Source organism: Dermochelys coriacea, chromosome 10 (assembly GCF_009764565.3).
Source record: "Dermochelys coriacea isolate rDerCor1 chromosome 10, rDerCor1.pri.v4, whole genome shotgun sequence".
NCBI lineage: Eukaryota > Metazoa > Chordata > Testudines > Dermochelyidae > Dermochelys > Dermochelys coriacea.
Window position 1 is genome coordinate 70,264,837 of NC_050077.1, and position 72,089 is coordinate 70,336,925.

The following is a 72,089-nucleotide window of genomic DNA, read 5'->3' on the forward strand; positions in this document are numbered from 1 at the left end:
ATTCTGAAGTCCTTGTTCAGTCCCTACTCAAGTAAAACTTGCACTGAATTCAGTGCATCCCATAGAAGCCTGAGTAATTGCAACTGAGCACCAGATTCTCATTTACCCTAAGTCCCCTTTAAACAGCTAGGACACTGCTAGTTACACCCTAAAGTGGGTGTAAACATTTATAGCCCATGTAAAAGGGTCTTAGTGTAAATGAGAAATAGGTTTGGAATAAGAGTGCCAAGTTTTGGGCCAATGACTGTACAGAGCACAATTACTGTACCGAGTACTCTTCACGCTGCTGAGGGTTACTGCAGTGCATTGCTAGTTGTTAGTGATTCATTTTTGAATTCTTGTGCATGGAGTGTTATAGGAATGTATGGGCACCAAAAGCCAATAACAAGGGCAGAAGAGATTATTAAACCAATATTAAAAAGTATTTAATCTTCCATGATGCCTTTTCCCTTGTGGGAGAAGTCCTATGAAGCCTAATAGAAAACAATAACCTTTCTATTGAATGTTTTCCTATAAAGTGCAATAGAGCTGTAGCACTACTATAAAACTGGGTAGGATGGCTTAAAAAAAACTCAGTGGAAAGGATATTTCTCTAGGATTTTAAGATAATTTCAATGGAACCTTATTAAAAATTCTACAGAACCCTACAGGTTTCATCCCTACTAAATTCTATGGGGTTTTTCCATAAAGAATATTCCTGGAACAGCCTCCCTGGTCTTTGTGGCAAATGACCATTATCTCCTGATCAGACCTTAAATGAAGGGAAATAAAGCAAGCAAAATACCCCCAAAGAGGCAGGGGGTACACACAATATTGTACAGATAGGCAACCTAAAACTAAATATAAAAAGTAGATGGCACCACTCTACTGAATTGCACTTCAAAGAGCTAACTTTTTGTGAACTCTTATGCTTGTAGCAGTGATAATGAAAGTGATTAGCACAGCTTGAATAAATTCCCTGTAGGTTATCTTTTGGAAATAAAAGGTTGGAAGTTGGAACTATCCTCTCTTTGTAATGACTTTTGGATTATACTGTCTGAGCTGTATGTCTTAAATGTGTACAAAAATATTAACCCAGGAGAGCAGCTCTGGAGCTCCGTCATGTTATCTAACTTCTGGAATCCAAACCAACCTAATTTAACTTTCAACTGCTGATTTTTTTTTCATAGGTTTAAAAACACAAACAAAAACCAAAAACCATTAGTTCCTTAATCTCATGATATTGGAAGTGATATCAAGTGTAATTAGCCTCCTTCTCAGCACACTTCAGCTTCCTCTTCCTCAGCAAAAGGTTGTTGAATTCATCTGAACACAGAAAGAAAGAAATATCTTTTAAAAAGGGAGCATTCCAAAGACTAAAAGCAAGATCCTGCTCTGGCCATTCTGTACTGCTCTGGCTGTTTTGTATGGCATAGTGTCCCTAAAAGCCCCATATCCAACTCAGGGATGATTCCCTTGGGACAGGCACTGTGATAGACAGCAATAAGGCTGCCTCCTGAGGGTGTCTTCACAAACCACAGTATAGGTCGGGTGTGGGACTAAAGCATACAATGCTGAGGGGATTCCAGGCAGTGCTGCAGACCTCGGGACAGCCCTGGGGAGGCTTAGATAGGTCCCCAAAGCTGTTCTAGTTATACTGGGGGCCTTTCCAATCCCTGGAGCAGCCCACAATCAGGAGGGCACAAGGTGTCTTAAAGCTACCCTAGCCCTCCTGTCCTCCAAGGTAAAGCAGAGAATCTCACTCTATGACCTCAGTCGTATAATGAGCACTGCATGGGCATACTCCTAAACGTCCATTGAGTCCCATTGAAGTCACTGGAATTCTGTGTAGGCAAAAGGGTCAACTCCCATGCAACCTTACTGTCTTCAGTGCTCTGCCCATTTGGAGCTCATTGCAGGATCAAGGCCTTTCTATACCAATAGTTTTGTGTTTGTGTTCAATATTTTGCAAAAAGAAAAGGAGTACTTGTGGCATCTTAGAGACTAACAAATTTATTTGAGCATAAGCTTTCATGAGCTACAGCTTACTTCATCGGATGCATCTGATGAAGTAAGATGTAGCTCACGAAAGCTTATGCTCAAATAAATTTGTTAGTCTCTAAGATGCCACAAGTACTCCTTTTCTTTTTGCAAATACAGACTAACACGGCTGCTACTCTGAAACCTTTCAATATTTCTGTCTCTGATGTACACGGCTAGGGCAGTGACTAGTCTGGACTGATTGAAGATAAGTTATAGTTGCAAACAATACATATTGAAACATAAATGGAACTTCAAGCACAAATGTAAAGAAGTCTAGCTCCTTCTGAGAGCCATGTTAGTTCTGGCGAGGAAGCGGTTGTGTGCTATGTTACCTCAGCATGCTTGCACCATGTGATTGCAAAGACAGAAAGATTAATAGCTCTTCTTATTCAGAGCTCTGGTGAAAATCCTTGGTTCCATATGTTTAGTTTGTTGTCCGCATTTGATTACCTTTTTCTCTGACTATAAATGCAAGCAGACAAAAATAATTCTGCTTTTGTAACTAATTGCTGCTTTTATGGTATACAGTTTGGACTCTTACCTGCAAACCTTTATTCATGTGGGATAGTTCTGTTGTTGTCAATGGCACTACTTGTATCAATCAAGGCCTCACAGGAGAGAGGGTTTTGAGGCTTGGAGATAGAGCTGGTTGGGAATCTTTCCACTAAATATTTTTCATCAGAAAATGAGACCGAGAGAGAAACCGAGATTAACCAGGTCTCCTGGCGGTGAGGGCAATAGGTATGGGAGACCCAGGTTCAAAGCTCTGCCTCATATAGAGCAGGGCCTTAAACCTTGATCTCCCTTAACCCAGTGAGTGCCCAATCTCTGGGCTATTGGCTATTCTGAGGTAGGCCTCATTTCTTGAAAAATTTACTTTCCTCAGTGTTCTGTACAGACCTAGAACCATGTTGGCACAAAATAAATGGTAATTTTGGTGTGCTTTGTTGTGATACAACAGTTCGACAGTTGAGTTGTGTTTTGAGGGTGGGGGTGGTTTACCTTTTCTTTTTTTGTTCTTTTATTCCTGACAACAGGGCTGGGCCCTTTTGGGGGGAGCACAGTTGTGATCATTTAGTGCGGCCCTTTGGGGAAGAGGTTGCATCTATGTTGTTAGAAGTGCTTGGTAGCTATGGTGGGAGGCATGCTATAAACCAATCAAATATCTGCCTACACATAGATGCTATGAGCTGGATTGTTATTCCCTGACATGGACGCATAGACCCATTTAGACTCCCGTACAGACTAGCTGGACCTTTGTGTCTGGGGAACTGAAGAGTAGGCAGGCTACTTACCTGCTTATTCCCTCACCAGAGCAGGTGATTGGGGAGTGTGAAGAACTGTGGCTCCACCACCAGCCCCTCATGTGCTGGGCAGAGTACGTGTTCCTCAAGGGTTGGAACTTCACCACTGGCCTGTACTACTAGTAAATTGCTACCCTCCACAGAACAGCAAAGAGGAGGCAGAGAAGGAATTGCGGGTCATAAGTGAGTCTGATGTTGATTTACAGACTAGGATGGGAAATACTTGAGCCTCTTTGCTTCAACTGTCTAATTGAATATCCTCCTTATGCATCAGGAAGTCCTAGGCTCAAGGTCCGCAGGGCCTCACTGCTGCTGCTCCTGCTTACATTGAGGCTATTGGATCCACTTTTCTTCTATGTTATGGACTTTCCTATATTTCTATGTGTTGTGAGAGAGATGGAATAGAAACTGTAGAGAGAGTATTGCTTTGTAAGGGGCTTTAATGTATTTGTATTTTCTAATGGCTTTGTATGTCACTGGCAGAGCAGCCTCTTTGCTTCAAGGCCTTAAAAGAATTAGTCTTTACTAGACACCCAATGTTAAATTGATGCTATAAAAGTTAATGGGTGAGAGATTGCATCCATTTTGTTCTGGAGGAATTTATCTCATGTTGTATGTATTATGTTATTCCACAGAGCCCCTACTGGATGAACAGCAGGAAGTGGATTTGCCTCAGTTGGTTCTTGCATCCATTCCAGGGTTGGGATCTGTGAGAATGCGGCTTGCCTCTCCGCTGTCGAGTTATGGCTGTATCTCGGTTTTGCTGAGGATGGTCTTCCTTGGGCTTGTCAGGTGATTTTTCTCTTTTTTTGGGGGGCGGGGGGGCTTTCTAGCCAGGTCAGGGTCTTCCCCTTCCTGGACAAATAGAAGTTCAAATTGATAGTAAAGATACACAATCCTTCATAGCTTGGAGCACTGGCTCCACCAACAGCACCTTGCCCTCCCTGGACCAAGCAGTCTTTGTTGTGCTGTGATACAATGCTTTTCTCTGGGTCAGTGGCTTTCCTGCCTCCTCTTAGCCCCAAGGTATCAACACACGGTATTTTTGCTTATGAGTGCTCAGAAGGATCTTGATCATTCAATGCAGAGGAATTTCCACACCATCTCTCTCAATGGCACCATAGAAGGGCATGTGCCCTCCATCTTCTATGGACTTCAGCTCTGGGGCCATACTTACCCTTGGGAAACAGCAACTTCCTACAGCATGTCTTCAGATCTCATTACTGGCTCCCTCTCTAAGGGAAGTACGTTTCCCCAGGACTCACTCCCCCACCGAGGACAGGACACTCTTATACCCTGCTTTCCCCTTCCCAGCAGGCATTATCTTTGTGTGACCTGATACTTGGACTACTGTTCCATGATCTGGGAGGAAATCCAGGCACAGGTGGGTGCTGGGTCTATTTGATCCCCTTAATGGCCCAGCTCTCATCACAATCAGGTCCCAAGGACAATTAGAGACACCAAAAGTAGAACCCCGCATTCAAAACTTCAGATCTGGATACCAACTTCATATCTCTATAATGGGCAGAAACAAAACTCCCGACCCAAACTCTCCTGAATACATGGGGTTTGAAATTTAGATCTCAAAAACTAGAAAAGTCTTTTGGATATGATCCTTTTATACAGATAGTCCTGAGCTGCAAACTCAGATCTCAGCCTGGATCTGGGGTTCAAACTGAAATTTTGATTCACACCTATCAGTATGTTCACCCTCTGTTATAGCTGAACTTCACCTGTGACAATTACTGCTTTCCCCTGGGGCACTCAAAATTCCTTCAGAAGGTTATTGCATTGATTTCCTTTCTTCTAAATCCACATTCCAAGAAAAAATAAGTAATTACATAGTCCTGCATTATAGATCTAAAGTAACTTTGCAAGGTAAACAGAGGGAATATCTGAGTATACTTCATACCATTAGCACTGGAAATCTTTCTCCAAGTGTCACTTGTAGACTGGTATATACTTACAGAACCTTCTATGCATGAAACAGAACTATCTTAAGCCCCAGATGGAGTCATTCTACATAGTGGTGAGTTTTATACTATAGGAATTATACATAATCCTTTTTTACTATAGTGGCCCTGTGTTGGATGCTTGGTGATTGGAGCTATATAAGTACCTAGATCGTTAAAATAGATCTCAGCATTTTCACTACACCTCCTGGCAAAAAAATTCACCTCTGGGTTGAAATGGCAAATACCACTATACTTTCCAACAACTGCCTGTGACTTAATCATACAGCTCCCACTGGTTTTAACCACCATTGACTTTAATGGGAATTGCGCAGCTAAATCCTTGTGGATCTCTTTGGACATGAAGGTGATACAATACTGTTTCCTTTTTCTCCATTCCAGCTCTTAATAGATGCTAATGTAACATTATATCCAATTAACATTCTTTGTAACAGATTTCCTTCGCTCCCTAAAACAGCTGCTCAACAATAAAAACAACCCACTCAATAATATTTAAAGTGTGGTATTGGAAAAATAACAGCACAAAAGTACTTTCTTATTCAGCTTTATTGCCTGCATATATTCATTCATATTTGTTCACTTCAGTGATTGCTTTTTACTCGTATTAGCCCTGCATGGCAGTAACAGCTCAGAGAGAAAAGGGGCTGCATTCTATTTGTGACTGGACAGCAGCAGAATTGTTTCAAGTTGGTTACAACTGTGCAAATCTGTTGAAGGCAATGGTTATACAGGTGTCACTTGGGTTTTGAATTGAAAACCAGGGGATGTACAGGTGTGACTGAGGGTCTGCAGAACTGTTTTTAATGGTGGTGAAGGAAAGGAAGGGAAAAAAACCCCTAGCTTGATTCTCAGATCCAGAGAGTGCCTCCCCTTCTGTTCAACCAGGTAGTTTGAGTACCCCCCAATAACCGTAATTATGTTGGCAGAACATATGAAGGGAGGCCATCTGGACATTAGAACTGGGTTACAATTAATTAAAAAGAAAAAGCTGTGAAAAGCAAAGTGAAACATGATACATGGGCCAAGTGTACTTGACTTTAACAGGAGCTAAAGATTCTTAGCACCTCACAGAACTGAACTGTGCTCAGCTTGACTGCACATTAGCACAGGAGATTTCTAAATCTCTGCCCTTTAGCATTATGTGCACCAGCATACAACTGTAGCAACTCCAAAAATAATATTTGCATACAAGAAGACATACACACATTTATATAAGTGTGTATGTGTGTTTCTGCCTTTCCCCCCACCTCATCCTAAGCACATAATATGAATTTAGTATCATTTCTCATGCTTAACTTTGAGTGACATGGATCTTTTATTTTGTGATTTCCCATTCCCAATGTTTAAACTAAAACTGGGTCCATACCAAACCCCAAATCTATCTTCTAGGTGTCTTTGAAAAATGGAAACTGAATCTAGATTCTGAATTATTACCCCTAACTTTATATTGTGATCCAAATCAAATCTGCCCACCCACACCCCCACAATCTGGATTATTCACAGTCTGGAACCAGAGCCCAGAATTTACCATTTGAGTTATTTACACTGGTGCTTGTGTCCTACAGGGGGAATGCTGTCTTTGAGTTTATAGAAGGGTAATTCATTCTCTCAATATTTCTGCAAGATTGTGCCAGAGTGAAAATATTTCTTCAGAAATCATTTGGATTGTTTTTCTGAATATTTAGCTCCTGTTAGTTGTTTACCAAGACAGTCATCCGATCTACCTCTGTCTGCTGCAAAAATACCTCACTTTGGAGGCAATAATATGTTCCATTGTAGTGCTTTAAATGTTATCGTATGCCTCTTTTAAAATAGTTCTAATCGTGTGCAAAATCTAACAAATTACTGTTTTGTGCAAGTGTTGTTTTTTCAGCTCTCATAAATCAAGGCTAACTATATGCAGCACAACTCTTCCTCTTGAGGTTTGAAACTTTTCTGAATGACATGCATTGCACTTTTCAAACTGTACCAGCTCTTTCTACCCATTAATCCAAAATGAATTAGGCGAGAACTTCGTTGCTTTAACACACAACTTCCTTCACCAATACGATTCAAGCATGATCATGGAAATACTGCACAATTGCTTGAAATCACTTCTCATAAATCTCTCTCCTGTTTTTACACTAAATGCTGAGGAAACCAGTCCTATATTTGCAAAGCAGGGGCTTGACTGCAAAGTGCTGATTGCCTTTTTCTGGAGATGGGAATTGAGGATATTCTGTGCCTATCTGGATTGGGCCTTAAGTGTTAATGTTTGACCAGTCCTTTGCTAAAAAGGATTATTTATCACTTACACAATTAGCGTTTAGTGTTGATTGATTGCACTGCAATGCAATTAGCATGCAACACTGACTTCCTGAGTTTATAAAAAAAAAATCAGTATATCAGGAGTGGCACCATAGAAGTCAATGGAGTTAAACTGATGTAAAATTGATATACATGACAAGGGAATCGGGCCACAAAAGCTAATTGGAGAATTTGGGGATAAATCCATATCTGGTGAGAAACCATCAGAAGTGGATACGAGTGGCCTCTTGGCCGTACTGATGTCAGTGGCAAAACTCTTATTGATTTGAATGCAGCCAGGATTTCACCTGTGGAGTTCTGCCAGTTTCAGAGTAAAGAGCTATGACCCATGAGGGAGATGCCTGCGAGATGAACTATTCAGAGAAGCAGAATTAGAAAGCATGTAATTTTCCCTTCTGTGTATATATAAATAAATGCATAAAATATAAAATTTACAGCTGGTAATTTCAATGGCGCTAAAGCACCCAAATCCCCTTGAAATTCAGTGGGAGCTGGTCTCCTAAATTCCTTGGGTGCTCTTGAAAATCCCAGGGTCAGTGTTCATAGTGTAAAAAGAAAATTGTGTGTGGGGAAGGAGTAGTGAATAGGGGAAGAAGATGTTGCCTAAGACCTAAAGCAGGAAGAAAACAGGCTGAGTATCTCAGGAATTGAGCTGGCCAGGGAGCCAGGCTAAGGAAATTGGGCAGTCATGAAAACATTATATCTGGTCGTCTTTAAACTTTAAAGCTGTGATTTGTTTTTTTCCAAACACTGCCTAAGAGATTTGGACAGCTCATTCCCATTTAATGGTAATTGAGCATTCAAATCCCGTAGGTGGCCTAAAAATCTTAATCTAAATCTCACTGTAGTGGACAACCTGACCTGCAATCTGTTAGTCTTTCACCAGAAATCTGTGTACAAAATGGTGTGTATATAGATACATGTCAGTAATATCTCTAAATGCCTTTGCTTAGCAGTTTGTGCCATACCGGTGATCAGAGGTTTTTCAAAGTCAGTAAATACATAGACAATGTTAATAATCTCAACTCTGCCTTTGATTTCCAGATGGTGTGGGGTATATGATTTGTCATTAAATGATCCGTAATGTGGGAAAGTTCGAGTTAAGGTTGTGCATTGTTGTGATATCCATCTCCTCTCCCCCCCCACCCCCAACAGCTCTTTGGTGTGAAGGTGATAGTATTGTAGAACTGATAGTGAATGTGTTGAATAGGGTATAAATGTGTGGGTGTATCTTGATGGCTGAGGGCTAGTGCTTTGGGCTGGCTGTGAACGCTGTTTTAACTTATGACCGCCTTATTTTTTTATGTTCAGTTGGTTTGAGGAAATAAAAACACTTGAGCAACATTTATCCTAAATCTAAATTCCCCACCAAAAACCATTATTGAATGTCATAAGAGGGCACTGTAATGTCCAAAGGTATTAAAAACTTTATCCTGGTGCCACTGAATTCAGCCTTCAAATTGTGTAGGTCCCTTGTGCATGGGAACCCATTGTTTGTTCCCTACTCTGCTGCACAGGGCATGATAAACAAGGATGAAAATAAAACATTGATTTTTCTGGTGCACCCGTCCTCAATTAAAAATATGATGTGCTTTATTTCCTTGGCAACTTTATTACATCAGCTAAAACTTTCAGATGATCCTAGCAGCAGCAGCAAAATCAAACCTTTTCTTCTGTGCATAGAAGCAAAAATGGAAGGGTTAACCTCCGAAAATCCCACCATGCTGAATAACCTACTAGACCATTTTTATTCTCTATCAGTCTTTTAATAATATTTCAGCAACCAGTGTAGTGTCTTCCATAAACACAATGGGCCAAGCACATCCTGGTGAAAGCCCACTGAAATCAATTGAGTTAGACCAGGTATATATCTGACCTATGGATTTCTTTAAACATACAATAGTCACTTTTTTTTTTTAACACATGCTGCATTTGTACAGAATATGCTTTTTCTGCTAAGCAACCTTCAGTAGTGTAGCTTTTGGTAATGCAAATACTGAAATGCTTTGTTGCAGTAATGGAGTCCAAAATATGTAAATATTTGATACACAGATGCTTTCATCAGAACATTCAAATGCTGAGTTAATGATATTTAAATTTTACTAGTTAGCAACCTTCAGCTGGGAGGATACTGTCCATGGGGCCTGATTCCCCCTGCTCTTCTTTACATGCATAATCCTGCCTTATATCAATGGCACTGCTCACCTGAATAAAAGCTACAGGATCAGACCCTGTAGGTGTTAACTGTTTGAAATCTTCAATAAAATGTTACCCTGAAGGATCTCGGGGTGCTGTAGAAACTCTTGGTTCAAGCCTGCAAGTGTTCACTTGTGTACAAAAGGGCCATAGGCTCAAGACCTGTATATCATAAATTAGAATTCACTTCAGCTCCCATTGAAATGCTTCCCCCAATACAGCAACTGTTTCCATCAGCTCTTAGCAATTTCATACAATATGTCAAGACAAGAAGTGACTATTATATCCATTGAATGGTAGAAAAATGTACTTATGCAAATTGAAATCTGGTCAGGACTATGGGGATAATCCCCTATCTCTCCTGAAAAGTGCTTCTCTGTGCAATCCTAAAGGCTTTCAGTTCTCCAGTGCTCATGAAAACCTTTCCCTTGGTTTTGATCCACAACTAGAGTTCCCAGCACGTGTTTTGTGCTGAGTTTAATTCATTTGAGTGATGATTTGCTCAAACCCAGAAACTCAAAGTAACTTGATTGAAACTGATGAGCTCATGAGCTAGTCGTGCAAAATCATCTCAGGTTCACTCAAAAACAACAACTAAGGAAGTGAGCCAAAGTCTAATGAAGTCAGTGGAAAGAATCCCAGGCCTAAATTTTATAATGAATTCCAAACGCAGGCAAGTGAGACCTGCTTTCTGGAGACGAGTTGGCTCACTGGGTTAGTGTCCTGAAGCGCTTAGATCAGCGGTTCTCAAACTGTGGGTTGGGACCCCAAAGTGGGTCACAACCACATTTTAATGGAGTCACCAGGGCTGGCATTAGATTTGCTGGGGCCCAGGGCTGAAACTGAAGCATGAGCCCCACCGCCAGCAGCCGAAGCCCAAGGGCTTCAGCCTGGGTGGCAGGGCTCAGGTTACAGGTCCCCACACCTGGGCTGAAGCCCTTGGGCTTTGGCTTTAGCCCTCCCCGCCCCCCCCCCCCGCACACACCCACACTTGGAACAGTGGGGCTCAGGCTTTGGATTTTCCCTCTCCGCCCCCCAGCCCAGGCAGTGGGCTGAGGCTTCGGTCCCCCACTCCTGGGGTCATTTAGTAATTTTTGTTGTCAGAAAGGGGTTGTGGTGCAATGAAGTTTGAGAAACCCTGTCTTAGATTTGTACCACCTACTTTTCTTTCCTCTCCTTACAGCCCTTACTATCAATATGTGCATAGGAAAAGTCAATACTGCTGAGAATGAATCATGCTGGTTCTAAGCTCCATCTTCTCCAAGTGAAGTCACTGCGAGTTTTGCCTCTCGCTTCAGTGAGACCAGAACAGAGACTAAATAAATCTGTTCTGTGCTCTCTGATGTAGCTTTATCTACACTTGCTTCTAAACCACACAAGGGAATCCAAATCTACTTGAACCCCTCATAACTGATCTTCTAAGGCAGTTGAGCTGACATCAATAGCAATCTCATGGTACAGGCTGTGGTGTTTCCAAGCTCTTTTATTATTTAGGAAACCTGTAGCCATCCTGATATGTGGTTTACTTTGGTAAGTGGCTGGTTTGGGTCATTCATCAGTATTCATCAGAAGAGCAGTCACTTTTTTTTATTGTAATAAATTGCCTTGATATATTCAAAGGAACAAGTGGGGAGTAAGGGGGAGAGGAAATCCTTAAAATTTCAGCTATTTATTTTGTCACTCTCCATATGTGCCTGATAGGTTGGGGGTTTTTTTTCTTTGTTTGTTTGAGTTGCTTGGCTGCAGACAATGGCCAAACATTCAGTGAAATTTACATTATAGAAATCCCACCTGTAGTGATAATGATATACCGTCATTGGAGAGCTACTGGTTCTGCTGTGATAGAGCAGCAATTACCATGCCATAGAAGTCCTGTGGGAAACATAGCAACCATTTGAGTGTGTGTCTTTGTGGGAGTAGCCCAAACTATTTCTGCCATCTTTTTTGGTGGTGTTTTGGGGGGCCTACAAAGGGTTAAAGGTTATGGAGAGGGCCACAAATAGATTATCCTGGCTGGTGGTGGTGATTTGAAGCTTGTCATAAAGCTTGACTAGAGTTAATGCAGGTCCTTAGTTAAACAGGCACCTGGAGCCAGGAGGAGCTTGGACTCATAAACCATATTTCTTTTCTTGACTGAGAGCATGCAGAATGTAAATGAAGACAGGTGGGAATTTCTGGGCATTGGGTTAGTGGGTGGCTGAAAGCTTTTTCTAAAAGTCAGCAGGGCTCAAGTATTATCCTTAAAGCTAGCTAACTCCTTATTTTACCTATGAAGAGATAATTGTTGTTATGTTTATCTCTTGCTGAATGTGCATGTGCCTGACATGGGGCTGAAATCGTCTCTCCTGTGTGATAAATGTGGGTATGTTTGAGCCACATCCTGAATGCTGCATGCACAAGTATGAAAACCATTCAGCACTCTCAAAGCTTTCTATGTGCTTTAAACACTCTGTAGAGCTAACCTGTCCTTCCCACACCTTCCCCCCCAAACAGATCCATTATTTTACATATTAGATTAAAACATTTTAAAGTGCCTAAGACCTACTGATTTTTAAGCAAGCTTATCCCGAATCTATTTGGAACTATTTGGGACTCAGGCACTTCTGAAAATGTTACTTGTTGTGACTACAACATTGCTGTCATTTTATGCTAGTAACTGTCTCACTTTAAAAACAAAACAAAAAACTAATTCCTTCCTGCTTTCCTTCAAATTTCTTGTGTTTCTCAAATAGTTTCCCAGACTTATAATGTAATCATAGATATTAAGGTCAGAAGGGACCATTATGATCATCTATTCCGACCTCCTGCACAATGCAGACTACAGAATCTCACCCAACCACTCCTGCGATTAAACCTCTCACCCATGTCTGAGCTCTTGAAGTCCTCAAATCATGGTTTAAAGACTTCAAGGAGCAGAGAATCCTCCAGCAAGTGACCCATGCCCCATGCTACAGGGGAAGGCGAAAAAACCTCTGGGGCCTCTTTCAATCTGCCCTGGAGGAAAATTCCTTCCTGACCCCAAATATAGCAATCAGCTGAACCCTGAGCATCTGGGCAAGATTCACCAGCCAGATACCCAGGAAAGAATTCTCTATAGTAACTCAGATCCCACCCCATCTAACATCCCATCACAGGCCATTGGGCCTATTTACCATGAATATTTAAAGATCAATTAATTGCCAAAATCATGTTATCCCATCATACCATCTCCTCCATAAACTTATCAACTTTAATCTTGAAGCCAGATAGGTCTTTTGCCCCCACTGCTTCCCTTGGAAGGCTGTTCCAAAACTTCACTCCTCTGATGGTTATAAACCTTTGTCTAATTTCACGTCTAAACTTCCCAATGACCAGTTTATATCCATTTGTTCTTGTGTCCACATTGGTACTGAGCTTAAATAATTCCTCTCCCTCTCTGGTATTTATCCCTCTGATATATTTATAGAGAGCAATCATATCTCCCCTCAACCTTCTTTTGGTTAGGCTAAACAAGCCAAGCTCCTTGAGTCTCCTTTCATAAGACAGGTTTTCCATTCCTCAGATCATCCTAGTAGCCAATCACAGGTGAACTTCCCAGAGACAGCATTTAAGTGTTTTCATAGTTCAGAAATCCACATGTTCGTTCTTTTTATAACTCACTATTCATGTGAACAGTCAGAATTAAGAACAATGAAATAATAACAAATGTAGAACAGTCATGCTGTTCTTTTAAACCATGGTACCAGAAAATCTCTCATAGCTATAGGGAGAAGGCAAAAATCTTTAGGCTCTATGGTGAATGCTCTGAACTGGCCCCAAAGAACAGTGAGTTACTGAGAAACGAAGGGCCAGATCCTCACTGATGTGAATTGTCATTGCTCCATTGGTGTCACTGAATCTATGCTGATTTACACCAGCTGAGGATCTGGCTCCAGAGATTATGTAGGAGAAGGGGGCAGGAGGAGAACAATTGTATTAAATGAGGGAGGAGAGAATACATCTGTGGAAGAGGGTCCGGGAGAAAGATTCAAGAAAGAGAGGTCAAGATGTCAGTCTAGGAGGCAGAGCCCTCGTAGGGAGAATAGCATGTCTTACAAAGGCCTAGCCTTGGTGAGTATGCGTCCCATTTCATTTTTGTATACTTATGGAAAATTCTATTGAGTTTTTCATGGAAAGTTTCATAAAAGTAAAATGGGAATTCAAATCCTTCCTTAGCTAAGAGGGCTAAGCCCATATGGCTCACGTTAACAGGGAAAGTATTCATCTGCTGTTTTGTGCTCATTAAATATGGGTTCTGATGCATGAGATATACATGTATAAAGAGGGACATGTTTCTTTGCTTAGCCCAGTGATACTCAGACTGAGGCTTGGGAGCTGCAAGTGGCTCTTTAATGGGTCTCCTGTGGCTCTTTGCAGCACATGATATTAACCAATCGGGATGCTTTTAGGATGTTATTAACCAATTGTACAATACTGGGTCAGTTATTTTGCTCTGGGAAATATATATACATATATTAAATGAAACAATGAATTCACACTATTGTGGCTTTTTTGGGTAATGCTAATAGCTAATTTGGCTCCTGAACCACTGAGGACTGAGTATCACTGCCTTAGATAGACAAACAGGCTTTCTTCCTCTTCTCATGTGCCTGTTTTCTTCTGGGTATTCTGTCTAAAATCATCTGGCATTTTCAGTTCTTCAATATCAACACTCAATTCCACCAGCATCCCTCCCCATTCTGCAAACAGACCATTGGCAGTTGATCACATTAAGGGAAATAGAAGATGATTATGGATTTCATTTATTAAAGTAATACTAGACATGCTTTTGTGAATGATTCATTTCTTATTTAAATTGCTTGGTGGAGGAGGTGATGATGAGTTGTTTATACTGATTTAATATCAAGAATCATCACATTCAAAAAGCCTAACCTGTCTGTGTATGTGTCGGTGACAAAATTATAATAATACATCATGATCCTAAACCTTCTTATTAGATTTTAAAAGCTTGGGGAAGCTGTGCATTTCCCCAGGGATTTTTTTAAGCAATGCCTTATAGTATGGTTCATCTGGAGTCCAGCTGTAATGCACCATGACATTGTTTTTGTTAATGTTTTCTCTGTAGTGCTTTGACCTTAAGACTAAAATAAGCTTCCATAGGAAGTGCTGTGTGGCAACTCGTAAGTGTTGGCAGGCATTTATGCTGTGTACGGTCTCTGAGGGGAGAAGTAAGCAGGCCTGTTTAGGCAGACTGTCTTTTACTGGGGATAACACAGTGAAGGCTGGGAACTGATTGGCCTGGAAATACCCGTTAGGAGGCAAACAGACTCAAGTCTCCACCCAGGAAAGGTAACAGTTAGGGAGCCTGAGAGTGGATGCCCTCGTTGAACCACTAAAGGGGAAATACAGGTGCAGTTGGCATAAACTGTGACGCCTTATGTCTATCAAGCATCAGTATACATATCGATGATCAAGAGGCAAAGTGCTGTATTCAGAAAGCATCTGGCAGGTGAAACAGACTTGTTCCTGTCCTAAATGAAAGCTTATAGTGCTAGCAAATTTGGATCAAAGGCAGTGGGTCAAAAGTGCCTCTAACTCAGGGATCGGCAACCTTTGACATGCGGCCCACCAGGAAAAGCTGCTGGTGGGCCAGGCCAGTTTGTTTACCTGCAGCATCCACAGATTCGGCCGACCACAGCTCCCGCTGGCCGTGGTTCGCTGCTCCAGGCCAAGGGAAGCTGCGGGAAGTTGCGCGGGCTGAGGGATGTGCTGGCCTCTCTTCCCGCCACCCCCTTTGGCCTGGGACGGCGAACCGCGGCCAATGGGAGCTGCGATTGGCCGAACCTGCGGATGCTGCAGGTAAACAAACCGGTCTGGCCCGCTAGCAGCTTTCCCCAGCAGGCCGCGTGCCAAAGGTTGACAATCCCTGCTCTAGCTAGTAAGGGTTTGTGCTCTTGAATATGTTACATCTAAAAACTTGTCTCTTTCACCATCAGAAGTTGGTCCAATAAAAAAATATTACCTCACCCACATTGTCTCTCTCAAATCTGATGATCCATTTTAAAAGAGAAAATATTTTACCCAAGGCAGGACATCCAAGAAAAAGCACAAAATAATTGGATTACAAGTTTCAAACTGGATTAGATTTTTTTTTTGTACCATTGGTGGTGGTTGTAGGAATGTGTTGGTAAAGGACAACTCACTTCCTGTTCTCATTAGTCACTGTAAGAAGAATGGAGAATTAGAAGTTCTAATGGCTCACACATTCTGAAAAACATGATCGTGAGTTGTACTGTTTTGGACAGTTTAAATGTTTTGATTTGTTGGCTCTTCTTATTCCCTTTCACTTAAAAAGGTATGTAACTGTCACAGGGTGACTGGCTCCTTTAAGGGCAATGGGTCCAGCTCCCTTGAGAAGGAGTAGGTGTCTCCCAGATGGGTCTGATAAGGGGTAGCTGATATCAACAAAGTGAGGAAGGGCTAAGTTTAAGAAGGTGGAGGACCTAAAGGGGCTGGAGAAGCTGCAAATATGGGGAAGCTCTGTAGGCCCACCATAAGAATAGGGATGGGATAATCTGAAGTCAGGGGTTCAAGCAGGAATCCTAGGATGTGCTGGTGAAAGGAAACTGAAGAAAACCCATAGACTCTCTTTTGGAGGAGTCCCAGGGTATAGGCACAGAATGAGTAAGGAGGGAACTTTTAAAATCCCAGGAGAATTCTATGGTGTGTGGACAAAGAGAATCACAGAATTGTAGGACCTGAAGGGACCTCAGAGGTCATCTAGTCCAGTCCCCTACACTCAGTGCAGGGCTAAGTATTATCTAGATAATCCCTGACAGGTGTTTTGTTTATCCTGCTCTTCAAAATCTCCAAGGATGGAGGTTCCACAACCTCCCTAGGCAATTTAGTCTAGTGCTTAACTACCCTGACGGGAAGATTTTCCTAATGTCCAACCTACACCACCCATGCTGCAATTTTAAGCCCATTGCTTCTTGTCCTATCCTCGGAGGTTAAGGAGAACAATTTTTCTCCCTCCTCCTTATAAAAACCTTTTATGTACTTGAAAACTGTTGTCATGTCCCTTCTCAGTCTTCCCTTCTCCAGACTAAAATACAAATTTTTTTTTCAATCTTCCCTCATAGGTCATGTTTTCTAGACCTTTAATCATGTTTGTTGCTCTTCTCTGGACTTTCTCCAATTTGTCTTTTCTGAAATGTGTTGCCCAGAACTGGACACAATACTCCATTTGAGGCCTAATCAGTGCGGACGGAAAAATTACTTCTCATGTCTTGCTTGCAATATTCCTGCTAATACATCCCAGAATGATGTTTGCTTTTTTTGGCAACAGTGTTACACGGTTGACTCATATTTAGCTTGTGATCCACTATGACGCCCAGATCCCTTTCTGCAGTACTCATTCCTAGGCAGTCATTTCCCATTTTGTATGTGTGCATATATACAATGGATCCAGGGATGGGCAGTAGCCTGGCTGAAGACCCTGGGCAAAAGGAGACAGACCTTTTTGAGTCAATCTCAGGGTATGACCTAAGAAGAACTACTGAATAATGTACTATACCATAAACCCTGAGTGAAGGGGAATCCTCAGGTGGCGATAGGGCCACCCCCTCTGCAGAATACAGATACAAAATTAGCTCAGGTCTGGGAACGCTCAGTTAAAAGGGTCTTGCCCCAGCACTCAACTGCACAGTCCCAATGGGACCTTATACTGGCCTTATACTGTGTAAAGTTTTACATAGTATAAGTTTATATTATTCGCCCTCTTTCTCAATGTAAAGAGAGAGAGATACACAGACTCTGCCTCCCAGGTAACAATTACTTACATGGGGTTTATTAATAAACAAGTGATTTTATGATGTATGGAAAAAAAGACCACGTAAAAGCCTATATAAGGCAGCAGAGCTTCAACTTTTTGTTTTTCACAAAATAAAGCGATGGCATGAGTGAAAGGCATCAAACTGGATTTGACACGAGGTTTCTGTCCTCTGTGGTAAGAGGAGAAACTGAGGAAGGACACAGTTGAAACATTGTGACCAGCCAGGAGGGGATGCTCTGGGATGTTGAACTGGTAACAGGAACCTACAGGAAAAGATTTCTAGGAAGCCAATCAATCAAGCGCCAAATATTTACAGGTTTCCTCTCTTTTTTCATAAGCTATAGAGAACATTAACATTCTGATGTCTTAGCCTCTGAGGATGGGAAACAATGAATTCTTCCTAAGTCATGATCCCCAAAGATCTGTTTTTCCATCCCGACAAGTGTCTTGTAGTGCAACCATTTTATGTTCCTGAAACAGCAGTAAAGAGCTCTGGAGTTTTCCACTTATCACTTAGGTGATGAAAATGACTTTTCCTATGCAACAGCCTTTTGTCAATGGCTATTATTAGCTACTGAGACGATGCCTATTCAGTAATAAGTTTTAGAATGATTAGGCCAAATCTAAGCTGGTTGTAAATGAGTGTGACTCCACTGTCTTCAAACTACTAGTATTGATTTACTGAAGCTGGGCTTGCTTACACCAGGTCTCAGCTGGACCCAATTAATCTCTTGTGTTACTCCATTGATTTTAATGGGGAGGGCGCATCAGAAGCTTATTTTAGCTAGTGTCAGCTCTCAATAGCTGCTGTCACAATCCTTTCTCCTGAACATATTGGACATCATTGTCATCAAGCCTGTGCTCTGTTGTCCGCTTGGGAGGGAGGGCAATACCGTGTGTCTAGATTTTCATTTGTGACCACCTATCTTGGTGAGGAAAATGCCTGCAAAAGTTAATAAACAACACAATGCATTCGCAGGTTGGGTGTGTGTGTGTGTGTGTGCACGCGTACATGTTTAGGGTCTCAATATCTCTACCATCTGTGGGCTGAAATCATAGAAAGATAGGGCTGAAAGGGGCTTCAAGAGGTCATCTAGTCGATTCCCTGCACATGCACACTGATGCAGGACTATACATACCTAGACCATCCCTAACAAGCGTTTGTCCAGTCAGTTCTTAAACACCTCCCTTGGAAACCTATTCTAGTACTTACCTATCCTCCAAATTTGAAAACGTTTCCTATATCAAACTGAAATTTCCCTTGCTGCAGATTAATCTGATTACTTCTCATTCTACCTTCAGTGGACATAGAGAACAGTTACAGAGTCCAGGGGAGTAAATATAACAGCACTTAACATATTTGAAGATTTATCAGGTATACCCTTAGTCATCTTTTCTCAAGACTAAACATGTCCAGATTTTCATCTTTCCTCATAGGTCAGGTTTTGTTAAACCTTTTATCATTTTTGTTGCTCTCCTCCAGAGTCTCTCCAGTTTGTCTATGTCTTCCTTAAAGAAATACCATGAGAAATTAATCTCAAGAGATTTTGACTCATGCACTAACTGGAGCTGGAAATAAGGACCCTAGAAACACAACCACAGGGCTGGGTTTGATCCAGGGCTCCAAATGAAGTGCCACTAAAAGTTCGGAAGAGGGTTTTCAAATGTGGAGTTGTGGCTCCATCCCAAAATTTGGGATTTTTTTTTGGGGGGGGGGGGTGAATTTATTAGATTTAGTCATTCAAAAGTACATTCTGGAATTTTTCTGTGGATCTTTTGTATGTATATCTGGGCACTTCAGAAGTGATTGACTCCATAATGAAACTCTGTGTAGATACCTGGGCAGGATGCAATGCTTAACAGGATCAGTAATGCAGTTATAGGCAGTAGGCTTCATTTCTGAAGCCTCTTTCAAATGCTGTTCTGAACAACACACTAGAGCAGGCTGGGCAAACTTTTTGGTCCGAGGGCCACATCGGGGTTGTGAAACTGTATGGCGGCCTAGGTAGGGAATGCTGTGCCTCTCCAAACAGCCTGGCCCCCACCCCCTCCCACCCTCTGACTGCCCCCCTCAGAACCCCCAACCCCCCCTGCTCCTTGTCCCCTGACCACCCCCTCCCAGGACCCCCTGCCCCAACCATCCCCCATGATCCCTGTCCCCTGACTACCCTGACCCCTATCCACACCCCCGCCTCCTGACAGGCCCCCAGGACTCCCACGCCTATCCAACACCCCTATTCCCCATGCCCCGACTGCCCCACCAGAACCTCTGCTCCCTCCAACCGCTCTCTGACTGCCCCCCAGGTCCCCCAAGCCTATCCAACCACCCCTGTCCCCTGACTGTCCCCCGGGACCCCCTGCCCCTTATCCAACCCCCAAGCTCCCCACCTCCTTACCGGCAGGAACAGCAGGCCAGAGCGCAGGCGGCACGGCAAGTTGAGGCTGTGGGAAAGGGGGGACAGCAGGGGAGGGGCCGGGGGCTAGGCTCCCCAGCCGGGAACAGTCCTGCGGGCTGTACTTTGCCCACCTCTACACTAGAGATATCGCTCACAAAAATTGGGAGTTACACTAGAGAAATTGCTATCTGGAGAGTTCCCCGAAGAAGTTACCTCCTGAAATTCTGGACTGCTGACTTAACTTTCAGTGCAATCCTGTGCAACCAAGCCAGCCTTTGGGCCTTCTACTTTTGATACATGTACATTGGTAAGTGCTTTTCTTTAGAAAAATACTGTTTATGGCACCCTTAGTTTCAAAGCAACAAGATAAGGCAGTTTCTGTGCTAAATACTTCTTACAGGGTGCACCTGGCCTATGAAGCTCCTTGTGGGAGGCCCAGAAGTCCTACTAAACCCTTCCAGCTGTGTAGAAGAAATGGAGCCCTGCAGCTAGGTCCTCCAAGCCTGCCTAGAGAGGCCTCTCCCAGAGCAGCCTTCTTGCTTGCTGAGAGAGAACCATGTGGGTACTTTTATCTGTAGCAATTACACTGTCTCTGAAGAGGAAAGTAAGCAGGTGTCCTAGGACAGTGGCTCTCAACCTTTCCAGACTACTGTACCTCTTTCAGGAGTCTGAATTTGTCTTGTGTACCGCTAAGTTTCACCTCACTTAAAAACTACTTGCTTACAAAATCGGACAGAAAAATACAAAAGTGTCACCCCACACTACTACTCAAAAATTGCTTACTTCCCCATTTTACCATATAATTATACAATAAATCAATTGGAATATAAATATTGTATTAACGCTTTAGTATATATAGAGCGGTATAAAAAAGTCATTGTCAGTATGAAATTTTAATTCGTATTGACTTCCCTAATGCTTTTTATGTAGCCTGTTGTAAAACTAGGCAAATATGTAGATGAGTTGATGTACCCCCTGGAAGACCTCTGCATATTCCCAGGAGTACACGTACTCCTGGTTGAGAACCACTGTCCTAGGACAACCTGTCTGTGCAAGGAATGACAGCATAGGCAGGAAACTGTCCAGCCCGGGAATGCCTCTGTCGGAAGGGAAAGAGACATAGCTCTCCACCCAAGAGGGGCGAGAGTTGGAAGCCAGAGTGTGTGAGCCCTTGCTGAACTACTGAGGGTGAATCCAGGTGCAGTTGCCCTGAACTGTGATAGCTCCTTTTCTATCCAAAATCCTGATGTACTTGTAGCAAAACAGCAATACTGCCAATTCAGCATCTACTATGCTATTACTACAAGTTACATACGCTGTTCATGTTACAATAGGGGAGTGTAATCTTTCCTCACGGGTCGTAACCAATACTGTTTTTGTTGTTCCCTTCTCCTTTGCCGAGCTTTCACTATGCTGTTCAATCAGTGACTGCTTTATGATTGCTGCAGCCAGGTACTGTGGAGTGTGGGTTGTGCTCTTGCTTCTGTTGCATTCCTGCTGCAGGAACATAGCATAGCTAATGTGCAAAATCCACTCCTCTTGCACCGCTCCCTCCCCAGGATATTGAGAAACAAAGACTTTAATGCTCAACTGTATTCTGAAAGTGTCATTGATACAAAATGCAAGAAGGAAGGCACCACAGTTTAATATGTGGTGTTCAAGAGGGTACTTGGGATTTTGCTGTATAATTAAACAATGCAACTAGGTATCAGTCAACATGAGATCCCAATATAATAACCTGTTTATTAAAATGCCTTCTCCTGATCATTAAGGAAAGCAAGTGCAATGCAAAGGTTTCTCTTCTGGTACACTTTTAGCACAATGTATGTCGTGGCAAGTCCATGAAATGAATTGCATTGCTTTTGGTAAGGATTCGTTTTACAAATAAAATGACATCATATGCCCAGTAGGGTTCTGTTTAAAATAAAATCCATATTGCAGTGTTAATGAAGCATGAGTTCAGCTGAATGAACAGATTGGAAATGGCAATCATGCAGCCATTTTATTTGCTTTTACACATTCTCTCAGAGTAGTGAAGTCCTAACATGCACTGTTGGGATTCTCCAGCTTTGCTGTCAACTTGCATACTCCGATGAAGTGAGCTGTAGCTCACAAAAGCTTATGCTCAAATAAATTTGTTAGTCTCTAAGGTGCCACAAATACTCCTTTTCTTTTTGCAAATACAGACTAACACGGCTGCTTCTCTGAAATGCTGCTAACTCTGTTACGGTGTTCATGTGGGTCTCAGTCCAGCAAAATGAATAACCACATACTTAACTTTAAGCATAGGAGCAATCTTGACCGCAACAGGACTACTTGTGCTTACAGGTAAGCACATGCTTAAGTGCTTTGCTCAGTTAGGGCCATGGGCCCTAGAAAGAGTAATAGACATGGAAAGAGGCAAAAGGCATGTTTGCTTGACTAGCCTATTTTCCCTTTTTTAACCAGAATATTTCCATTACATGGTTTTCAAAATGATTTCGTCCCTATAGCTGTTCTTTCATTTCTGATTTGTGCAGTGGCTTGAAGATCTATACAGTGTAAACCAGAATGAGTGATTGGTTATTCAGGAAGGTCAAGTACTGAGGAAGGCCAGACTAACCCTCTTAACTCTAAAGCTTCGTGGATGAGTCCTTCTGCATTGGGAGGTAGGATAGTATAAAGAAATTTACACTGCTGCTGTCTGGACTTCACCTACTTTGTGACTAAACATAGGACTTCAGTTTCCAGTGTGGTCATTTGAGCACCTCTTGATCAGCAAACTTCACTTCCTTTAGTAGGATTCTCCTAAAGGAAGGTATTTACAGTAAAATTTCGTGTTGCATTTCTCTCCTTTTACTCCATGTTCTAAAATGCCAAACATTGATCCTGCTTGCATAAAGAAAAATGATTCTTCTCCACTTCATAGAATCATAGACTATCAGAATTGGAAGGGACCTCAGGAGGTCATCTAGTCCAACCCCCAGCTCAAAGCAGGACCAATCTCCAATTTTTGTCCCAGATTCCTAAATGGCCCCCTCAAGGATTGAGCTCACAACTCTGGGTTTAGCAGGCCAATGCTCAAACCACTGAGCGATCAGTTTCATGGCTCTATTTCCCCTTGCTTTTTGTTGTTGTTCTAGCTCACATAACTTTAAGTTTTTTTCTGCCACCACACCAGGGAATAAGATGCTGAGGCAAGAATCTCTCTGTTGCTAGCAAATAGCTTGAAAAATTCTTCGCAGGGGAGCAAATCAGAGCAGAGGGATTATAATAGCCAGTGCAGATACATTTGCATATTCAGAAGACTGTAACTGAGGAATAATAACAGGTTTCAGAGTAGCAGCCGTGTTAGTCTGTATTCGCAAAAAGAAAAGGAGTACTTGTGGCACCTTAGAGACTAACAAATTTATTAGAGCATAAGCTTTCGTGAGCTACAGCTCACTTCAAATGCATCCGATGAAGTGAGCTGTAGCTCACGAAAGCTTATGCTCTAATAAATTTGTTAGTCTCTAAGGTGCCACAAGTACTCCTCTTCTTTTTGAGGAATAATAGTACTGTAATTATGCAAATCCCTGCACTCTGATAGGTTAAGAATGATTGTGTGACCCACATATGGCATAGTTATTGACAAATAACCATAGAATGATTAGGTAGTGCACATAACCATACTCAGGGAGCAGAGAATCACATAAATGGGAGAAAACTGCACTGAAATGATCAGTAGCTAACTGTGCAGCATCCCTAAACTTTGAGTGGCTGGAACAGTTCTCTTTCAGAACAATATTTGCTCCGTTTTGAGCTCTCCGTACTTTTTTGGGGCTATTATGAACTTCCAACCCTAAACCCATTCATTACTTGAAATGCCAGATCTGTGGGCCTTTCTGATTTCTAAAAATGATTACAAAATTGTTTTTGTGACTGAGGAAAATGCCATATAGCTATATCAACGAAAACCTCATCACCCTTTCTTTCATTACCAGAAGGCATTAAGCAACTATCATTGTCTTTTTTTTAAACCCTTTCCCACCTCTAGATCAGCAGAAGTGAGCCATATTAAGTGTATTCAGTACAACAGATTGAGTTTATATATGTAAATTCCTTTTTCGAGATCAGCAATAGTTATGGACACAAATCATGGTCTGAATCAGCAATAGTCTTGACTATTTTTTTTAAACATGGCAATTGCTGAAACATTTTTCACTGAGGCTACTCGAAAAGTTTCCATGTATTCTGAAGTATTCAGTTAAAATCTATAACATATTAAAGATTATCTTTTTACACAAGACATGGCTGACCCTGTACCAGCTATTTGTTGATGAGCAGCTAGCTACTCCATTCCATTGTTTCACACATAAGGATGTTTCACTCACTTCCTACTGTAAGTACAAGTCTAAACATATGGGAGTGAATTTGTAATTAATTAGGACTGTACGTTATTGCCATGATTAGCCGTATTTGTTATCCAACAGCTGTCTGGGTATTAAACCACACACACACACACACACACAGAGTACAGCATCCTGGGTTTTCCAATTCCCTGATAACTGATCCAAGAATTTCTTGTTCCTGCTGTGCTCTGATCCTGTGGCCCATAGCAGATGTTCACTGGTTGTCTATCTCAGTATTTATACCACACTCATCATCCTGGGATCTAAGCAGCTAAGATACTGAACACTGCACTTTTCTTTTCTTTTCTCCTCAGCTAAAATATTTTCTGTCCCCTTCATTATGCTTTGTGCTATTGAAACACTTTTGACATACACCTGGGATGAATTTGGCTCTGTAACATTACCAGTACCAATGGAGCTATGCCGGAGATGAATTAGGCCCATTATTGTTGTAATTAATCATCATTTGTATTATGGGAGTATCAAAAGGCCCCAACTGAGATCTGGGCTCTATTGTGTTAGGGCAAAACAGTCACTGCCCTAAAGAGTTTATAGTCTAAAATGACAAATGGTGGAATAACTGGCAGGGAACTGAGGCCCAGAGAGATTGTGATTTGCCCAGATCCTTTGTCTATGGCAGAGCTTTTAGTACCTTAACACAATATTATCTTTCCTCCAGTTCTACCTTTCCCATCTATGGATGACTTATTTTTATCCACTAGTGCTTTCCAGTGAAGGCAGAAAGCAATGCCATTGTCACTGACATGGTTCCTGCCCCTGGGGAGACACATGAGGTAGATGTTTTAGTGTATAAGGTTTTTCTTTAAATTACTCTTTTTCCATATATCTGCTTCCATGGAGACTGCTGTGACTTATTGTGTTGTTCAGTTATGTTATCGAGTGAGCAAGCAAGGTGGAGATTATGGTGTTGAGCCAATTTAACTTTACCGTACAGTTAGTGTATTGCGTAATTCAGTTTAACAGGTGCATACTCACCTGCCAGACAGCGGATACATTTCAGTTTGACACTTCATCCACTTTCTTTGAGTCCCAAGTGATCGGATACCATCTGATTAAACCCCTTGGAATATTGTACAAGAATGTGTGACCACTGAGTTACTTCTGGTTATCAAACAAAGCCTTTCAGAAGAAGGAAAACCATCACAAGATATCTCCTGAATTCCCATCTCTGTTCTTGTAAAAATATTACCCAGAAGCTTCTGATCTCTTCAAACTGCAGAAAAGCAAACATGCTTAATTTATTATGAGTTCCCAATCCTAGACCCATTCATTACTTGAAATGCCAGGTCTGTGGGCCTTTCTGATTTCTAAAAATGATTACAATATTAATTAAAAAGAAAAGGAGTACTTGTGGCACCTTAGAGACTAACAAATTTATTAGAACATAAGCTTTCGTGAGCTACAGCTCACTTCATCCGATGCATCCGATGAAGTGAGCTGTAGCTCACGAAAGCTTATGCTCTAATAAATTTGTTAGTCTCTAAGGTGCCACAAGTACTCCTTTTCTTTTTGCGAATACAGACTAACACGGCTGCTACTCTGAAACCTACAATATTAATTGAACCTATAAAATGAGCTCGCTTAATTTTTTTGCTGAGCACAAACTAAACTAAACTGTAGAGCTAACTACAGGTAATTTCAACTAATTTGAGCACTGATAAAATTCTTCAGCAGCTTCAAAACTTCATGTTGTATACTACGTAATTCACGTGGTAATATCTGTGCCTATGCCAGCTCTCTGTTGTCCACCAATAATTGCCCCATGGGCCACAGTTCAAGAACTGCAGTTTTAACCTATTGCATACAGAAGGACCGTCTGCCTTTGAAAATGTAGATGATACATGCAAAGAAACTGAAATCCTTCTGTGAACCAGCTTATAGTATCAGTATTTTAGAGGAGCTATAGATAGATATCTTTTTCTCTGTGTATGTATATTATAGTGTGGATTTCTTTTTTAACAGACATCTACTATGTTCTTTAATGAATTACCATTTCAAGGAATTAAATATACAGTAAGTGTGAAAAGAAAAGGAGTACTTGTGGCACCTTAGAGACTAACAAATTTATTAGAGCATAAGCTTTCGTGAGCTACCGCTCATTTCTCTAATAAATTTGTTAGTCTCTAAGGTGCCCCAAGTACTCCTTTTCTTTTTGCGAATACAGACTAACACGGCTGCTACTCTGAAACCTGTCATTAAGTAAGTGTGAGAGAACATCAAGCTCTGTTTTACTGAACAATCACTTGCTATAATATAAACCTCACCATCATATTATAAACTTTGCAATAGCAAGATTGTGGTCCCAAACTGAATTAATGCATGCGGACACATTTTCAATGCACTAATAATTTTTAGTGATGCAATTTTACAAGCCTCTTAAAAGGTAACAATCTAAAAAAATGAGTTAAAGGAAAGGCTTATTAAAATTCAACAGCAATAATTCATTATTCGGTCAAGGAAAGAAGAGCTATAGCTCAGATTACTTGCTTGGTTCTTTTTCCTCCCTCTCTACGTAGGTTAAAAAACACTCACCAGAACAAAGATTTGTTTTATTGCAGCAAGTGTGTCGGCACTGTAGGAAGCCAGATCAAAAGATTTTCAACATAAGCAGAGATTTAGTTGCCACTAAAGCAGAGTTTACAGCAAACCTTGTCCGCAGAGGCTGGCCACCCCTTCTCCTCTGACATTTTTTCCAGATCTATGCAGGTTCATTGGCATTTCTTGGGTAATGTTTGTGAGTTTGCCTGTCTCATGATGGGCATTTTCCATTTTTTCACTCACAGTAAAACAAAGGGAAAAAACTAAGCTAATGTCTGTTGTTTATAATGAAAGTGAGGTAAAATCCTCCCCTGTCCAGAGAGGAATAAGGGGGCCCTATGCACCACTTACCTGCTCAAAATAGGGCTTAAGAACTGTTACTATCATAGTTTTATCACACATCTAATGCTGTTTGCTGTTAAAGCCCCAGCTGTTGGAATCACGGCATTACCTGATGCATCCGATGAAGTGAGCTGTAGCTCACGAAAGCTTGTGCTCAAATAAATTTGTTAGTCTCTACAGTGCCACAAGTACTCCTTTTCTTTTGGCATTACCTGGGAATCTCAACTTTTGTTTTTAAAATAGGTAACTTTCTAGCCCTCCTGGTTGTGGAGAAAAGCCTGAAAATGTGAGCCCTAAATACTCCAACACCAGCCAGCAAATAAAAAGAACCCCCAATTTGTTTATAAATCGCATGATTCCTAAGGCAGTCTCCTGATTTCTGGGGTCTGACTCATTATTTTTGAATGGTGATACTGCATGAGTGACATATAGGCCTTATGCCTATGAAGAATTTTGACACACATGGCCAAGGTCTGAACATTTAGGATATTTCTACACACAATAATTACATGCCCGTGGTTGGCCTGTGCCAGCCGACTCAGGCTTGGGCTGCAGGGCTGTTTCAGTCCTGTGTGGACTTCCAAGCTTGGGCTGGAGCCCAGGCTCTAGGACCTTGTGGGGTGGGAGGGTCCAAGAGCCTGGGCTCCAGCCCAGAAGTCTACACACCAATGAAACAGCCCCGCAGCCTAAGTCCCACAAGCCTGAATCAGCTGGCAGGGCCAGCTGCAGATTTTTCTTCGCTCTGTAAACATACCCTTACAGCTTGTCCCAAAACAGACTTCTCCCCTCACCTTCCATACGACACATTTTCACTCTTGGAAAACTGTGTTCGTTTTGGGGAATGGCAGGATTTCACCTTTGACCAAATATCTGAGGACCAGAGCAGCGCCTCCAGAACAGGCTCGGGGGCCTGCCCACAAGCCTACATCTCCCACGGTGGATAACTGGAGGCCAGGCCCTTCTACACAAAAGTCCTTTGCCTCCATACTTGTCCCCAGCTGCCTCCCACCACTCCTGGGAAGTGATGTTGTCCCCAGGGCCCTCTCTCCTCTAACTTAAGAGGTTCCCACAGTTAAGATTGAGAATGGAAATGAACACACAGCCCAGTGCTGTAACATGTATCCAAGGCAACCTCTATGAACCATTAGGGAACCATGTACATCTTCTAACCTCATCTACTACTTGCACCTTTGCTACATAGATACCTGGACCCATAAAGAGTTCTTCAGGGGATCTGGGTGGAAAGGGCATCCTTTGTTGCAGAGATGGCTCCCTAACCCACAGCATGGGGAGATCTATGAAACTCTGGGTCTTCTTTATGCATGGATCTTGGGTCATAATTGTTACAAAAGTCTGAAGGCCTGGGGCAAATGGAAAGTGAAAGTAGGTTGGCTCAAACAGGTCTGAGACAATTTAATAGAAACTACAGTAAAGCCACACAAGGTCTAACAAAAAGCTGCATGTAGGGTGAAATTTTCAAAGCTAAGGGATTTGCATACCCGTTCCCATTAATTAAGCAGTATTATTATTAACAATGCCTAGCTATTATACAGAGCTTTTCATCAGTAGATCTCAAAGTGTTTTACAAATATCAATATGAGGCACAGAAAGATTTTAAATGACTTGCCCAAGGTCACTCAGCAGACTGGAAGTAGAGCTGGGAATAGAACCTAGATCTCCTGAGTCACCATCCCGTGCACTATCCACTAGACCACATTCCACCTCTGCCTGTAAAAAAGCGTAAGCCAGGATTGCTTTTGGATCATTTGACTCATGCCTGTGGCTCTCATAGTCATGGCTTATGCTGGAAAATGGCAATCTCTGATTCCAGGAAAAACAAATAAACAAAAAAAATGGGGGACTTACCTGTTGGAAAAGCATGACTGAGACTTGCATGGAGACCATTCACTTCTCTTTCTCGAGCGTTTGGCTCCAGGTACTAGGCAGAGTAGAAGTGTGGCAATGGAATGTTTACATGGCAGTCTACCACGAGACAATTTTTCTGATAGTGAATCAAAGCAATCAAGCTGGTTTTACAGTTAACACTCCAGCAATACTGTGAGATTTAACGTTCTATCCTGTAAAGACAACAAAAAGAAAATTAGCTGATAGCAAGTGCCCCTTTAAAGAAAGACAAGCATCTGTGGGAGTTTTTCTAAATTGTACACTGATGAAACTGACCTTTACTTTGTACAGGAACATATGGTAGACAATTCAGCAGGCTGGGGGTTAAATTTTGTCCTCTGATGTGTGAATTCAATGGGATGCAGTCACATGAGCACATGAAAGGGCAGGATCTGGCCCTACGATCCAGTACTTTGCTTCTGACTCTTTTATGAGTTATAAAGGGATATTCAGAACAAGTATATCTGAAATAAAATGTGTTCATCCAGAACAATTGATTTCTATGAACAATACATTCAAAGTCCAAAATCCATAGGATTGTGTCCTTGCCACAGATGCGCTGTTGCATGTAGCATTTCCCCCCTACTATGTGAGAATCAGTGGCACTACTAAAACCTGATAGCTGCTATAGGCTCCATAGCATAATGCCCTTTGAATGGGGATATAAATCAGTGTAGATCCCCTCAAACACCCTTCCATTCTGTACAAAGATGCTGTGTGGCCAACTTTTGTGATTGTTATCATGAGGCTTGTGATATTTGATGTATTTCTTAAAGCTCCAGCCCCTGGATTCATGTGATTTGTGTGAGACTCTCAACCTTCATTTTTTTTAAAAGTAAGTTTTTAGCCATTGTGGTTACAGAGAAAAACCTGAAAACATACCCTGGATTCACCTTTATGGCTAAAAAAACCAATACAATGATTCTGAAGTTATTTTATAAAAGTATGATGATTTGAAAATCAATCTCATTTTTTGGAAATAGGGGATGCAGACCTGTGCCATACAGCTCCATGTGCAGGGGTTGCACAGAGACAACATGGGACTCTCCACATCTTGCTCTCCCATTCTCTTCCCCCGCCCCCGCCGTGCCAGTTCTGCTGCACTTCAGGCTGCGTGCAATCACTGGAAGGAAGGGGTAGGATTTGCCCCATTAGAATAGGTGAAATGATAAGATTTATTTCTTCTAGTGTTGAAGTGGTGGATTTCAGGACTGATTTTTCCAGAGTGCTAAGCACCACCTTCCACGTACTGTACACTCTCCACGCTGTGACTTCCTTGGGAGTTGAGGGTCCTCATCATCTGTAGGATTAGGCCCTGAATGAGTTGCAAAGATGGGAATGGAAATGAATACATTCTACCACACCAGTAACCTCCATCCTTCACTAGGTTTGTAAGACAACGTTTTTTTTTTAATGGATCTCTAAGGGGTTTTTTCTGAAGACCTTGCTGCTACCAGTCTAAGCTAATTTGGAAAAAAGCCTTCAAAGGGGGTATTTCCTTAAAGAGGAGGTGGCCAAGATCTTGTGGTATGTTTTAATTTCAGTGTTGTCAGGTATCTTTTGAAGTTCCTCTCTACAGTCTCTGGTGCTAGAAAATCATCAATGTGGTGCAGCCCTGTCTTTTATCTCTTTAAAACCAGGTAATCTTAAATGTCCAGGTTTTATTAACAAATCCAGCAGCATTTAAATCTCTGTAGAGCTCCAAAACAAACTGCCTGCTGATATGTGCATGCAGTGTTGTTGTAGCTGTGTAAGTCCCAGGACATTAGAGGGACAAGGTGGGTGAGGTCATATTTTTTCATTGAACCAACTTCTGTTGGTGAGAGCGATTTAAGCTTTTTAGCTTATACAGAGTTCTTCTTCAGTTACTGATATGTGATTATTTATATGCTACAGGTATGCATTAATACTTACAACAGACAGTATCTGTGTAAATGTACATGGAGAGTAGACACCAAAATATTAACTATGACCCTGTTAAAATAATTGATGATATAGCATAACACAGACATGAAATAACCTATCAAATGAAATATTATTGGAGTCAAAGAGCTAATCTCCCATTAAACCCTGGGAATTTTATGCAAAGGAGCTATTATTTTAAATTAATTTTTCATTATCTTTTGCCATCTTATTATTTCATAAGTGAGAAATCCATTAAAAATCCTGCCAAAAACTATATAGAATGGTTAGTTATCTAGCACTGAGACTTTCACACCATGGGAGCATCTTGATGTCCCTTGGGAAAAAAGGAAAAGTGACATAGTGATCAAATATTATTTATATATTTCATTAAGACTTAGAAGGACACTTGTAATTTTCATTTATTTCATGTTATGTTTAAATGAACCAAAAGGCAATGTTGTACAATAAATTTTATAAAAGAAAATCATTTGTTACATGTTACATTAACCAAATGCCCCATTTTTTAAAAAAGAAAACCCTATAAATTTTATCGGGGGCAGATCCTGCTCTCTCTCCTTACTCACATGAGTAATCCAGCTGACTTCATCGCACTCTTTTGTCTGAGTAAGGGGAGCAGAATTATCCCCCAGAATGTAATTTCTTTTATATTACTTTCAGTCTCATTTCATAATGTATATAACAATTTTATTTATAAGGCATAAATAAGAAAAACAGCTCAATATGTTCGTTATTTTAATTGAGTAACACTGTCTAGTACACTTTATTCAATTACACCAAGGATTACAATGTACCTATATCTTTAATTTTTTTAAATACAAAAGTCTATCATATAGTATACAGTATATACTAGTGTGGTAACTGGTTCACAAGATTGACCACAATATTCTTGCAGGTCAGTACGGTCAAAATTTCACCTAACATATATTCTCTGTGTAGGACTTTATGGATCCACCTGCTATGAATTGCTGTATTTACAGAATCGGATGCTGGGTAAAACATGTCAGGGCTCATTGCATTATGTTAACTATTTTAAGACGATAGCTCTTAGCCAGATTTGTAACAGTGCTGGTAATACTGTTACAAATGCTGTGGTTTCTAAATTATCACTTTTTATAACATGAATCTCTAAAGTCTAGATACCACCCAATGAAAAATGCAGCCCTCTGTTACCACACTGTCTCCATCCCTGCAGCATCTTAGCCCAAGGAAGACACTTGATATTAGAAAAGGGCCCAAACCAGAACATTTGGATCATGATCTGCACTCCTGCAAAATTCAGAGTTGTGCAGATCCAAGACTAAGATTAGGGGCTGATCTTTATAAGATATACATGGATGTGACACCCAATCATATATAAGAAGTTAGTTGGTTTTTTGCTGAAAGATCAATGGTGGCTGATGTCTCCTATCCATAAATAAAACAGTGCATGAATAGTTCTCCAAAGAGGAGGAGGAACTGATGCAAATTTAAAATGGTCATATATCTTCTCTTCCCACTCACCTTTTCATTCACTTTTTTCAGGCACCAAAGGTGAAAGGTGAGGGAGTGGTACACCTGAAATACCCACCAGCAGTGAGCAATGTGGCATACCTGCATAACCAGGTTGGGAACTGCTTCTAAATAAATCAAAGTATCCTATTTATGGGTGTTCGTCCTTTTTTTAAAATAGGAAGGGCAGGATCATGTTATTTCCTGAAAAGAGCTTTTAAAACTTCTATTTATTCCTATCTGACTCAAGAGAAATATTGTACAAGTATTTGTTTTCTTTAGGCATGGGTTAAATAGGCTACTTAGGTCATAATTTGAGTCTTCCCTTAACCTGTAGCCCTGATTCAGGCTAAAGCATTAAATCAATGTTTCTGGCTGGACATGCTGACCAAGTAGACCGCTTGCTGTACAATAGAGTCACAATGTTATTCTTTAAGTTCAATATTCATACTGAAGCTAAATAACCCCTGTGTAGAATGCATTGCATTAATAGCAAGTTTCCACTAGTGCTGAAAAACTGTGCCCTTAATATAAGTGCTCAGTAGCCTGCTATTTGGTAAGCACTCAAAACTGTAAAGAAGGCGTGTTAAAAATAATCCAGATTGGTTACCTACTACGCTGTGATTTATATTATGGGTTAAAAATATCAAAATTAATCAATTCTATTAATCTACATTCTAAAAGGCACGAAGACTTGTGACAAAATTATAACTGTTCAGATTACATTCGCAAGAACTGCAACAGAGCAATAGGTGTCACTTGGATTTGCTAGTTCAGTTGGCTGGAAGGAGTGAAATCAAGACATTTTCATTGTCTGTGGAGGTAAAGAATACCCTTTTGGTAGGGAGCATTTGCCAACTCTTCACAAATGTTATTCCAATGTAAGCCACTGAAACCTCTGTTGATTGCTTTAAAACACAATCTTTTTGGTCTGCAGCACATGGCACTTCACCTAAGTACTCAGTGATAATAAAACAGGTCTCAGGGCAAGACCAGGTAATAAAGAGCCCTCATTGAATCTGAGCATAGGAATGAACTGCTTTCACGATCACACAATCTGCTTTCAATCAAATGATCAAGGAATACATAAATACTACAAAACAAATAAAATACATTCATATTTTTTCACATTGTAGAGAGCTTTAATATTTCCCTTGGCTCCCTAATGAAATGCATATAGAACATTCCCCACTATACAGTGCAACTGCCAAATATCCATATCTCCATTAAATATCACACGGCTGAGACAACTTTCTTCTTTTGTCTGGATCCCCAACAGTTTCCAATTTTGTAATATGATTTATTGATTCTTTGGGGAGGTGGGGGAAACACACTTCTAAAATTTGAACTGAGTTACCATAACTCTGCCAGGTGTTTTGTTATTTAAAAGAATACTCTTCAAAAATGTATCTTTGTCATTTGCACTATTCACCAGATATCTAAGCACATTTTTCCCCAGCAAATTGTTACAATTTTGCCACAAGGTGTTTAAAATACATAATGAAATATCTGGAATATATATACACAGTTGAAATTCATGGGGCTGTCCACAGATTCATGATTTCATAGTACAAATGGGAACCACAATGACCAGGATAACTGTACAAGCTGCAGCCGCAATCAGGGCAGCTATCTTGCAGACTTTTGCTCTTCTGAACTCAGCTTCTTTGCGTTTTAATAAGGAATCATAGCCTGGAGTATAAATGTCTTCCATCCAGTATTCTAAGTTGTTTGGATTTAAAGATTCTTGAGTCTAAAAGTCAAAAGGAAAAAAAATTAATTCTCTGGGCTCTGTCAACATAATTCAGGCAGGACTGAAGCTTTCCAAGGTTGGTTGTGTGTCTACTGTAGAGATAAAGTCAGGTTAAAGCTGCTGTCTCACTGTCACAATCTTTCCCTCTGCCAGCTTCACGAACTCACTGAAACAGATGACAACATATTGCCAAGTCATAACAACACCCCATGGCTCCAAAGTCTCTTATGTATTAATGGGTTCCTGGAAACTTTGTTGGGTCTAAGTAAAACCTCTTTAATCCATTGAATAATTGAGGTGGTCATTAGTCCATTATCATTTGTGAGATTATTAAAACCTACTTGATGGGAAAACTTTTCTTAGCTGGCTCATAAACTCAGTTTTACAGAGATAACCCTAACCTCGTTACTAGGACCTGCATGACAAGAAAAGTCTCCTCATCTTCCTCATACAATTTCTTGGATGGCTAATCTCTAGCGATGAATAGTGCATTGTACATAATGGTCCAAGGAAGGTAGACGTTTTTGTGCATGTGTTTATTTTAGAAAGACACACATCCATCATAAGGTACCACATATGGATGTTAAGATCTCACATTTTTCTCATCTCCTTTTAAAGCCCAATGATCCCCTTTATAGATAGAAACCCACAGGATGTACCAAACCAAGACAAAATTTACTACAGAAACCCCAGTGTACAGTAATGTCTAGAGGTGGGCTACCAATCAGGTGAACCTTCGGAACCATGGCCAAGCCCAGTCAGACCATTAGGAGAACTCAGGGCATCTCCACAAAAGGTGAGCCTCTTTCCTGTGATTTTCAGGCTCCTCCCACCACCATGACTGTACATTTGGCTTAGTGGCCATGCTGCCATTAGCCCTCCAGTTCACAGATGCAGACTGCTTCCCCCTTGCAAGATCTGAATATATAATACTGCAACTATCAGCAGAAATTTTAACCAAGTACCATGGGTTTTCTATGTGATCAGGCAGGACAGTGTAGCTACTTCCCAGCTTCTACCTTTTCTGCCCAGCTACATCCTCCAAAATTATGTAGACCCACATCTATACTAGTGCTCACTATGAGTTTCCACATGCTTGGTGGTGAGGGGAGGAGAAGTGGGCATGCAGCATATATTCTACTCCCATGTATCACATCCTCATATTCAGAATTTCACCATCTTCATGCATGGATGCCATTTTGTACCCCAGTATTTGATCCTTAGGGCACAATCTGTATGTTTCACTGGCAGTAATATACAATGCTGATTGCTCATGTTTTAATGGTTTGATTTCCGTTATGTTTCACACTATTCTAATAATACATTTAAAAACTAATAGACTTTGCCACTATTAGAGATGAGATGGACAGGACTGTTCCGGTGTCTCTCCCTGCGAGGGAGGGCGCTGGTGCTGAACCAGCTAGTTCTGTCCATGCTCAACTGGCTCAACACCCTGAGCCTGGCCCCAAGGATCCTGGCCAGGTTCCAGAGGATGGCTTTAGAGTTCTTCTGGCCGGGGCTGCACTGGGTCTCTGCAGGGGTCCTGAGTCTCCCCCTGGAGGAGGGAGGACAGGGCCTGGTTTGCCTGTGCAGCCAGGTCCATGTCTTCTGCTTCCAGGCCCTGCAGAGGCTACTTTATGATGCAGGTAGTCCGGCACGGAGCACGTTGGCGCATGCCTTCCTCCATTGCCTCCGAGGGCTCCAATATGACCGGTAGCTCTTTTTTCTCCATCCGAGAGGTCTTCCACGAGACTTCTCTGAGCTGCCGGTCTTCTACCAGGACCTCCTCCGGACCTGGAAGCTTTTTTCGGCGACCAGGTCCTTTGTGGCCACCGAGAGGGTGGAACTCCTCGCAGAGCCCCTGCTACACAACCTCGATCTACGTGTGCAGGTGGCGGAGTCTCCCTCGATGTGTCGGAGGTTGGTTCTGGCAGAAACCACCAGAGTCGGAGACCTCCTGGACTACGACAGTGGGGACTGGGTGGCGCCCCGCGTGCTCGGTTGACGCATGGGGCTTTTCACCTTTCTGACCCCTAGGAACGTACTCCAGGAGGTGGAGGCCGCTTTGTCACCCAATTCTCTCATTTTCCTGCGGCAAATGCTGCAAGAGGGTGCTCCCAGCCCACCCCTCACCCCTGGCCCTCCGGACATTTTTCTTTGGCCCCTGTTCTGCGAGCCCCCACGGCCTCCCCGCTCCCACACCCCAAGCCAGCTGCATATCCTGAAGCCGGTCCGGTTTCGAACCGCGCCCAGAAACCATCTGTACACTCTTGTGCTCCACACACTGCACTTCCTCCAGTTCGCGTCCCACCCCGACACCAAGTGGTAGGACTATCTTCCACCTAAAGAGGGTGAGGAGCCTCGGTGGGCCAGCCTTTATTCCACCTTGATCCCATGGCCCGCTGGGGACATCAGTTGGTGGCTCCTTCATGGAGCCATGAGCATGGGCATGCACCTGGCGTGGTTCACCCCTATACCTGAGGCCTGCCCCTTTTGCAGCATGAGGGAGAACCTGGCATACGCCTATTTTGAATGCACCAGGTTTCAGCCCCTATTCCGGCTCCTCCAGAACCTCTTGTTGAGGTTCTGGCTGCACTTCTCCCCACACCTGTTCCTCTTCCCCACACCCTATCCGAGGACCCACGAAGACGTGAGACCTCCTCGTCAACCTCCTCCTGGATACCAGGATACGAGGAGGTGCTCTGCGACAGTGGGGCCTATTTCCGTTCCTCTCTAGTTTCACACATCCGGGCAGAGTTCCACTGGGCAGCATCCACTGGCTCTCTTGACAGCTTTGAGGAGCAGTGGGGGCTGTCTGGGGTTCTCTGCTCAGTGTCCCCATCCGGTATCCTCATTTTGAACCTATGACCTTCACTCTGACCCCTGTTTTTCATTAGTTGCCCCCCGCAATCAGTTGGTCCCTGGGTCCAGTGGTCCCTCCCACTGGGTTGGGGGAGCAGACATTAGCAGTGGGTGGGCTTGTGCCCGCCCACTCCCGGGTTTTCCAATATGACCTGTATGCCAGTGATCCCCTGCTGCTTTAAATTCCACAGGGGCCGGGCAGCCAAAGATCAGAGAAACTCAACCAGCTCCCCACGGCCATCATTCTCCACAACAGCACAACCCAGACACAGTGGAGAATTAGAGCTGTCTCACTCTTGATATCAGATTGTGTAAGGTACATGAAGTGATGCTGGTGGCATTCTTAGCCCTGCAGTGCTCTATATGAGGAAACAGTCCATATTTTGGTCTAAAAAAAATGCTTATCCCACGTTCTACACTCATGAAATCCAAGCTGATTTCTCATGTAACAGTCTGTCTTGTGTTTTGTCACCAAATGTTAGTCTCTGTGACTGCCTTAGCATGGTTTGAATGACATTTTATACATTTCTCTGTGAAATTAGTGGTCAAACGTTTTCTTGCTAATTACATTTCAGTCCTTTTCACGGGAGGTGGGATCAAAATTTGGATCCAGATTTAGAATATCCCAAAGTTTGGGAATACTCAGTTCCGTAGTTTTAGTTCAGTCTGCTATGAAGGTAGGGACTATGTGCCATGCAGGTTCGGATTTCAAACACCCCAGGATCTGAGAATGTTTGGATCCATGTTTGGGTTTTGGACCCATATCCTTTAATAATTCACCCTGCTCTGTTTGTTGCATGTACACAAGTCCAGAGTAGTTCTCTAGCAAGATCTAGGAAGCAGTTCTTCATGAGACTATATTGTTCTCATATTCACTCCAGATGCCATAATAACAATGTTCATTTAAAAAGAGGTTTAAAAATGTCTTCCTTCATTATTTTTAGTGAATTTCATGCTTGTGAAGAGGGCTAGACTGGCAGCCCTGCATGCTCATTCTCTATGTACAATATGCACAGAACATGTACAGTCGAAGCAGCAGCAATGCCAGCTTCTCTGCCCCACCCCACCTTACTAACGCACATCAAAACTGAGCTAGAATAACCACCATTTGGGGGATAAATGCTCAGTTCATTCTCTGTCCATTCATTCTTTATCTCCTCTTGTGAGATGTCTAACAAGGTTCCAACAGTGGTGGTGGTGGTTTTATAGACAACTGTCCACGAGGAAAGGGACAGAAACCATCGACTATTTCAAAGATCACAGAACAGTGATAGAACGTTAACAGTTGTTCTTCACCACTGGTCTGGGATGGATCTTGAGCCAGCAATGTAAAAGTTGAAGGCTTAACTTCCTGAGCTATACAAATCCCCCATTAAATAAACATTCTGGTAAACATCCTTCACAATTGTGTCACTAAAATGAAACAAACAGGACTCACTTGTAGATCCAAAGCTGCAAGCTTGCCTTTATCTCCTGAGTTCCTGGTATATTCTTCTATGGTCCATGATGGCTGGGCACGTTTAACTTCAGCCAGTTCTGTCAACCTCATGTCTGTGTAGAGTGGGTTGCTTTTCATATGTGACTTGAGTGATGCAGGGTAGGGATGAGGACTAAAGACTTGTTCAATCAAGAAAGCATCTTTTGGTTGTTTAGAGAGTCTATGTGGCTGTGGGATTTCATACTGCCTGTCTGCCTGCAACGAGGTTCAAAAGAATTTCAGAGAATAAAGAGGACTTTGGGGGGGTTAAATATGAGAGGGGAAAGAGATTTTTTTTTTCACCTCTACAGCTTGAGACTGCCTAAGCCATGATAACAAACCCACAAACCGGAGCCAAGCTTTCAGCTGGCCTTAATCCAATCTCCATCCTTGCTCTCATCAATAGACTGATTTTCACAAGCACAAACCTGCTTTCACACTATTGTGGGCACAAAGTTAGAGGTAGCAGCTGAAAAGTTGGTCCTAGTACTGCTTACAGGTTAGATAAACTGCTCTGGGGTGCTTTTGCTGTAGAGAAGATAAGCTGAATTGGAAAGCCTTTGGACTAGAGGGCTGTTTGAAGATACTCATCTACCAAGGGAACTCTGCTCCCTGTACTGACACTGACTGGAAGGGGAACCATACTACATGAACAGTCATCCTTACACCAGAATTTCCACAATGCTGCTTCAATGTTAGAGATGTTCATTTGATCACATTCTAATTAGTGATCAGGGCATTTCTAAAGGTCCAGAGGTTCACACTGGCTCTGATAAACCTATGAAAGTTTGGATGCTTCAAATTATTGAGTAACCCTCCCCACCGTGTTCCTACAACCTTCCAATAAATCTTTGGTTTCTTCTCCCTCATTTCTCACACATCCACTAAACCCCTGGTTCTCCCTTCTCCCCAGGAAGTCTCTGCCCCCCCCATTCCCTCCAAGAACTCCTCCTTCACAGGCCACAGCACACCCTGCAATGTGTTCCTGACTTCTGAAGAAATGTTGCAAGAGCCAGAAGCCCAGTCTATTGGGCCCTAATCTCAGTGAAATACAAATTGCTCAGTAGAAGAGCCAAGGTTTAAACTTAGCAGCAATCAGAGGGGCTGCTGACCAGTGATAGAATTTCCAAAGGTGGGAGTGGTTAGTTGCAGGGAAGAAGGAACCACGTCCTCCTGGGTAACTGAAAGGGAACCACAGCAATGGTGCAGTCTAGACAATGGAGACTTAAAATACACGTTAGGAGAGATGTAAATGACTGTGAAAATCAGAGGAAAAAGGAAGTGTAATAACAGTTTGTATTTTAGTGTACTCATAATAGGATTTTTTTCTTAGGAGAGTCGGAGCAAGTCATATCTTTTTCTGGTTCTTTTAAATATATAATTTTTGAAAGAAGATACCAAAATGGACTTTTTACTATATCCCTTTTAAAAAAAAAGAGAGTATTGCAGATGGTCACAATTTTCCTTATGCTCTTTCCACTTGTTTAATTATTCCGTGTCCTTATACCACCAGTGATCATGATCTGAATGACATTCTCTCCTGAAGCTGCCATTCAAACCTGCCCCTTTCTAAAGAGCGGGTTGCTTTCAGGAACAGCTTGACCATTTCATACTGTGCAGTTACCAAGGAAATATAGGTAAGGAATCATTCAATTATGATAACTATGAAGACTAGCAATAATACAGTAGGCAGAGTATTACCAAGCCCTGAAGCTTCATATATCACCAAAGACAATCATAGCTAGTGTGTTTTTTTTTTTAAAAAAAAAAGCTTATTATGTAGGTTTTAATAGAAATTACCTCTTTGGATTTTCTGTGCCAGTCCTTATTTTCAACTCCACCTCTGTCTTTCATCTCCTCTTCTGTCATGCCAGCCTGGTTGGTATATGTGATAGCTCTCCAGTCTCGAGGAGAGTTGGAAATACTTGCTATTTTGGATTCAGTGGCACTGTTCTCCTCAGTCAGTGACCGTGAGGACCTCCTGGTAAATAAACTTTTTTTTAAGGCTTTCACCCGAAGACTTTCGCTGTTACTTCCGCTGGCATCAGAACAGCACCAGTCAGGGTTATTCTCCAATTTGCCTCCATGAGAAGCATTATGACACTGAAATACCCGTGGAGAGGTGCTCTCATCTGACTGAACCTCACTCGTCAGGGAATTAAGATCTATTTGTACATTGACCTTCTCTGGCTGCTGAATTTTTTCATCCAACTTACTTAGTTTTCCCAGGACTTCGGAGATTTCTTCTCTGACGCCCGACAGAGATTCTAGTTTCTTTTCTATTTCACCAATCCTGAAAACTAACTTGCAGACACTAGTTTTTAGTTCATCATCTGTATTGTTGATATCTGACCGGACCACTTTATCTAGCTTGTTACTAGAATTCCCTTTGGTTATTTTAGTTAAATTGTGTTCAGGAGAGCTTTCACAGTCAGATTTACGTACCTGAGACAGTGACCCAGTGCTGTTGTAACAGGAGGATTGCATAACTCCTGTAGATCCACAGATGCTCATATCGTCCAGAAACCGAAAAATGTCACTGATATCATCACTCACAATTTCAGAGTCATCATCTGATTGCTTTAGAGAGTGCCTCTCACCATACTTAGTTTGGCTTGGAGCACATAACTCCTTGCATTTTTTGTGTTCCAACCCTTGCTGCTCTGTTTGTGTCCCAACGCTGGTGGTTTTGTCAATGCTTAGCAGCTGAACAGAAGTGCAGTTAATGCTTTTATCCCTAAACTTTTTGATTGGCTCGTGTTTCTCCATGTCTACAATGGAGGGAATTTCCTTGGGTTTGTGTCCATTTTGTTTCACGGCATAGTTAGCCTGCATAATTGGTGTTTGATCCTTGGGATTGAGATAGGTTTGGTGCCTGTCTGCTGCAGGAAAACTTGGTGACTGGTTGTTTGAACTCTGATATCGCTGCTTCTCTTCAGCTTGCTTCCTATTGAAAAAGGATCTTTCAAAATCTGGTACCTCCTCAGTGTTTAAGCTCCAGCTTTTTGCTGGCCATGCAGTTTGTTTAATCGGTTTTCCTGCCCATCTTTTTGTATCTTGGGGTCCAAGTACAGTGGTTGGGCCAAAGTATGTAGAAGCTTGGAGATCATCTAAGCTTTCGTGTTTTACTCGTCTTTTGTCCGGTATCGGAGAATAAACTGGGTTCAAGTACTGGCTGCTGTATGGCATTTCAAAACTGTGGTTGAAGAAACCCTGTTTGGAGATTTCTTTCCTGTTCTGAGGCTCTCCATGTCCATCTTCTGGTTTTTTATTGGGCGGCATTAAATTGGGAGATACTGTGATAAGATTATGAAAATCTTCCTTGAATATGTTCCTTTTCTGTACACATGATTGCAACACAAATGGCTCATCATTTGAAATAAAAGTTTCTTTTATAGCTGCATTGATAGGCAATGAGTCCTGGTCAGAGATTGAGTCGTTCTCAATGTTCATTGGGAAGTATGTGCTCTGCATTTCACAGGGTGGAGAGTTAACAATGGAATAGGATGCTAGTGCCTGCAGCCTATCAAGCGAGGCAGCTCGGCCTTTCATTTCCTTATTAACACCAAGCAAAAAGTTAGGTTCTGAAGTAGGTACAAATTGTTGACAATCTTTACAATCCACCTTCCTGCATTTGGAAGACCTTCTACCTGAGTAGCCCCTGTTAAACTCTCTGTCTCTCAGCTCACAATTAGTCACACAATCCACCACGTTGCATATTTCTGTGTCAGACCTGCAGGACTCAACTGATTCTTTCTTCCTCATTTTTTGTCGTGCAACAGGGAGTTTTTCCTTGGCCACTCCCCCATTCATTTGTATGAGGTTGAATATTGTTACTATATCTGCTGCAACCATGATTTTCTTTGATTGCTGATTGTTTACAGTGCATCTCATTTTGTCTTTGAACAAAGTCGCTGGGAAATTAGGATCCAGGCAAGCTGTGTAAAAGAGCACACTTCTGAGCTTGGCTAGCTGGGACAAATCAAACCTTGCACACAGTGACTTGCAGAGATCCTGATAAGAAACAGTGTTTTGCTTGGTGTCCAGCTCTTCCAGAATCTTCACCAGGAAAAGTGAGGATTCCTGGTTGGTCTCCATGCTTGATGTGTGCTAAGTTTTCTTGTTTAGCCTGAAAACGGTACTCCAGTTCTGCAGTTCACACAACTGCAAACAAAAAAGATGGTAAATGACCTGTAGATCAAATCCAGGACATTCTTTCAGCCACACATAGAATTTGACTAACCAGCTATACAAATTTAGGGGTAGGTTGTGCAACCTGTCTTCATGTTGGTGAGCACTTACACACACACACCCAAAGGGTGAAATCCTGGTTCCATAGAAGTAAATGGGAGTTTTGCCATTTAAGTCAGTGGGACCAGGATTTCACACAAATAATCTCATTGACATCAATAGATGTGCTCATATGTGAGCATCACCGACATGAGTAAGGGTGGCACAATTTATCCCTAAAATATCAACACAAGCTACACAGAGATGAGAAAGCTGCTGACATAAAATCCTAACATACTTGCTAATGGACTTTCTCAAAATGGCTTATGAATCTGTAAGAGGATTTGAAAGATTCAGATGTGGCTATAATTGCAGTACCTCACTCTTAAATCAAAAAGCAGCCCCCACATTATGTGAAGCACAGATGTTTCCACATCTGATTTGCCAGTGACACTCACGAAGACTCAGATAAACAAGCTATGAGATGTTGGGTGGAGTTAGCTGAGCAGTTTACTTGAGCAAATAATCCTGACATTGAATTGTGTATTTTTATGATCTTTTTTGGTGCTTTGCAGAAATGGGTTTTCGTAACTTTGAGACTCAAGGGCTGTGAGCTTAAGATAACCCACCACACTTATAAGCCTAGGAGAAGCTTGCTTCAGGAATAAAATGTGGACTAATGTTAGAAAGTGGAAGAAATAGTTTAAAAATATATTCCCACTAGATCTTGAAACCCATCCAGGAAATGAGAGATGGCTGACTGCCAATCGGCTTAGTTTGAAGAATGGGCTATTTCAAGGGCAGAGAATGTCCTCTACTATGACATACTACCAGAGAAACATGGGGAATGGAGCCCCATTTGCCATCCATAAATGGCAGGAGAATGGTGAAAATGAACACTTATATGGATAACCAGAATAACCAGACTTATAGTACATAAAACTAACAAACATGTTGGAAAGGATATAAAGCCTTGTACTTTCAGGTCCTAAGCCAATTTCTAACTATTAGGGATTAGAATGAGGTCTTCATGGGGGGCAGATTATTCCACACCTGCCTACTCTTTGGTTTCTTGCACCTTCATCTGAATATTTTGTGCTGACATACTGGATTAGATGGACCATGGATGGGTCTGATCCTGTCTGGCAATTTCTGTGTTTGGTCACAATCTTTGTATTATTCTTATTTACAGGAATGGCAAAAATCCTTCCCCAAAGTGCTGTGGTATCTCCCCATTCTCTCTCCTCTCTAGTCCAGCCCTTAAAACTATTCTCCCCACCATATAAACTGCTGTGTATCTACCCAAATGGCAAACATCAAAGTTATGAAGTCAGGTTTGTGGTAATTTTCTTTTAAATTATCTATAAGAAAGTCATCTCCCAGTCAGAAATGTCAGGACTTTTGAGTGCTGCTCTAGAACACGGGATTTCTTTTCAGCGTGTTGTAGCCTTTCATCTTGAACTGACACTACACACTAGTAATCCATTGTCAGTGTCAGAGGCCAGCATATATAAGGAATGGATCCGATGAAGTGAGCTGTAGCTCACGAAAGCTTTTGCTCAAATAAATTTGTTAGTCTCTAAGGTGCCACAAGTCCTCCTTTTCTTTTTTGCGAATACAGACTAACACTGCTGCTACTCTGAAACCAGCATATATCCGTATCAGTAGCAAATGCCACAGCAGCATCTTCAAAGGAAGAGTCTAGGTTGCCTTTATGAATCAAATCTACATTCAAATTTGCTTGTTGATTTAAGAAGCACCTTCCAGCTGGCCCAATAGGCTGGAAATTGGGCAGCTGCAGTACATGCCAGCAGTCCTACTGAACGCAAACCCGACTTTCAGAGACCCATAGACCTGGGGATTCTCCTGGGCTGCTAGTGTTTGTAGGTTTGCTTTTAAGAGCTGGGTGGCAAGAGAGTAGCGCTGAAAGTAATACTTCAGCTCTACACCACAAATTAAGTGTGTGTAGGCATACCTGTACTAGCTTTAATTTAGCAGATGTGGGTAACAATGGTAGTGAGGAAGTCGCAGTATGGGCTTCACTATGGCCTAGCTATCTATCCCCCAAGCCTGCCAGGGAAACCAGGTATGTACTTGGGTTGCTGGCCCATGCTCGGGTCCATACCGGCACTTTGTTACCGTGCTAGCTAGATTAAAGCTACAATGACACTTTCATTTGGGGTGTAGACATACCCTTTGGGCTACAGGAGGATGGTACATCCCTTTTTCTCTTCATTAGTGTGTGCTCCATGGCACAACCTCTTCATCAACACTTCTTTGTATTCCTCTGATGTGTCACCATTTGAAAGTGAGACTTTCATGAAGTGTTGGGTCCAAATAATTCTAACTGCCAGCAAAATCACAACATACTTGGAGAGTTTACTTCACCTGGAACAGTTCAGGTGGCGGGGGGGGGGGGGGAAGAGAATGTAATCCCCAGTGGAAAGCTGCCTCTTCAAGAGGCCATGGGGATGCCTGGTGTTGAAAGTCAAATATGGCCACACTGCTCTGCCAGCCCTGCCAAGAGACTTGAAATGTGCCATTTTCACCACCAACATGCAAAAGGCCAGAAAAGGCAAAACCTTATCTTCAATAAGTCTTCACAGCTTCTCTCAAGCCCTCGTGTGGATATTCATTTTCACATTTAAATACACAGAATACACCCCACCGTTATGCCACTGTCTTCTCTCCATACAGGCCGCTGCTACAGGCTCATTTCCTTCCCAATGTGTGCAAACAGTGAGTCATTAATGGTAAGTTCCTTGAAAGTCGCACTCCATTCACTCCTCTAGTTCCGAATACATCCTGCGTACTCTGTCTTGAGGAGTAAGGTATTCAGGGTAAAGATTGGCTATATTTTGTGTCGTGGGCTACACAGCACAAAGCTGGCACTTACCTATTATTAAAATAGCACCAAGGTATTGGTTTCCTCTATACAGATGACCAAAGCCAAAATTTGACTCCCAAACCATCCTTCAGCATATAAGCAGAGGCAGTGTGTCCTAGTGGATAGAGCATCTGACTGGGACCCAGGACACACCTGTTCTATTCCCAGCTGTGATGTTGGGCAAGTCACTTTACCCTTCTGTGGCTCAGTTTCCCCCTGTGTAAAACTGAAGTAATGATCATGGCCTCATTTGTAAAGTGCTTTTGAGATCTACTGACAAAAATTGTTATAAGTATTATATTAATAAAATCAAAGTTTGGCCTGATTTTCATACTTCTACTGAGTTCACTGGGAAGTCTCAGTGTTCAGTACCTCTGATAATCAGGATACTGTTTTTTAGGGGGGTGATACAGCTTAAGGAGCCTAGCTTTAGACATTCAAGTAATAACATTCTGGTCTAAAAGACAGGCTGCAAAATCTGACTGAGGCTTTCCGTAAATGTACACTGTCTAGGAGCTAGAACACGTTCTCCTTTGCCTGTTCTCCGTGCAGTCATATGAATGGCCTTTTGGTATGCGTGTAACAGAGCTGCATTGCGATGGCTCATCTGGTTTTAATTTGGGTAAATTGTTTATCTTGTGTAGTGATCCTCATAATATACAGACTTCATCGGAGGTACTAAAATGAGTACAGAATTTGTGAGCTTGTGCCAGAAGAATGTTATCAGTACAGTCATCCTTGCTAGAAAGACCATGCACTGGCAGACTCTGACAATGAAAATAATGTTTCAAGTCCTGTGTAAAATAGCATATTCTGTACCCATTTTTCACATTGTCTGAGATAATAAAACCAGGCAAAAGTATCTGGGCATAAACCACATCTTTATTTGGTGTTCACACGTTTTAATAGCATGTTAGCTAATGTGCGGTCTTTGTCAAGGCAAAACCCACCAGAACTCTCTATAGCACCTGAGATGGATGCTTTCTGAAATGACACCCAGTAAGCTGTCAAATCTAAGTAACCAAGCATTTGTTCACATATTATCTTAGTTGTTCATTCGTTCATTCTGTCTCAAGGCAGGATGTGGAACACAGTTGTTTAATGTGTATATATTTATGTGTGTGTATATAGAATGATTGTATAAGGTACATGTACATGCAGCAATGTAAAGGATCCAAAATATGTATAAGAAGATATTTTAGACTAGTGCACAAGGGTAAATCTACGTGTATGGTATGTCAGAGGTAGATGGTTTTGGTAGTTTGTTTTCTGCTATATGGTCTCTGACCAAACGAGCTACTTAACATTTAATCTTTTATGACTTGATTTTATTAAAAGTGGGAGGGTCACTTTGAACTAGAGAGCTTTCTCTCCTAAGAGTCAGTTTTCTCTACCCTAATAGCACAACTATACCGTGCACAGATACATATAGTATCATATGACACCGCTAGTCAATGGGGGCCAAGTCTCAATGTGTTCAAAGGCTTACCACAGATCAATCCTTTTTTACCCTACATAGAGTAACATTGAATATTTCTCCCATGTTAATGAGAGAAAAAATTAACCCATTGTTGCAGAAGCAGTCCTGGAGTATTAACATTCTATCTTTCATTCCCAAGACTACTTTCTGTTCTGCAATGGGCATGTTCTGCCTATTTTTTAATTGTGGTAGGACTTAACTCCTCCATGTGGTTTCTCTCCTCTGACTTCTGCCCTTGAGGGAAATCTATGTGCGTTGCTCTTTGTCCTTCCCCTTGGAGGAGCCAGAATATATTTCTCTTTTTCCTCATCTCCCAAATAAGTACTCAGACTCAGATTTTGCTAATTTATCTACACTAGGAATTCAAAATCTCCAGTAAATTGTTCTCCCAGAACCACTGCTGCTTCTGCCACTACATTCAGCAGCACCCACATGTGTAAACAAATCTGCCCTCTGTTATGCCTCTAAAAGCCCATGTCCATTGTGTTAGGGCTTGGCTGTGGCAGATGAATCACACATGTGACTTCACAGAGTCTCACCACTGTACTTTCATGAATAATTATCGGATAGGAGGGTTCCTTAGCTGAGCCTGAATTATGCTCACTGTCTGACAATCCACATATTCTTCTCCAGCTCTTTCCTTCCTTCTTATTTGTGTTTCTGACATTTGCTCTACCCCTTTCCCACTATCTGCAGCAGGTGCAGCTAATGCACAGATGCAGTTGCTACAGTCATCATTTCCCTCTGCCTTTAATTTGCTAATAGAAAAACAGCCCTCTCTGCTTTTTTTATAGTGACTAATGGGCCACTCTATAATACTACTGCAGAGATGATAGATCGATAGAGAGATAGACAGAGCTATATTCACATAAATTCACACACATTGAGCTAGTTACTTCAGTGCTGAAGAACATTAATTCAAATCCCCTCCCCCCACCACCACTATGCTGTTTCACTATTAATCTGAGCTCATAAATCTTCAGTTTGTCCCAGCGGTGCTGGATATAACCCACACTGACACAGCCCTTACACAGAATGTTGAAATGGGCTGTCGTTTTCTTTTCCTCTTGTGCTCACAGACCCATCTTCATGTTACAGCATTCAGAAACCTTGCAGCACAAAGCATCTCAAACTGCTTTTTTTTTTTTTTGTCTCCTACCCCACCCGCTCTCAGGATCTCATACTCTGGAAACAATGCTTTATTGCCTCGCTCTTCAGCTCTTTTGTACCCCAGTCCATGCTATGCGTAGTTGCTCCTTTCCTCCATCCACTCACAAGACCAAATCCTGCTCACAACCAGCCTCTGACATGTTGGTCTCATTTAGACTGTCACCTTGTGATTTCAGCAGCTGTGTTGACTCCCACCCTCCGGGACAGGTATGGAATTCTCTGCTGGCAGTGTGCCTCAACAGAGTGAATTTTATTCACTCCTTTAGAATCTAAGAAGGTGAATGCCATACAGCCTGGGGCTTTTTCACTAACTGTGTTTAACGGCCTTCTGTAATTCTCCATATTCTGCATAAAATAAAGCATGCTTTATGCTCTGTGATACATAGAGCATCCTCTCTACAAATCTAAACTGGAGTTGGGTTTGTTTTGGTTTTTTAGAGGGGCTTGGAAAGAAGTTGCTGTTTCTTGGCTCCTGTGTATGAAACAAGCCTTATAAACTATTCCATTTACAAACCTGGCTTCCCAAAGAAAGCAGGATGTGCTGTTTTATGGATGTTGTACAACGCTTAGCACTCAGTCAACAACTCCCACAAAATTCAGCACCTACTGAAGTCCACCAGTGCATAAATTAAGTTTGAACTTGCAAATAAAGCCAGCATTTTCTCAAGGCTGTGTCACAGCTCAAGTTGAACAATGTTTGCCATTTAATACAGGATTTTCCTTACACAATAATGCTCCGATTCACACTTACATCGTTCAGTTATACAACTGAAACCCTGCATTCGGATCCTCAGTGTGATGAGGAAAAGTGCAAGTTATCATTCTAAAACTGGAATGAATTACTTGATTTATTACTGCATCACTCCTTGTGGTTATTATTCAGCTATCATTGGCAACATACACGCATGGAATTACTGTCCTGTCAATAACATATTAGAACTCCTTCAAGTAAATTTTTTTGCACATAACAAGGCATCCTTGCAAACTGTGACAGACACTGAAATAGCTAATCAAGTTACAAATGAGCCCCAAAATATTTCACCCTGGCTCTGGCCAACCTGCGTTTTTGCGTTTCCATTTTGCAAGGTATGGAGCTAACAAAGCCGACTTTGCATGAATTGGTTTGCAGATCCAGTGATCTCTGCTTCTCTACCAGGGGACTAGTTATTGCCCCCTTCACCTCCTCCCCCAATCCTGCTGAGCTCCCTGGGGCTAGGTAAAGTGGCATCTGGGAAAAGGCAAAGTGGTTGGAACATTATTCCCTCCATTTCTCAATAGACTGATTTGCAGCAGGATTCGAAGTGGAGCTGTCCCCAAAGTCACCGGATGAGTTTCAACATTTTGACTCTCTCTTTCCCCTACAAGGCTGCAAACGGAAATGATGCCTAAAATGAGCCAGGAAGATTGCAGGGCTTGTAACTTAGACTTTGGGCTTCACATGTTGTTGATCCCAAGCAGGGGAACAGAAGGGGGGGGGTCAAGGTAGACACTGGGGACTACCCCCATAAAACCCTCACCACCACTTGAAAACATCTCCCCTGCCCCTACCCCTAAGAAATGAGAGCTAGATACGTTCCTATGAACTGGAAATAGTAGGGATCAGCTTGGTTGTGCCATGGGGTGAGGGGGCTCAGCCTTTGGACCCCTTTTTCTTTCTGGCAAGTCCCTCTCTTCTCAATCCCTTGCAAAGAACCCCTCTTCCCCCGCCTGGCAGCGCGTCCCGCAGCGCCCAGAACTCCAGACTCGTACCCGCTCTACCAAGCAACAGCCCCGGCCGGCCGGCGCATCGCTTACCTTGAAGTTGCCACCTGTCTTTTGTTTGGGTGTGTGTGTGTGTGTGTGTGTTTTCCGTTTCATGTCAGGCTTGTCTGCTGCAGCAGAGACTTTCCAGCGGGGAGGAGCAGGAGGAGGGACGGCTTCAGCTGGAAGCCACCGCAGGGTCCCATGGTGCCAGGCTGAGATTGCGAAGGGGGCAGCAGGTTGGCAGTGGGGGGGCGGGCGGCTGCACCGGCCAAGCGCCCCCCGCCCCTCCCCTCCCCGCACAGCGCGCCGCTGCGGGCAGCTCCGGACGCGGCGGCGGCTCCTGCCGCTGCCTTTGTGTGGAAGACGTCAGCGGCTCAGGACCTTCCTCAGCTAGGAGGGCCCGGGAGCCGGAGCATCGCCGGCTGAGCAAGGGGGGGAGGGCGCAGCCCGCCCCCCCCCCCCACTCCGCTGGAGGGCCGCTCCCCCCACCCCTTTCGTCCTCCCAGAGCTCAGCCCGGCAAGCGGGGCTGGGCTGGGGCAGAAATCGGCTGCAAAGGAAGCACCGGGCTGAGTCTGAACAAAACCCCAGCCGAGGGGCAGCTACAAGGGAGGCGGCATCCAGGCTGCTGCCCCCAAAGGGCCGAATGAGCCCTCGCCTTTGGGGGCTTGACCGCAGGCAGTGCGGACTCGCGGGCTCTCCTGGTCACTTACATCGGGTGTGCAAGGCGCAAAGAAGGGGGGAAAGAAATCCGTGTTCGTCTGTCTAGACCCAACTCCCTTTGCAGCCCCTAGGGATCTGCAGCCGGCAGGGATGTCGGAGTGTGTCGTCAGCTCGTGCAGAGGCCCCCCCCCCATCCTTTCTGGAGTCCCCCAGGCAAACCGGCTCTGAATCCTCCTGCCGGCCCCTAGAGTTGTCATTGGTACCCAGGTTGCATGGAGAGTCTGTCACGTGACCACAAGATTTCCCCCCACCAAATGTGCAGGGCAGGCTGGCTTGATTTCCAAGTAAAAGCCAGTGTATTAGGCCAGTGCAACTCACTGTAAATCACAGCGCTCTGTGCAGCACCACTCAAACAGATCTATCTCTGCAGCTGTCATCCAAAGGCCGTTCAAGAAGTGCCATGGGCCATATAATAAAGCGTCTGTTAATCCACTGACTACCAGAATATTTTGAACCCTAATTTAATTTTAATCTCAGAGACCAGCAGCACTCCATTTAGCTGTGCAAACGAACAAAAACCCTAGTCATCCAAAGAACAATGACATGCTACAGAACAGCTTCCTTTTGCACACTTGTTTTCATATCCCTTCCTAGTCTTTCCCAGTGAGTGCAGCTGCTTGCTTGTAGGTGAACTTTTGCTGATTTCTCAAATCAGCAAATACAGCAAGAATAAATTGACAGTGAGCAGTACCACATCTCGACCATCAGGAATCAGATTGTGCATTTGCATTGTAAAACTACATATTGTGGGTCTGATTCACCCAGCACCACAGCAGTGTAAATTACACGTCACTCCATTGATGTCAATGGGCCTCATTCTCCACTGTCCAATAAAAGATATGACCTCACCCACTTTGTCTCTCAAACATCCTGGGACTGATATGGCTACAACTACACTGCACTGCACTGCATTGCACTAGTGTAGTCATTTCCACCAAGTGCAAATTGGATGTGTGCTACATTTTCTTGCCTCCCTGTCAGAGTGACAGATAAAAAGCCCTACTAAGAATAGGACCATTTTTTGCAGTCCCTTGAACAGTGGTTCCCAAACTTCTTACTAAGGTGACCCACCAGCTGCATTTTATCTTTTTTTTTTTTGTGACCCACCATTACATATAAGCACCCTGCATCCTGGCACTTCCCCTATGGGGTGAGTGCAGGGCAGGCTCACTCTCCAACATCCCCACATGGGGTCTCCCCTCTCCTCCCCTCTGGGCCAGGAGAAATGTACATTTACCTTAGCCAGGGCCCATTTATGAGTTAATTTAGCCCTGGATGTGGTGACCCATCTAGAGCCTTCCTGTGACCCACTGGTGATTTGGGACCGACCATTTGGGAAACACTGCCCTAGAGAACCCTGATGGTAATGGTGCAAAAGTCATGGTGCTTAGAGCATGGCTTTGGGAATCAGCAGCTCTGGGTTCTATATCCAACCCTGACACCCAGTGTGTGACCTGGGAGAAATCACTTAGCCTCTGTAAACAGTATCCTTATCTGTAAAATGGGGATAATTATTGTGACATTCTGTACCTTGGGGGAGCACCCTATAACCCTCCACATTCCTCATCTGTATATAATTGTGATATTGCATATAAAGCATGCCTTAGAAGGTATCAGGGGAAAGGTTGTGATGTGCTAAAAGTCATTTCTCTATCCAAAAATGTATCTCATTAATGCATATGAAATTATGAGAATTTTGTTGCATGGTTGTCAATAAAACATGCTGTAAATTGGGGGATTAGCCAGATATTCGCTCCCCAGAGGCAACAGCAAGGAAAGTAGCCAACACCCAGGTAGGGTATGAAACAACCCATCATCAACCATTGTCCAGCAAGGGAGCTACAATTCAATGACTCACCTGCATGAGGTCACACCAGGGGGATTGCTCAACTTTGCCTGCAGACTCAACAGTGCCTCCCAGACATGCCTCGACTTGTGTTCTACAAGCATATGGAGTGGATTGAGGGTATAAAACTGAACACAGGGGGCCCAGGCTTGGCCCTTCTCCATCCCCCACCTACGCTGCAAACAACTAAGACACTGAGAAGAAGACAAGACTCCAACAGAGGAGATTGGCCCAGATTTCAAGGGTGAAATCTATATACTAAGGACTGCAATATCCAGTGGGGTGAGAAAAACTGGTTAATCTAGTTGTTGCCCAGTCTAATAGGGTTGAGAGTTTAGACTGCATGGTTATATTTTATTTCTTTTGGTAACTAACTCTGACTTTTTGCCTAGTACTTAATATCACTTAAAATCTGTCTTTTATAGTCAATAATTTTGTTTTACTGTTTATCTTTGCCAGTGAGTTTGTATGAAGTGTGGGGCAAATCTGCTCAGGGTACAAAGGCTGGTGTATCTCCACTTTCCATTGTTGAAGTGGTGAACTAATTAATAAATTTGCACTGCTCATCTTCAGCAGTGCAAGATGGTATATTCCTGGGGTACAGTTCTGTGAGCTGGGGGGATTTGTCTCTGGTGCCTTTCTCTGTGTGATTCATGAGTGGCTCTGGGAGCATTCATGCAATCTCGTTGGGTGTGGGGTCTCCACATGTGGTTGTGCTGAGTGATAACAGCACCTGGAGGGGTTGCTGCTGGTCACTAGCAAGGCATTGTGAGAGACAGCCCGGGCTGGAGAAAGTTAAGAGGGCACAGCGGTCCCATGATCCCAGGCTGCACCCCAGGGGGATCCCGTCACAATTATTATTATTTATTTGCACTGCAGTAGCATTTAGGAGCCCCAGTCATGAACCAGAACTCCATTGCACTAGATGCTGTGCAAACACGGAACAAAAGGACTGTTCCAGTCCCAAGAGCTCACAATCAAAATGGATATCACAGCTACGGTAATACTTACACACGTTCATAATGCACTTATGAGACCCTTGGATGAAACACTTTGTATAGAAGTGAAAAGCATTTCATCTTTGTCATGTAAGTTCAGCTAATCTTGGGATTCAGACAATCACATCTGTTTTTATTAGAAGAGATGTGAGTTGAGTAAAATTGTAGTATTTAAAGGGTGAGCCTTTTTTATGGCAATGTTTTAAAACTTGTTCCATCCTTACTGACATTTATTTTGAAACTAGAATACTGAGCTTCCTCTGTCCCAATACACACAGAGTACGTTAAAAGGGATGTCCAGAGAGAGGATGTACAAATGTTTTTGGACAATCTGGTGTAAAAATTCCTAATTTAGTATATTCTGATTTAATCTTCGTGTTCATCTTTCTGCTTTCCAAATAATCAGAAAGCTATGGGCTCTGATCTGAAGCCCTCTTAAGTCCATGGGGTGTCTTTCCATTGCCTCTGGCCTTTGAATCAGGCACATAGTACATATGATATCTACAAAGATAATTATGCACAATGAAACGAACACTGTTAGGGGAAAATAAATGCTAGAATAAGTCTTTACAGTCAGAGAAAAGGATATTAATTAGATATTAGTTATCACCATCAATTAAAATCATTATAAAGGGAATGTCTGCATCCTTGGCCACCATTTTATCAAGCCATCTTTTAAGGCTGTTTTATGTGTATAAACAACCATTTGCTTGTAAATTGCACAGTCGGGTGACTTTAGCCCTATTACACTTCCTACAGGACATGCCTCCAGGTAATTAGAATGTGAACAATTCACTGGTTATAAGGGTCTCTCTGTTACCGCATTCACAAAGGAGAGCGTTTAGAAGCACTAAGTGAGAAACTAGAAAATATGCCTTTATTCCCAGTTCAAAGGCTAGATGGTCAGATTTGTCCTAGCCCAGGAGCCCTGTGCACAGAAAAGTTCTAATCATTGGCAGATCCCCGGTTCAGCAGCAATATCAGTGAATGCAGTAAAACATATCTAGTGTTCAAGCATTCACCTCTGTACCCCAGGTTGGCATGTGCTGGAAATTAAGGCCCACATTTTCAGAAAAGTATAAGTCTAAGAGTTCATGGCTGGATTTACTGTAGGTGTGCAAACCCCAATCCCCATCCTGATGTGCTTGCACTACCCTGATTTACATGCATTGGAGGAAAAGGGGTTGCATACCTAAGTAAGGCATGAGTACAACTGAACACACATTTAGCCACGCAGCCTTGAAGAATTAGCCCTACGCTTGATTATGCAAGGAGACCGGAGGTAGTTTGAATGAGAATCTATTCACCCATTGCGATATTTGGGACAAGCATCCTGTCAGTGGAAAATTATCAGGGAAGAGATTAAAAAAGGCTGTAGCCAGTCCCTTTGGCTCACAGGGAAAGCCTGAGAACCGTTATACTGTAATGAATGAACTTCATTAGAAACAAAAGCTATCTGTTTCCATGCTGCGGGAAATAGAAGGGGATAAACATTGAAGAACCAGTGTCTTATCCAAAACATTTCATGTAAATCATTTAACAAGTTAGAAAAATGAGAGTTCATCCATCTGAAGATGTTTATAAATGCATGTGTGGGAGGAGGGGGTTAGTAAATGGTTATATATTTAAACGCTCTTGCTTTCTTGGCTACCACTTGTAAAATTCACAAACCCAACTATGAGATCGCTGAAAAGGGGAAAGGTGGCACCTGAAATTGTTTTAACACCTTTAGATTAAAGTGCAAAGACACAGCAGCATGTACATGATCCACATGGCACCATCACAACAGTAGATGTCAGGGCTAGTCCATGGGGCAGCAGAAGGCTCAAATCAAAAAAGGCCTTTCACTTGTATTGCGATATGCATTTTGGTTTGTAATTTGTACTCGCTTTAATCACTGCTACTCTCAGCCTTAGCCTGACAGGACTCTTGTCAATGTATCATGTTGCATAGATTGTAATTTTTTTGCAAGCCACTGAGAACACACTGGTAAGATTAATCACAACATCTTAGCATGACCTACAGTTCCCATTAAGAGCATTGCTTTGACTCCTGTGAGGGTTTATTTTTGTTACATGTTGTTCAGTACCCTGAATTACTTGCCTGTTGAGAATTGTAGCTGTGTTACCAAACAGCCAACAATAAAATCTTCTTCTGAATTTGCAGAGATTTAGAGAGTGTAAGGCTTTAATGGGATGGATATAAAGAACCTTATCTGCAATATCTTTCCCAGGATAGGGTAGAGGGAGACGTTTCAGGTTATGGCTTGTATCCAATAATCTTGCGTCCAGTTGTGTACAGTGGTTGCAGACACAGGCAATTCTAAATTTGTCAAGTGGTATTTTGTATCATCACTGTCTGAAACTGAAGTTCTGGCCTTAGGATGTTACCTGGCAGGTCCCCTGGGCTGCAGCTTTTCAACATGCTTCTTTTTCCTTCTGAATTATATGCTTTGCAACTGAGAGTATTTTTCTCTCAATCACTCCAGCGTCTGTCAATTTGCTTTCCCCAAAGAGAATGAAATGAAGAAATGAAGAGGTTGTACTCTGAATACAGGCTCATGCTTGAGGAAACTCTGAACACCTTCCCTTTGTCTCTAGCCTGTAGTACTCAAAAGGCACACTTAATCATGGCCTTCAAGTACATAGGGCTCAGCAACTGCAAAAATTGGTTTTAAATGCTTTAAAAATGCTTTGAACTTGTACATGCAATATGATCATTACAAAAGTTCCTGGAAGTGGGGAGGAATAATGTTCTCAATGCCAGCAAGGTCCTCCCAGCTACATGGGGAAAGGGAAGTTCAAGAGAGGGTGGGGATATATAGTGCCTCTTTGTGGCTGTGTCGGAGACCTGGAGGAGGAGGAGTTAGTTGGAAAGGTGGGAGCTACAATTCCAAGTTCGGTAGCATTTAACATGTCATCCCTAAACACCACTTTCAATAACTTTTTGTGAGTCTGAAGGTTCGTAATGAGTCTCACTTTCCTCCCTTAACTCTCTAACTCCTGCTTCCCACTTTTGTGCTTTCCTTCAGCCCAAATCCAACGGTGGGCTCAATGGGAATTTTGTCTTTTAAAGCTACTTCTATTTTCATCATCTTCTCTTTCCTTTCCCCACTTTGTTTTGTATCTCTGCCTTGGTCTACTTTCCCTTTGCCTCTTTCCTGCGATCACTTTGTACATTTTCTTTTTTTTTTTCTCTCTCTCTCACTCATTTCTGGAATCGCTCCTTCCTCCGATCTTCCTTAGCCTCTTCCTAGGCTCGGATAAGCAGCTACTGTCACCTCTTTTATAGCTATTTTCCTTTAGTGGCTTGTAATAACTTAAATAGAACACACACTTGATGGATGAGATGTCTACCTTGAGGTTGGGATCCATACACCTTTATTTCATGAGTTTTAAATGACAGCTCGTTGCTTTACAGCTGATTCCCATTCTTAACAGACAAACAGATGCAGGGTTCCAAGGGGTAGTTGTATTTTCTTTGAACATTCTCATAGTGTAATAAGGAAAAGAGATGGCATTTCTGGTATTGATATAATTGAATATTACTTCTTATTCAAGTGTAACAGCCATTATGTTAATATTAATTAATGAATATTAATAGCCATATTTTTTCATAAATATCCTTTCAATTTGTACATGCTGCTTTTCATGGGACAAAAATCTCTTTACCAGATTTTGGCCCCGATGCTGGGCTGTAGTGGATGCACAGACAGGCATGGTCAGGAGAGGAAGGTGCAAAGATTTCCATGGGAAAGATATTAAGGACCTGACCCTGCTCACATGGGGCCTGGTTTTCCCTGCATTGTAGCATGTGTAGTCGTTTCCATGTATGCAAAGTGGGTATACAGATCAGAGCTTCCCCCGCTCACATCACTGGTGGCATTTTGCAATCCTAGTGCCCATACTTGGCACAGGTGGAAGTGACTGTTGAGGATGGGCTATTCCAGTGAGAATCTACCTTATTCAGCATCGTTGCAGACTCCCACAAAACCTCTCATGAGCTTTTTGCCTTAAGTGCACTGGTTCCATTTCATTGTTGATCACTTTTTTCAGCCTGCAGAATCTTGTTTTTTCATTGAAGTCTTGTCTATACAATTTTGCAAAACTTTCCCTCTGTTACTAACACCATCAGTAGCACTGAACTGATGTTGTCAATAGTTAGCTACAGCTTAATGCTGCCAGCTTCAGTTCTATTGTCAGATACTTTCTGTATGAATTTGTGGTACTCTGACACTTTGGGTTCAACCCAGACCAGGAAGGGGTTGAGTTACTGCCTCCCCGGGAACCCTGGGTGTCTTTGTGCTTTGCATCCCGAGTTCAGGCATGCTCATAGCTCATTAGCCCCACTTTGGCTTCCACCAATCTTGGTTACACCTTGCAAGGTGAGCCCGCCAATCCCCCTGTCCTGAACTTCCCCAGAATTGGCTGTCCTGTAGTGTCCAGCCTTCTCCTGGAACACAGAGAAATTACAAAATTCACTGCTCCTTTGAAGAGACAGTAAACAGCAGCTCATTAGTTTAACTGGCGTTTGACAAATACTCATTTCAGTCAAAGCACTGGACTGGTTTATAGTAAAAGTAAAAACTTTATTAAACAGAAGGTCATATGTCTAAAGGATACCAAGTATAAGGAATAAAGGTAGAAAGGGTTACAAAGAAACATAAATAAATACACCTTATGACCAAAACTTAATTTCAGCAAGTTACAATCTCTGCCTAACAGGCCTCTCACCTATCCTCAGTTCCCAGAGACTTCAGCCCCTTGGCTGAAGGAGCCAGTGCTCTGTGATTTCCAGAGCTCTGACCCCTTCAGTCCCTGAAGTGATGGATGTCAAAATGCCTTTTTCCCTCAGCTTATATCTTCCCAGGGTTCATTGACCCTGCTTCAAGAGGCAGGAAGGCTTCCTGGGGGTGCAGTCTCCATCCTCCCTCGAGATTGTTAAGTGGCCATCTTTCCCCACTTGCTCTGTGGATGGCTTTGTTTAGCTTGCATGTAAATGTGTCTTCATTGACTCTGCCTGATGACAGGCAGGTCAGACCAAGCAAATACAGGTTCCTTTGTCTAGGCCAGATGGGCTTATGCATCGTTTGCCGAACACATTTTAAGAACGTGATTCTAGCACACATCCATAACTCTTTGTACACACCCCATACATACATCACACAGGAATATTAATGATCAAGGAGTTACTAGTTTTCCAGTGATATATCACATGCCACCTTTTGAGTATATATTGTGACAACGGCATAGTGATTGTAGGTTGTAGGTGTAGTGTAGTGTCTTGTCATGTCGTGTAGTGATTCTGTCAGGCCTGACAAGAGTTGCTGACGCAGAGTATTGAAACACTACTGGACCCCTGTGTCACAGGTACCACACAGTAAGTTAGGCCCCAATCCTGCAAAGACTTACAGAAGTGCCTAGTAGTACCACTGACTCCAAAGAGACTCGTCACAGATAAGCCCTTGTGTAAGTCTTTGCAGAGCCTTTATTTATTTGTTTCAATTTCTTGCAATCTCTAGGCACATATACACAAGTTTAAAAAAACCCAACCAACTGCAGAGCTATCCCAGGAGCCCTCCGTGGATCTGATGAAATTAGTTTTAAAACCTTGTGCCACCTCTTGAGAAGTGTCTTTTACTATGTTGTACAAGAGAACAGTTTTTGCATTAACGTGACATTACTGTACTCAACTACTGTATCTGCATAAACATCATCCTAACTAGGAACCTTCCAGCAAAGAGAATCAAATGCTATTATTCTTAAAACAGTGTTGTTGTAGCCATGTCATTGCCAGGATATTAGAGAGACAAGGTGGGTGAGGTAACATCTTTTATTGGACCAAATTCCATTGGTGAGAGAGATGCACGCTTTTGAGCTACACAGAGCTCTTCTTCAGGTCTGGGAAACTCACTCAGAATGTCACAGCTCAATAGAAGGTGGAACAGATTATTTAGCATAAATAGTTAATATATATTTCAAGGGACCATTCAAGGTGAAGTGGCCTGTTAACACCCCTCCAGTCATAGGGAGGAAGGAAAGGAAGGGGGCAGGGAAGAAGCTTGCAGGGGGTAGGTGGGGAAAGGTTGTTAGTGGGTTACAGATTGTCGTAATAAGCCATAAATTCAGTATCTCTGTTCAGTCAATAATTTTTAGTTTCTCACAAAGTTATGAATTTAAGCTCCCAGGCTCATCTTTTGAAAGTTTTCTGCTGGTTTCTTTTGAGGATGAGGGCTCGAAAGCTTGTCTCTCTCACCAACAGAAGTTGTTCCAATAAAAGATATTACCTCACCCACCTTGTCTCGCTGTTATTCTTAAATATTATTTGTGTTGTGGTAGCACTTAGGTGCCCCAGGCATGGGCCAGTGTGCTAGGCATTGTACAAATGCAGAACAAAGAAACAATCCCTGCCCTAAAGAGATCACAATCTAAGTAAAAAGATGTTTTGACATTTGCCAGCTTGCCATAATGGCTCCTCTGAATGTTTCTATGCACACTTGTAGGACATTCAGGAAGCTGGAGACTAAAGCATGGCTCCGTGCTAGAAGTCCAGTGGATTAACACTTTATTGAACAAGAGAAGGGGGTTTTCTGATTATACCAGAGGTTCTTCACTCCCCAAACAAATGGTAGAAGCCCCAGCATCAACACCTCAGCAACTCCCCTGGTTTTCTTCTCTATTCCTCCATTTCCTAATAAGGGCAGGAGCTTTGCCTGTCTCTGAAAGCGAGTACTCAAACTAGCTGCAAGGATTATATGGTTAAGCAGCTCTTAGCAATAGGTCACCTGCAGCTTGCTGTTTTTATCGGACACTTCATATTTGCACTTCCTCTGAAATCTCTGTAGAGTATCAATATTGTTAACTAGGCTTTTGTGACCAGCAAGCATAAGACCATCCCCTGGAAAGATGCATCTTAGAGTTGGCAATCACAATCAGCGAGTGAGTGATAAATGGCACAAGTTCTTGTTCAGCTAAAGGCTTGTTGGCATAGCATTGCTTGAAAAAATCAATCTATTGAAAGATATCCGCCCCTGCCAGATGTGCTGATTGAAGAATATGCCAAATTCTTGAAAGTACAGTACTTCATGCCAGTTCTAAGCAAGAGTGAAATTTTTTTCCAATATATTTATAAACAAAGCAGAATATATCTCTAGAGCTAGGTGAATAACAAAAAACATTTTTGAGACCATCAGTGTAAATTGAAGGTGTTTCCTTCTATCGTGTTGACTCTCCTTTGTAGTTACTTCCCACAGACAGCTGATTGAGTGGCACAAATGTCTGCAGAAAGTAAATCACAATGTTGCTGGAGTAAGTGTTTGTAGAAATAGAAATTAAAACTCATACATGAAGGATTTGAACCCAAAGTGGTTGCAGGCTGATCCTGTCAGGGCAGAGAATCATTATAATGTGACTTGTCTAACCAATCACAGCTGACCCTGCACAGCTCAAATTCTGAATATTGGTGAACAGTCCATTTATAAATGAGCCCCACACTGGGCATAATTTTTGTACGCACAGGTAACTGTGAGTACAAAGGATAGGATTTAGTCACTTCATTGCCAGGTACAATCAGGTTACATCAGCAGCATATCACAATTAACAGGTGGGCACACAAATACTGGTGCAATTAATTACAAGTGAAAAATTGAACCTACCAAATTAGGGGCTGTCTTTCCAACTCAGCCCTTGTGAGGGAATGAGAGTCTAGCTGAATACTGAAAAGCTGCCCAGACAGAGGAATGCTGTTTCACATTTATCTGTTTAGACATTGCTTTATGTGGTTAGACATTGGTTCCTCTTAGACTGATGGGTGAAATCAGTGGCTAGAGTGACAGGTAACCACTTGCAAGATTTATTTGACCATAGCTAAACAACAAGCTGTATAAAATCTTGAGAGTCAGTGCCACAGACATATTTGTTTCTTGTTAGGATTTTGGAGGGCATTACCTCCATACTGGAGACTGGAGAGAGAAGATATTTCTAACCTGTGTAAAGTAGAAGTTGATTTCAGGTGAATTTTTGTTGCAATCTGTCTCCCGGTGGCTTCCTGACTCATTGCCAAATACTACACATCAAGATCTTCTAAAAGAAAATAAAAATAACCGTCCATTGAAAGTTAAAATATGAAAGAAGCAACTACTTCCAGGAAAGTCCTCCATGCCACAGATGAAATGTTTGTCATCCCCACACCTTCATCCCTCCCATAATTGTCTGCCCTATGAGTATGAGCCAATGTCTATTGAAACCTATTGGAGTCTTTCCATTGACTTCAGTGGACTTAAAATCAGGCCCTATGGTCATCAACCATTTAAGGAGGACTGGATTACAGCCCCTTCAGAGCCTGTTAATGCCACTTATAATTCAGCTGCCATATGTAGGATCACCCCAAAGATATCTGAGGCTCATCCTGTGAGCTACAGCAGAGTGGGGGAGAGCCACTTGAGGCCCCAAATGCATGTTACTGCATTACAACCATGTAAAGGAGCTATCGGTAAATAGTTTTCAAAGGCCCTGTGGTCTCCTAGAACCTTACAAACATCTTGATCTTTTCCTACCCTGTTTTAATCATTTATTGGGAACTTTTTATAGAATTACCTTAAAATGATCATCAAGATTCATAGATTTTAAGGCCAGAAGGGACCTTTAGATCATCTATCTGATTCCATGTATATAACTCAGGCTATAGAATTTCATCCAGTTACCCCACTGTTGAGACCAATAATTTGTGTGCGACTAAAGCATATATTCCAGAAAGGCGTCCAGGTTTGATTTGAAGTCATCAAGAGCTGGTGAATCCACCACATTCCTTGGTAGTTTGTTCTACTGGTTAAGCAACTTCATGGTTAAAAATGAAATATATTTACCACAGAATGCCCCAAATATTCAAACTGATATATCCACTCCATTGATGGGCTCTGTGATAGGATTTTTACCCCACACCAGCAAGGAAGAGTTTAAAGCAGCCTAGGGTGGCTGCTCAGGGGGCAGCCAATTGGAGAGAGGCTGCATGGAGCAGCCAATCAGGGCACAGTGGCTCATATAAAAGGGAGCTGCAGGGCCAGATATAGTCAGTTACAGTAGGGAGCTCAAGGGAGAGGAGTGGGTTCCTAGTGGGCTGCAGGAAGGTTGCACCTTGGACAGGGTAGCTGCTAATAGGGATCAGGTGAGCTAGAGAGAGCTCCTAGCTGGCTGCTGGGACTTGCAGGTTGAGGACCTGAGAAGAGGGTGAAGAATGTGCTGGGGCTGTAGGGAAGTGGCCCAGGGAACTTCAAGCAGCACTAGTGGAGAAGTTAAGAAGAAGCAGGAGCTGCTAGCTACAGAGTCCCTGGACTGGGATCCATATTAGAGAGTAGGCCTGGGTCTCCCCCACTTGCCACTGTGAAAGTGGATGGTCTGAAAGATACTTCTCTCTCTCTTTTCTCCCCCTGCCCCCAAGGGGGGAAAACATGGACAGTGATGTGGCCAGAGGACTATGTCATGAAGAGGATGCTGCAGTACTTAGACTGAGGTGGGTCTGCAGATGGTGACAAGGATGGGTGAGGTACCACCAGGAAGGGGCATGCTGGCTGAGCAAGCTAATCCCTATGACAGTCAGCATGAGGCACCAACGGTGAGTGAACCCCATGACAGGCTCCAATAACTAACAGACTCATTACTACTCAATGTTCTTTGAAGTTGTGTCTTCAAAATTAGAGCTTCACATGACAGTGCTGAAAAGTTTGGGATTATTCTGCAATTGCTGACATGAGTGCCAGGCTCCTTTCCACCTGATTTAAGTCCTGCCTTTAAGTAGATGAGGAAATGAGCAGATGAATATGGTGGTCCCAATGATTTTTCCCAGGGTTGCTTTCTTGCTTGTCTGTGGGCTCCTCTCGCCTCTCTGTCATTGGCAGGAAGCTCATCTTGATGCTGAAGCACAAGGAGTTAGGAGAGCTGGATTCTAGTCCCACCTCAGTCACGAGCCTCTTATGTGACCACTCAGACACAGGCCCATATGCCTCAATTCCCCCATCTCTAAAGATGTGGACAGTGATGCTTACAATATAGTAGTGTTCAGTCTTACTTCAATTCATTAACAGAGTTTGTGAATAAAACTGATTGGTCATATCCCCTGAAATCTGTAGTTGAAAGGCACGATAGAAGGGCCAAGCATTAGTATCACTTATTGATCATCTTTCTGTATATTGCAGGCTGGACAAGACCACAACTGACACCCCAGTCTAGGCAATGATATTCCCTCCTTGAAATGGATCTTGCCAATTCTTCAGAACTGTCTTTAAAACCTGTTAAATATAAACTGGTTTGCACCCCTCCAGATACCTTCAGCCATGAGCTTTGGAGGTTACACTGTTTCTAGAGATATTGGGCCAGACTCTTGGTTAGGGTCCATCCCCCTTGTGCCACTCAGGTAGTGCACAGGAGTCCAGTTCTGGCCATAACTGGCTAACTGAGAATTCCCCTAGTTGGGGGATGGGGTGACTTAGCTGCAAAGTAGGGTCTGCCTGCACTAATTACCCTCCCCCAGCATAGGGGGAAGGAAGAGGCAGGGTAGACATCTGCTTTACCACACTGCTGTTCAGGTGGCATGGGACCATGTGTTGTCATCAGTCAGAGCAGCCCCTTGGCAGCTCTATGGCAGATGGGGGCCAATGCAAACTGGCCCTCAGAATCAGGGAGCCATAACCAGTTTCCTGATACCCTCCCTACCATTCACTTGCAGGGTGCTGCAGAAGAAAGCCTGCCCCCATGTCTGTATAATTGGGCCTCTCATAAATGATTGCGAACAGGGATGCTCCTGCCAATCTTCATCATTTAAGATCAGTTTTCTAGCTTCTTTGATTTTATTTATAACCTTTCCTGCATCATCATCTGCATCTAAACCTGTGGGAATCCACCTCATGCATCACCCAGATGCCCTAGAATAGATATCAGGCTCTCCCTGATTAAAGGCCACAGTCCAGATGGCTCCATCATGTATCATTCAAGAGGGGAAAAAAGATAGTCAAAAGGAAATGTGGCACATGGCTGTTATGCCAAGCCTTCCTGCAGGGGTGACATTCTGCTGACCTTCTGCACAGTGAGTCAATGAGGGGTGATGTAGGATAGTGTAACGGACTTGGGGGCATGACCCATATGCTTCTTAGACTGTAGACTCTTTGGGGCATGGACTATCTCTTTGTTCTGTGTTTCTACAGCACTTAGCACAATGGGGTCATGGTCCATGGCTGGGGTTCCTAGGCACTATCACTATGCAAATAATAATGTTTTAATATCGACCTCTGGATCTGCCTGAGACCAATTTTTCTCCTTCTCCTTGCAGATTACCCTTGCCCTTGCATTACAATAGTAAAGCTTGGGGAGGCGGGGGAAGGGAACTCAAGGACTAGATCCTCAGTTTACATAAATCGGCATAGTTCCATTGACTTCAAATAAGCTGCCGAGGATCTGCCTCAAGGTTTTTCTGAAGGGATATGTACCTTCATGCTGCAGGACATAAGACAATATTTAATAATGGAAATTAGGAAGAACCTACCCTGTAGGCAAGTTATTCCATAACTGCTTACTTCAGAGCATCTTGTACCTTCCTCTGTAGCAGTTGGTGCTGGCCACTGTCCAAGACAGGATGCTAGACCAGATTGTCCAATAATCTGATGCAGGATGGAGAAATCCTAAATCCCATGTCATAGCATTTGGAAGGAGTTAGCAATTTTAAAAGGATTTTCATAGATTCATAGGGTGCGATCCTAGCTCCATTGAAGTTAATGACATAACTCCCATTGACTTCACTAGGGTCAGGATTTCACTCAAAGGCTTTACGGCCAGAAGGGACAATCATAATCATCTGGTCTGGCTTCCTCCTGCATAACACTGGCTATAGAATTTCATCCTGAATTTTCTTTCTCTAGTATTCTTTCCTGCTGTGTTATACTCCTGACCTAGCTGTTGCTTGATGCATTAAACAATATAAGGGTCATGAAACCATATGCTTTATATAAATTTTTGTTTACTTAAAATAGATCACCAGGGTAGTATGTAATAAACAGATTATTGTACAATGTCATATAAGTAGCTGAGTGCCTTTCCAAAAGTTAGTCTTTCCTTTCCCTTTCCTCCACCACCTACCCCTGTTATCAATGGACTTTTCTTCCATCTGTATCTCTGCTGAACTTAATTATACTTGCAAGGTTTGCTCCCCAGGTGGGTTATTTTAAGTTCATACAACTCTTCCTTTAATATCTGGAGAATTAAATGCCCTTTGAAGATAAAACACATTGAAGTGTACAGCTCTTCCATAATTGCTTTATCAATAGGGACCTTGTATAACCATCTTTTGGATGACAGCTTTGACACAAAATGTTCTGGCACATTTGGCTGGAAAGAAATGATATTTAATGAGCTCACTGTCATCAAGTTCTGTACAAACAAAGAATGGCAAAATCCCACTGCTTTCCGTTGGGTCTGATGTGCCTGTATGTGACTATATTTAGGCCCCATCCTGTAATGATCTTCACATAGGCAATGATCTCCATATGGATACATGCAGGGGACTACCTGCATGTAGCTGATTGCAGATTCAGGGCCATATTAGCTACATGGAGCAAAATAGTGCTCCTGACGGATGATCCTCCATGGGCATCACTTTAAATTGCTATTGCTCCACTGGGGCTGGCTGTATGGGAAAGAGCCATAGCTCCACCCTCTTCCATTGGTGCTGGCTAGGAGAGTCAGAACTATGGTCCCCCTTCCTTCCTTCCGGGTTGGACTAAGCAGGAAGAGAACATTCCTTATGCTGCCTTGAGCACAAGGGCTGCTACTCTGCCTAACCTCCGTGTGGGCTGCACTAGAGAGGAATGCTCCCTACTTGCCCCACCACACTACATACCCACACTAAGGGCCAGGCACAGTCTGCCCCTAAATTTGCAGTTCTATATTAGAGAGATTTTTAAATCTTTTAACTGGATGTAGAGCTTGTGAAAGGGGTCCGAAAGACTACCTTGGAGACATAAGTTCTCCAGCAACAGCACAGACATCAGCAATGCAAACTTCCCCACGCCATTGAACAACTGGTCTGTGGAACTCATTGCCACAATATATAGCCAAGGCCATGAGTCTGATAGTGAAAGTCAATGGGCATTATGCATCTAACTCACATAGGCACTTATGTCAATCCTACTAGGTGCCTATCTGCATTTTTAGGAGCCTAAATACCTTTGTAAATCTGGCTCATAAGCCATGAAGCATTTGAAGGGTTTAAGTCAGCCTCTAACTTCGGGGGAATTAAAGTGGAACTTTCTTCCTATAATTGTTTCTTGTACTTTCCTCTGAAACATCTGTTACTGGCCAAGGCTGCTGACAGGGTACTAGTCTAGATGGTCCATTCTGGCACTTCCTGTCTTCCAGTGACCCACCAGCAGGCCTCAGGTTCTGGATTCCACCTTTAAGAATAAGAAGGTAATTGATTCCCATGGAGGGAGAAAAACTGTCAGGTAAAGACAGACAGACTCTTGCTGTAAGACTGTAAGTCTTATACTTTTGCATAAATCAATATAACTACAAGATGCCACCCTGTGCATGAGGCTCTTAGCCAGGCCTTAGACTAGATATGTGCTTATAACACTCTCTTTGATTTTCTCTCTCTCCTCTAACCTGACTAAACCAGGTTGTATTGAAGATAATAGTGGAATTATTACCTCCAACTCAAGGTATGTTCTCAGAAGAAAGGAACCTCTGAGATCTGGTGAGAGAAATGGAAGGAGCGCAGAAGCAGGGTGTGCATACAAAGGGACCTAGGCTGGAGCAGTGCTTCGAAGGCACCAGTTCCCAAAGGTGCCATAAACTTGCTGGCTACAGTTTGCTGATGTCCTGGGAAAAGTTTAAGAGGTCACAAGGAGTAGCATGAACACAGGGACCTCTTTGCTCTGCGCATATGCCTCTGTGTGCTGATTGTGATAGAGGCTTTCAGGAGGTGGATCTCTAGCCACAAGGACCGGGGCTGAGATGCAACAATTCATTTTGCATGAGACCACCTAACAGATGTCATTCAGTCTAGGATTTTCTGAACAGGGGCATATTGGACTCCGTACCCAAGAGGTAAAAGGCACTGACACCCACCCAGTCAGTCCATCTGGATATCATTTGTTTTTGCTCCAGTGGCCAGCAGCATGATGTGGATTCATAGTCAAATAAACACTAACAATAATGTCCCACAAGAGCTACAGTGGCTTTTCTGTCAAATCTGAATTGAAATAGAAGATAAACCAACTGCAAAGAGTAATTTTTCCCTTCACCATTCTCTAAACTAAATAAACCAGGAAGTAGAACCACTTAGTGTAACAACAACAGCATGAATGCTTTGGAGATGCCTTAATCTCCTTTAATTATATTTCTCATCTAATTACATTTCTTCCATTGCTTGAGAAGCTAACATCTATTGATTTACATCCACTTTGACAAGAAGAGGTGTTATAGGAAGAACAGAAGGCTCGTCAGGTGACCGTCAGCTAATATGGCCACACAGTAAGGCAGCAAACAATTAAAAGGGGACACTTGCTGCTAAACTTATCATTATCTAGAAAGTGTAATGTTCTCTGAGGCTTTGACTTGGTGTTCGGGTCTAGGCTCAGTATGTACAAACCACACCAAGTCTCCTCATGCTATTGGGCAATGCATTCCAATGGAGCTAACTTTAAAGTTTTCAGAAAATTGACCGTAAAGCCTGCAAACATGTTTTCTATTTAGTGGAATGTACACTGTCTTATTTATCATGAGTCAATTGATGACTCACTCACGCAGCAAATTCATAAAAGCCTTAGTTTGTATTTGTTGCTTACATTCAGAGGCATTATACATCAAAAAGTCAACACTTCCCAGCTAATTCAATTCTAATGCAGTCATCTATCATACTAGTTCAATTGTTGCCTCTCGGTTTTTGAAGAATGATGCAAGTTGGTATGTACACGTTAGATACTCCATTTTAATTACAAGCCCTCTCAGTGATACAAAACTACTCTGTGCTGGCTCACTGCAAACCCTGCTACAGGCATTCTCCTCGCTATGCTTTTGTATAATACCCTCCAGGATTGTTTTTCAAGGTGGCAGTGTGTGCAACCATTGAGACTCTGTCCTACACTATATATTGAAGCTATGCTACATCTATGCAGCTTGGAAAACAACAAGCACTGCAGCTGTTGTATCTGCCTGCAGTGTTATAAAAGGCCTGATGCCTTCAACTTATTTGTTAGCCTTGTTAAACTATGATCACGGGAAGATACAGTCAAGCCCCATGTTTAATGGGTGTAATTCTTCCTGCTGCTCCTTCGGAAATCATTCTGCATGAAGCCCTTTGAACCCTACATTTCAGGAATGTTTTTTGAGGTTCCCCTATGTTCTGCAACATCATAAGCAAAGGTGCCATTATATAGCACCATTCATATGAGAATTTCAAAGCATTTTACAAAAGTACACAATTCTTACCACAGTGCTAATTCTTGGGAAACTGAGGTGCAAGAAAGCAGATGGCCCTTGTTCTGCACCATGGATGTTAGTAATTGTTACTCAGTTGGGTGGTTTTGTTGAAGATTTACGGGGCTGCAACTTAAGGGATTTGCTCAAGGTGACACAGCAAATTAGTGGCAGAGCCAAGAATAGACTCCATATCTCCTGATTCAGCATGTCCTTATTCTAACCACTAGACCACGCTGCCTCCCTGTGGGTTACCACAACAGTCTGAGAAGTCCTTTTTTTTTTTTTTTTTTTAAGTCTAAAGTGATTCAAAAGCTTTCAGCACAGCAAATTATCAGAGTGCTAAAAATCTCCAACCTTTGTCAGACAATGTATTTAATCATCTTCTCTTCCCTGAACAGCTTTTTCTTGGGACAATCACGTCATTTTCTGGGGTATTTTTCCATTATTGGAACAGAGTTGATTCAGTGACATGTGATACAAAATCCTGCATTTATTTCCATTTTCATTGCAATTTGTGGTAAAAGTAGATGCATAACTCCTGAGAGATGTGCATTTAATATCTTGAAGATCATGAGCTGGGTAGCATCTTCTGATCTGCCGGCAATGAATGAGCCAACCTTATAAGCACAAACTTTGGGGTATATTGCCATTTCAAAGAGTGGGGTGATAGTAACATAAGTCTCATTAATCTTATTTTAAGAGAACTCTGCGGCATATCTAAATGAGATTACATAGTCCTAAATGTGCATAGGAAATGTAGTCCTCTAGTCTGGACATTAACAATTAATTTCTGTATAGCTTCCTACTGTTTGTATCATCTTTCAGGCTGATATTACCATTTCTATCATTAAGTTTATTTTTATTTGCACCAGCTGAGCCATTTCCTTTAATACAGACCATAACTGATCTTTATTAATCTTATTCCAAGAATAAATCAAGGGTAACATTTATATTTTTGCCAGTCAATGAATCTGCATCTGATGTTTCTAACTGTATGTTGTTTTATGCAGATCATGATCTTTCCCAGTGCATTTCTATGCAAAATCATACTGTGTTTCAGAAAACACAATTAATTTTCAATCGAAACCCTCCAGATTTCCTGTGTATGAAAGCAGATTTTATTTGTGCACTGAACAAACACTTGGAAAAGGAATATATCCATTAAAACACCTACTCTGGGCATCAAAATGTGCATTATTATGTGTGTAAAAAAAAAGAGAGAGAAAATAGGCAGGATATTTGTTCTAAAACTTTTGCCCTTTGATCTTACTCTCTGACACATATGATACATGATGGGCATCTTGGTTAATGATTAAATACGCTAAATGCGTAATGTCTGATGCCTCAAGATATGCAGCAATGCTGCTATGTGTCAGCAGACAGTAGGGAATCCAAAAGATCCAAAGTGTCTGGAGTTTCCTTCTAGATCTAATTTTAGAAAGAATGAGGGAATGCAGTGAACAAAGTGGAAATTGCAATGCCTTATATTGCTCTCAATTCATCTGGACAGTGCCCCTTAACAAGAACTGAAGTCACCGAGCAAACAAAATATACACACACACACCTTTTATTCTGGTATCGCCAAACTGAGCAAAGCAAGAAAATAACAAATATCACTGATGCTAACGCAGCTAACACTGGAGCCCAAAATACACAGGTTGAGATTTTCCAAAGTGCCCATTATTGGCCTAATTCTATTGCCATTGACATGGGCAAAAGTCCCATTGACTTCAAAGCACGGACGGCCGTTCTGAAAATCCCACCCTAGAATGCCTGGCTCAATGTCAGAGAACTAAAAGTTGCTATTCTTATGGAATACATTGGAACCTGATTAAAGGACCTGCTGCTTCTTCCACAAAGCCAATAGAAGTCTTGCTATTGACGTAAGCGGGAGCCAGGATCTGACCCATAGGGAAATTGGACATAGAGACGTTCATTTGAGAATGAAGCTGAAAGCCAGTATAACAAATCCAAGTCCTCATTATTTCCCCAATACACTGCAAAATGAAAAGCTCAATGTGGTTGTATTGTGAGGAAAAAAATGACTTTGTTATAATGGGAATCCATGGTATAGAAAACAAGGGTGTGAAATGTAAGTGAGATACTGCTTGGGGATTACTGGCTCTTTCTTCTCTTCCCCTTGCATGATATAAATGTTCTATTAAAGGGAAAAATTATGTCAGCCCCTTAAAGGAAAAATGTGAATTCAGAATAAATATAGATCTGTCTAAAATTATAATTAGAATGATATATTTAAAGTTTTTTAAAAGGACCAATACACACTGTACTGTTCCTTCGCAAAGGATTTGTGGGAGCAAGGGCTCATTTTCTATTGTTCTCTCTGTTTCACTTGGAATAAAAAATAATCAATTTTATTAAACAAAATGATTTTAGGAGTTCTGTTATCGGAACCTGTTACTGGATTTGGGCCATTTGTCTCCTTTGGTCTCCAGTATGTTTTCTCATAAGATGCTCCACCAACTCCAGCCAAGCCTGGGAAGAGAGCTAGCACGAAGCTGGCATATATACTACCACTTTTCCCATTGTGATTAAACCTGTCATTAACAGGCTCTCTCAGTCCACTTTGAGAGAGAGAGAAAAGCTTTCTGTCTGGGTGTGTGTGTGTGTCTCTCTCTCTCTCTCTCTCATATATATATATATATATATACACACACACACCCATTTTCTCATAAACTATTCAGCTGACAGTAGTAAACAGAACTCCCAGCTGCCAGCTCAAGTCCAGAGTACTTGTGTGTGTACACACACACACACACACACACACACACAAGTCACAAATCATTCTTGTATGATGGCTGAGCTTTTCAAAGCTCAATTTGTCACATATGTGCAATTG

At 42.3% G+C, this 72,089-nt stretch overlaps 1 protein-coding gene across 3 annotated transcripts; it reads right to left on the reverse strand.

Annotated features, from left to right (window-relative positions):
- Positions 1 to 31,501: 31,501 nt before the first annotated feature.
- MINAR1 (membrane integral NOTCH2 associated receptor 1) lies at positions 31,502 to 51,409 on the reverse strand. 3 transcript variants are annotated; one of them, XM_038417875.2, is made up of 4 exons: positions 50,255 to 51,014; positions 40,494 to 42,857; positions 38,655 to 38,909; positions 31,502 to 34,354 (listed from the first exon to the last, which is right to left on the reverse strand). In XM_038417875.2, the coding sequence occupies exons 2-4, from the start codon at positions 42,789 to 42,791 to the stop codon at positions 34,157 to 34,159; spliced, it is 2,751 nt and encodes a 916-aa protein (XP_038273803.1). In that variant the 5' UTR covers positions 42,792 to 42,857; positions 50,255 to 51,014; the 3' UTR covers positions 31,502 to 34,156. The 3 variants fall into 3 exon arrangements, with proteins under 3 accessions (XP_038273803.1, XP_038273804.1, XP_043349781.1); XM_043493846.1 differs by having other exon boundaries at positions 31,504 to 34,354; positions 40,494 to 42,842; positions 50,255 to 51,409; XM_038417876.2 differs by lacking the exon at positions 38,655 to 38,909 and having other exon boundaries at positions 50,255 to 51,018.
- Positions 51,410 to 72,089: the final 20,680 nt, after the last annotated feature.

What these genes read in the sequence shown, in the direction of transcription:
- MINAR1 (XM_038417875.2), bottom strand. Translation starts at nt 42,791, where the DNA reads ATGGAGACCAACCAGGAATCCTCACTTTTCCTGGTGAAGATTCTGGAA. An exon ending in GGCACAGAAAATCCAAAGAG is followed by an intron (nt 38,910 to 40,493) that starts GTAATTTCTATT and finishes ACCTCGTTGCAG; the next exon opens with GCAGACAGGCAGTATGAAAT. An exon ending in TTGCAGCTTTGGATCTACAA is followed by an intron (nt 34,355 to 38,654) that starts GTGAGTCCTGTT and finishes TTTGACTTTTAG; the next exon opens with ACTCAAGAATCTTTAAATCC.